General features: G+C 41.8%; 2 protein-coding genes across 2 annotated transcripts; one reads left to right on the top strand and one right to left on the bottom strand.

Moving 5' to 3' along the window:
- Window positions 1–210: 210 nt before the first annotated feature.
- myl13 (myosin, light chain 13) lies at window positions 211–3135 on the top strand. Its single transcript, XM_079285345.1, has 5 exons — window positions 211–371; window positions 1775–1802; window positions 2161–2310; window positions 2498–2671; window positions 2773–3135. The coding sequence occupies exons 1-5, from the start codon at window positions 270–272 to the stop codon at window positions 2877–2879; spliced, it is 561 nt and encodes a 186-aa protein (XP_079141471.1). The 5' UTR covers window positions 211–269; the 3' UTR covers window positions 2880–3135.
- Window positions 3136–10081: 6946 nt separating this feature from the next.
- On the bottom strand, window positions 10082–28664 carry LOC306788930 (corticotropin-releasing factor receptor 2; the record flags this gene model as incomplete). The annotated part of the gene is made up of 12 exons (XM_079284662.1): window positions 28529–28664; window positions 28292–28411; window positions 19041–19126; window positions 18365–18471; window positions 17641–17758; window positions 17349–17502; window positions 14055–14115; window positions 13894–13966; window positions 13309–13394; window positions 12081–12216; window positions 11542–11583; window positions 10082–10222 (listed from the first exon to the last, which is right to left on the bottom strand). Exons 1-12 carry the CDS (start codon window positions 28647–28649, stop codon window positions 10082–10084), a joined length of 1245 nt encoding a protein of 414 aa, XP_079140788.1. The 5' UTR covers window positions 28650–28664.
- Window positions 28665–70974: the final 42310 nt, after the last annotated feature.

A 70974-nucleotide genomic window follows, 5' to 3' on the forward strand; every position in this document is an offset into this window, starting at 1 on the left:
GGCGTGGGATTTCAGCTGATAGGCCTGTAGTTTTACATCATCTGTCTGCTGATGGACACCCGCAACAACAACCTTTGTCTTAAATAGAAGCACAAATGCATATCCTTTTATAGTCCTCCCCCTATTGTTGGCAGTGTGGTTGGGTATTGTACTCTGGGGGGGGGGGAGGACATGACACCTGTGGACAGCAGATAAAGGGACCTGACCGCAGTGTGCTGGATCCCTGTGCTGTGTCGGTCCTCCACGTTGTCTCCTGAGATCTTTTTACGATGGCCCCAAAGAAGAAGGAAGAGCCGAAACCTGCCGCACCTCCCAAACCCCCAGAGCCAGAGCGCCCTAAGACCCCGGAGTTTGACCCTGCAACAGTGACGGTAAAACAAAAGAAAGACAGCAATATTAAGCAATGCAGAGAAACGGAAGACTATTTTTTATCTTTTAAATGGCCAATGATTAATCACACTGGAAAAGAAACTTAAAATGTAAATATTTTGTATTGTTATTATGATTTATCTATTTTAAGATAATTACTAATAAAGAGACACACAGAGAAAATGGTCACTGATTTTTCCACTGGAGTTTAAAGAGCACCAGAGACCCCATGTGACCGAATATTGGCAGTGCAAGCAAACCAAGACTGTACAGCCATTTGAATGGGCTATGATTATGCTGGCAATTTAATATTTATAATTATATTTATGCATGTCTTTTTCAAACATGCATAATAAATAGTGTAGTTAAAGGAGCTGTGACTTCTTGTTCGGGGGGGGAGGATCAGAGGCAAACTCTCCGATACCAGACATGATGGAAAGATCTTCTGCTGACATGGCCCCTTCTCAAAGGATAAACGTTCCCCTGGTTGAGGGAGCCGCCATGTTACAATGAGGAGGCGCGGTTAAAACCACAAAATATGATTTTCATTATGTCTGTGAATAGCGGACCACCCGCACCATTCCTCTGAGGGCAAAGGGGTGGAAAAACCGGGAGGAAGAAAAACAGAGATAATTACATCCATCACCGTCTGTCTTTAAACTGGCTTAGATAAGTGCTCGGATAACATTTTTACAAAGCTTCATGGATGTTGTCAGAGATCCCAACATCAGACAGAAGCTATACGGTGGGAGGCCAGAATATACAGTATAAATAGTCATCATTTGTTTGTTCAGAGCAGGGATTTATTTTTAAGACTCATCACTGAATTGTCATACAGATCGTTGTTTTTTAAAGACTGTTACAAAATATATTGTACAATAGACGCTACATTATGACGCTACATCCCATTGCTCTAAAAAAAGCGTCTGTTACACCGTGAAAATAAAGTTTTAGTTCAAGTTTTGAACCACCTTCATGTTGCTAACGACAAGTGGTTGATGAATCAGCAGCACGCGTTCAGATTTAGTGCATCAAAACTGCATGTGACATAATCATCAGGTTTTGATTTCTTGACCTGGTTTAGATTGTAGTTCAGCTCCTGTTTGTGTTTGCAGTGTCAAACAATCCCTGCCCCATATTGCGACTAAAAATAGACCTCAAATGAGGTTGACAGCAGCAGACAGGCTGTGGGGAGGGGTTGTCCGACAGAAGGTCACTGATGAACAATGCACTGTGATCAGACCTGTAACTCGATCTGTTGGATTAGCACGATAGAGGTGGAGGCAAGGCGAAGGGCAACGTGTCAGTTTGTTCTCCGGTTTTTAATTAATTTGCCTTGTGAACTGCACTAATCCACGAATGAGCAGCAGGATCTCACCGCTTTATTTGCTTCGTCTCTTTTCAGCTGGAATTCACCCCAGAGCAAATTGAGGGTAAGGATGGGACTCTCCAGCTATTTATAAACGGATTGTGCTTTGTGGGATCAAGCCGGCCATTAGTGTGTGAGAAATGCTCAGCAACAGCTGACCAGGGGGATTATTTTAAAGTCAACACTTCCAAGTTGATCCATTTGAAACGAGACGAAGGCACATGTGAATCACGGCAGAGTGTGACACCTGAGGAGTTGACCATTACCGGCTTCGTCTTCAGCCTTTTATCCGAGGGATGCTTTCATAAATCATTACTTTGAAGCATCTTCAAGGCCTCTCCTCGAAGATTCTGCATGAACTCTTGGATCACAATGAACAGAATAACATGGGTTTTTTTTATGATTTGATTTTTTTTCCACAGACTTCAAAGATTCTTTTCAGCTGTTTGACAGGACACCAGCCAATGAAATGAAAATCACTTATGCCCAGTGTGGTGATCTGATCAGGGCTTTGGGCCAGAATCCTACCAACAAAGAGATGATGTATGTCCTTGGAAGGCCCAAACCTGAAGGTGGGTTGTATGCACCATCAGTATATGCTGAGTTATCTCCCTGTTGTCTACAGTCAGATTGGTGTATACTGGTTTCACAGGCAGCATCTGGGGAGAAAGTTTCAAATAAAGTGCGGCATTGGTCATGACTGAAGCCTGTGCAGTTTCTTTTCTTTGGTAAAATCACTTTATTTTGTTTTCCCCGCAGACATGCAGACCAAGATGCTTGACTTTGACCAGTTTCTGCCTTTGCACCAACACATTTGCAAAACCAAGAGCCGTGGAACATTTGAGGACTTTGTGGAGGGCCTGCGGGTATTTGACAAGGAGGGCAACGGCACAGTCATGGGTGCTGAGCTCAGGCACGTTCTGGCGACACTGGGTGAGTTGAACGGTTTTACTGCAAACCGATTTTATAAAGACGTCATTATAAGGGCGCGGACTGAGCTGACGGTCCTCTTCTTTCCTCTTTATGAACTACAGGTGAGAAGTTAAGGGAGGACGAGGTGGATCAGCTGATGCAAAACCAGGAGGACGCTAATGGATGCATCAATTATGAAGCTTTTGTGAAACACATTTTGGCATCTTAAAAAGGGTTCAAGCGTATTTCAACCTCATTGTCATTCTATAGTGCTACATCCCTCTGCATGAAATCAATATGAGTGAGTAATGAGTTTGTTTCTCCGTCACCACAGAAGATCTTGTTTCTTGTATATTTCTATGCATGTGTGGATCTATAACTCATCAATATTTCACCTTGTTTGTCTAAGGCTGTCCTATGTTGATGTTGTGCACATATTGCACCTTCATATTGGAGATCATGCTAAATAAATAAATTCATTATGATGGTGTTCTCTTTTTCAAAACTATTCAAAACTGCTCCACAAAGAGAGGGTTGTATGCAGGTTATTTCACTTGGGACTCCAGCGCGCTGTCAGTTCTGAGTTCAATAGAAAAACATCCATCCATCATGGACCTTTGTCAGGCATTGCAGACATTTTGACTAGTCGTTATAAGAAAAGCACAGGTGTTACGCTCAGATTGGCTCTGCTCTATTCAGGTGTATCAGGGAGAGTGACAGTGAGCCAGCATGCACAAAACACCTTTTTTCACGGCGGACAGAAGCACAGGTGTATTTAGTGATTGCTGCAAACCACTTGGAGAGGCTCTGGTATTGTGCATGCTGGCCTGCTGGAAAAGCTTACGGGGTACTTTATGGGAAATGAGGCTGAGCCACCATTTATGTTGTCAATTTCACCTGCGCTTTTCCTACTAAAGTCTATTGTAAAAGATGGCTTTTGATGCTGAAAAACTCTGGCAGCTGACACTGTGCAGAAATTAAAACTTTTTCTTTTGCATGATTTTATTTTCTCACATATCTTTCCAACAATAGATATGTACAATAGACAACACTTATTTTCATGTCACTGAAAAATAAAAATGAAAAGAAATGGGCAAAATAAAGAGTTTGCCCAATTAAAGATAAAATTAAAGGAAGAAAAAGATGTCTGTGGTTATCCCACGGAAATTATTTTCTTTAGACACTACTTTGATCAGGAAAGAGATAAATTGCAGTAACTAACACACACACACACACACACACACACACACACACACACACACACACACACACACACACGTGTATTTATGTATATTTCTGTTACAAGAAATAACAAAATCGGCGTGAGACAAAACTTTGGTATTTAATTAGGATCTCAAATGTCTAACTTTCTGGATTCAATGTTTAAACTCCCACCCACAGTTCAACATGAACGTCACATATTTTTATAATGAAGACAGATCAAGATTCCAAGTTCGAGGACCCGGATAGAATATGGCAAAGCATAAGATATTGGTGAGTAAAAAACACCCAGAGTAAAAAAATAAAACAATATGTGTGTATATCCGTATAGAGATTGAATTAATGGAACCATCTGAAGGAAAAATGTCGTGGTAATTCATTTCTTTAACCAGCAGGGGGAGCTATTGTTAATTATTTCTTCTTCTTTCTAATTATAGGGATTTAGCAGACATTGTGAGGAAAAAGCCAACATGCCATTCCTTTGCTAAATGAACCCCGAAAGCGTGATTGTTGTTTTCTGCTCCTTCAGTACCGCTATAAAGCTCCATTCCTGTTTTCACCACACCAATAAAAGCGTTATAAAGCTCTGAAGTTCATCTTTCACAACCCAACCATCCCACTGTGCCCCAAAATGCAACGTCATTTATATTCAAATTTCCATTTGATTCAATCAATGCCACAGTTACGTTCATTGATGAACACACATCAAATGAAGACTCATAATTCAGTAAACTGACAGATGCTCTTCCTCTCAAAAAATGCAAAAAGCACATTCACTGACTTCTGGTGGTTGAGTAGCCCTCCTTTATTTCTGTCCTTCTTTCAAACCCACGTTTAATTAAAGTGAGATAACACCATCACCGAACGAATAATTAGTTGTGTGCTGTTACACTGCTGCTGAAACCTTTAGTACACAGTAGTTTGGTGTTTCATGCACGAGTTGTTTCTCTGGTATCTTGGTATCGTAATGGAATCACTTCTCTCATGTGAGCAATTTTGTTCTAGTGAAAGTGCACTTTTTCTGTGCTCAACTTCTGCCCCCCAGAGCGGAAATATGTTCTCATTTAACAACCTTGTTTAACGTGAATAAATTAGACGGATATATTCAGTATTCATTGTGCATTTTACAAGCCAAAGGTTAGAACTATAGTATGTTATTCAGCTTCAGTGTCACAGCCATAAAACAAGCCGAATCATTTAATCCATATTGTGTTTCCCATTAGTGAATGATTGGTTGGCAACAGGTGCTTCTTAGTTGCTTTGATGTAACCAATGGGTCTTGGTCTCTTGTTCCAATAATGTGAGTCAAAAGAATGTCCTATAAAATATTGTAACGGAATAAAATATGAATCAGGATGTGATCGTTTGCATCACTCAACTTTCTAATTGAATCTCTATCGTTACCATTGTAAAATTAAAGGTTGCGGCGCTGCAATGGAACTGCACAATAGAAGCTTAAAGCTACTTTTCAATTTAGTCACAAGAAAATAATTAGCAATTAAAGGGGTCCTCCACCTATTGCATTGCCTTTAAGTTGACTTTCGGTCTTTGGGTCAAGCTCTCAAATTTGTATTACTTCCTAATTAATTTAGGGAAATAACGTCATCAAAAAAGTGTTTTGGAACAGTTGAACAAATTAATTATGAAAAATACAGTATTTCTAAGATCCCGCCTTCTGCCCTGCACGCTGCTGCTCTACAAGATAGTTTATTACTTTATGCAGTGCGTTCAGAAATTATTTAGGAGTTTTAAAGAGTTTTATGTTGCAGCCTTATGCTAAACCAGTTGGAATTTACACCATCGTCAATCTACACTCAAAACCACATCATGGCAAAACAAAAAGAGGATCGACATTTCCTTTGACACGAGATCATTTACTGTGAGACTTGAAAAACAGCCCAGGTGCCTCCCATTTATCTTGATCACGTTTGAGACGTTTCCACACCTTGATTGGAGTCCACCTGTGGTAACTTCAGTTGATGGGACATGATTTGGAAAGGCACACAACTCTCTATATAAGGTTTCACAGCTGATCAATGTTATCAGACCAAAAACCAACTCACGAGATCAAAGGCTCTGCCTGCGGAGCACAGAGACAGGATTATGTTAAATATTTAGCTGTATTTGAAGTTCTCAAAAACACAGTAGCCTCCATAATGCTTCAATGACGAAAAAAAAAAGGTTTTGAAATAACCAGTACTCTCCTTTGAGCTGGTCGCCTGGCGCTATTGGGCTGTGTAGCAGGTTTTCAGTGGCAGGGACTGGGGAACAGGTCAGTGTTAAGGGAAAGTTAAACAGAGCCAAGCGCAGAGATGCCATTAAAGCCTGGTCCAAAGCACCCACTACCTCAAACTGCACCAATGGTTCACCTTCCAACAAGACTACGACCTTAAGCACACGGCAAAGAAATCGCAGGAGTGGCAGACTGAAATTCAAATTGAACCTCTCTCTCGAGAGACCTGACAATGTAATGTTTCGAGGCAAATGGCAAACTTGAACGCGTGTAATAAAGTAGAGCTTTATTCAGTTCAAAAACTGGCAGGGTTCAAAACCAAAAGATCAGGCATTCAATTATGACGAGGCACAGGCAGGTGAATCCAAACTTCAGGCTGAAGGTCCAAACAGGCAGGTGAGGGAAATATGGAAATCAGAATGCTGGAAAGCTATGAGATGCACATTAGACAATCTGGCAGAATGGGTGAAACTGGTGCCGAGGGCCTAATGAGGGAATGAGATGCAGGTGAGGATGTGGGCGGGGAAAGTGAGGTGACTATTACTGCAGAGAAGGAGGCAGAGGATCTGAAATGAAATGACATGAGACTGAAAATGTCTGGTGGTCTCCATCCAACCTGACAGGCCGTGAGAGGATCTGCAGAGAAGAAGGCAAAGCTTTACGCGTCATACTCAAGAACAGTGTTGACAGATCAGATGGCCCATTTCAATAAAAAACAGCCCAAATCTTAACCCTGTCAGAAATCTGTATAAAACTGTAAAAACATGACCTGTGCAATAGAAAACGCATCATAAGCCTCATATCTGCATAAAATAACCAGAGATAAATTAGCTCGATAAATAGGCTATCACTACCCAAAAAGGGTGCAGTCGGACAACCGAATACAATTTCCCATGTCAATGATGACGTGAAGGTGTTGTGTTCCAACACTATGCTAAATGTCGACTAAAGCAGCCCATGTTCCAGCCCAATGCTTTTCCCAGCACAACATTATTAAAGGTAACCAAGAGCAGAAAGCAGCCCAATTGTGACAACATTGCTCTCGAACACTTAACGCTGCAGAAAGTAGATCAAAGTGCTGAGTTCAGGCTCTGAATATAAGTCAATGTGTTCTTTCAGGTTTTTTTTATTTTATAAACATTTGCCAACATTTCTAAACTCCTGTTTTTGCTTCGTCATCATGCGGTTATTGAGTGAAAAACATTAAATGAGGCAATTTTAGCATTTACAGTTTAAGTTGCAACATAAAACATGAAATAAAAACTAATGGGGTCTCATAATTTGTGATATATATATATATATATATATATATATATATATATATATATCTCTCAGACAAAGCTCCTCGAGAGCCACAGAAGACATTATACAGCTGTCTTCACAGGCTGAGCAATACTGGCAATGACAGAAAAAGTGACCTTTCTATTTCTTAAATTGACAGGGTGCTTCAAAAAATATATCTGTATTCTGGAAGAGGTCATCCTTTTCTTAAAGCAACAATTCCTAAAGTTTTCAGAAACGCGCGTTACAATCAATCTTAACGTAGTTGTATTTTTTGGGGTTTTCAAAATGAATGCATGGAAAACACCTCATCATAGCATAATAAATGAAGCATTTTCAAGACTGTAGCGGTGGCTTCAGTCATGTATTTTTAGCCGAGGTAATGACTGGTGAACTGCAGTTTAGTATCCACACAAAAGAGCTCGGGGCAGACCATCCGAAATGCAGTGCATATGTGCTGCTTGCCTCCAGAACATCATATCCATGCCTTTCATGCCTTTGTCGACCATCAAAAGCATCAATTGTCACAACAAGCCTTTATGAGGCTGCATCAGAGTCTCTGCAAATTGTTTGGGGATGTGTAACTCATAACGTCCTTCGGCTGTAGTTTCTGCTCTGCTGCAACTGCATCTCCATTCATATTATATAATTTAGAAAGCACTCCCAGGACACATTAATCACTGAGAACTATATTCACAAGTAAGGCAATTACTTGCCACAGTGCCAGTGAAGCTGCAGTCGTCTACTCTGTACTAAGAATAATTATGTGAGTCGTCACAAGGCGGCTGCATTTATTTCATACAGTGCTTGGAGATACGGAGGATGAAAAGCAAATGAATCAACTAAACAGATCCCATTAGTGCAACTAATGCCAGACTGCCCAGCGTAACCGAATAGATGTAATGCATCATAAACTCTGTCAACACAGATCACTGTTGTTTACAAGCTCCCTTGAAAATATAAGAGCTTTCTAACATGAAGAGCCAAAGAGTAAAACGAAGAGTGGTTTTAATTCAAATCAATACTTTCACATGTGCATGTACAAATGTAACACGAGGATACGTGCGAGACGCGTACAGAGACATTAGCTTCCTTTTCACACTTTCTTTTGTTTGTGTAAGGCAACATGGGTGGTTCAACAAATAGCTTTCCATAAAATCCGTAAGTCCAATGTGTTCATGTACAGTAATACGTTAACCAATCTGACATCACACTGCATTGGATGCATTTCATCATGTACATTGAATGGTGTACAAAATTAAGAAGTCACCACGATGTGGTCCACAACGTGCAATGGCAACAGTAGAAACATGCAGACGATAAAAAATCTGGATGCTGGTAAACATGGTCTGTCTCTTTGGTGAGTTTAAATGAAAGATTTGTTTTCTTTATTCTGTATGAGAATATTAGATACCGGTGGTCCTTTTTCACAGTTACATAACATGACGAGGTGGCGGAGAGGTGGGCAGTGTCACAGTTGTGATGCTGGAAACAGAAATTCAGGTAAATGTCATAATAATATATTTATATCAAAATCGCTGGATTTGATGGCAGTCCAGTCGAGCAGCATACAGTAACAACAACAAAAAAGCCTGCTTTAATGTAACAAAAACCAACACAATGAACATTTTACTACACTGTGCTGAAATATTTGATGTACTACACATAACACCCTCAACTAAATTTCAGCCACATGACACGTTAAATTGCTCGTTATGTTCACACCCTCCCTATCTGAGAAAAGTCGATAAAGTTGGAAGCGAAACAATAGAAGGGACAACAAACGAGAAGAAGCTGAAGTATTTTCACAATGTTTACAATAGTACAGCACAAGACGACAAATTCAACACGGTATAAAATAATAGAGACTTCAAGGAGAAGGCTCAGAAGGCTCCATTACAATGGCTTGTTTGTATAAAATCAGCTCACCAGAAGGTTATTACCACTGTTTTTGGGTGAAAACCACGTGTTCAAATTATCCTTTCGAGAAAGAAAGGGCGAGAGAGCAGTGCCTCTTGTGAATGGTTTGCCTTTTTATACAATAAAGTTTTCGATATTCTATTCAGGTGATCCCTTTTCTTCCCCGATGCCTCTTTCCGTAAAAGGCAGCTGTTGATGCCAAAGAGCGATTAACTCAAAGAGCATTTTGTCGTTTTTGTTTTTCATCGCACCAAATTCAAATCAAGCAACATTTTTGAGTGCATCTCGATCAATGTATCTAATTAAGTATGTCGCGTCGCCCTATCGCAGAGTAACAATGGGAGCAGATGTCTATAAGTGCGTGAGCTGTTGAAGTTTCCTGCTGAATATCCTGTAGGATTATCTTGCTGCACTAACAACCACTAAGCAGTAAGACGACAGCGATAAGAACGCTGTAAGACAAATAGTGTGTGATAGTTGGCGACGCCATCTTTAACTTTAAAAAAAATACAAACCCCGTACCTCATGTACAATATGTAACGGGAGATAACTCTTCCAAGAATCTTGAGTGTAATTCATGTGTTGTCAAAGTATACGTTGGGACGCAATAAATATTTTCCACCAGACAAGAGAAGCTGCCTGGCTCTCCAGTAAACACTGAAGACATTGCGGCCTTGTTAGAGGAATCAGTCTGCTCTGTACATCGCTTCCTTGTTTGCACTGGAGAAAGAGATTTGGTCTGTTCCCTTGATGTTGTCGTGGCGATAACTCGCTGGTCACATAGCTGTGGTCTGTTTGATGCTGTGGAAGCTGATCCGGGTTGGAGACGTGGGGATGGACATGGCTCGTGCCACTCTCACTCGAAGGGCGTGGTTGTCCTGCCAGCGGTGCCACCTTTTCCTTACTGCAGAACGTACCTACAATGTTGAAGAAGAGTGAATGTTATCACTCAAAACTGTGATGTTTTTTTTGTCAATGGGATAATGTGGCCTTTTGGGAAATACCTATTTGCTAAATGTGAAGATAAATATCCCACTTACGTTTTTATTAAATATGAATCTACAGCCAGGTGTCAGTTGGGTTAGCGTAGCATAAAAAAATGTATAGAGCTTGTTTTGTTCTTTCCAAAGGTAAAAAAAACAAACTACAGCACCTCTAAATCTCACTAATAAACATGTTATATCTGCTTTTGTTTAATCCACACGAAAACCAAAGTGTAAAAACAAGTTGTGACAGAGCTAGGCTAACTGTTTCCCCCCGTTTCCAGTCTTCATGCTAAGCTAACCAAACTGTCTCCTGTCTCGAGCTTCATACTGAACAAACATGTTGTATTTGTGTCAATGTCAAACTATTCTGTTAATGTTGCATCCTACAGAGAATTCAGACAGAATACATGATATAAACTATTTGATTTTTAAAGACAAATATGTAGGTTGAAAAGCTCACCGAGATTTTGTTTAGGTTAATGGAAATAATCATGTTAAATGGATTAAAAGGATAGTTATTATGTATGCGCTAAAAATAGTAAATATTGTTGATTTCAAAATGGATATGAGGAGAAAAGAGGCACGCTCTCCCCCGAACAAAATCATCTTACCCTCTTGTTTCCCTTTTCAAATCAGTGCAGGACAAGAAGACAATTCACTGCAAACAAGAAGACTGATCCATGTGGGCACTGAGCACAAAGCTATCCCTTAATGCCACACAACTGCTGTTGCCACAGACAATTTTAAACTTGTATTAAATTACAAACCAAAATGTGTGACTCGCATTGTTCACATTTCCTCATCAAATTAGCCGAATCTCCACCACTGATTTGAATCATTCGAGGGCCGCAAAAAAGAGCAGCAAGAGTGTCTTTCATTTTTCACAATTACACTGACAAATGTGTAACTCTTGTAATGGCATTAATGACTTCAAACTGCTGGAAGTCCAGCAATTTGCTTTCATCGTAATTAGATGAAGATGACAAAGGATATATTTGCATATCTAATCAACATCTGCAATTTTAACGCTGAGAAGATCTCTCAGCATTGTTTTCCCTTCATGAAAACAACCTGGCCGTGCCCCTTGCTTGAACTTAGCAAAAATAAATATAACTGGAGGGTAGTTAGTAAAAAAAACATGACTAAACCAATCAAGGAAATCCATGTAGGGCTCTATTACGATCATGTATCAAGAAACACACTGACAACTTAATTAAATTAAAGTCTTTTGCAAAACTCCAGTGACTCACCTCTCCATTTAGGAAGCAGTAAAACACTGACACAAAGAACCCCTGTAGAGCACGAAGACAAGATTACTTTTAAAAGAGGTAAATGCAGCTTCATCAGAGAATTCAGATGGTGCATTCATGGGAAAAAAAAAGAAAAATGAGGTGTTCAATTTTGAGAGCGAATTGAGTCATGCCAAATATAATTATTGACTATAAAAGAAGCTCTGTATGAAAACCCATTTTCCACCCACTCTGTGTCAAAGTTTAGCAAAGAAGATGGAAAGATTTTTTTTTAAATGGCCACAGAGCAGAAATCGTGGCCCCGTTAATCCTGTCATTGGAGAGCACATTGTGAGCACATTGTGTGCAAGCAAAGCCAGGATGCTCCTTCAAATCATCTTCCCACAAGAAGGCTCATTAGCGGCAAAATAAGTGACACAGCACTGCTGTAAAACACATTGAGAAATCTGTATGACTCGCACTGTTCACTTTGTGCACTGTGTGCGTGGGTCCTCCAGCGCTGACATGTGTCACGCAACACGCAGTATCCTTAGCCTCACCTGAAAAGACTGCAAAAAGGAGTTGAAATAGATGAAAACTATTTGTGAGATGTCGTCCTCCCCCGGATTCACAAAGAAGAGCATGTAAGTGATGCCCAGCAGCGGTAACAGGACCAGTGTTGCTTTCACTGCTTTCCTGTAAATACAGGGATGGAAAATCAGCAGCTTTGTTTGTGAAATTTCTCTCTAATTTCTTCTCTGATAAGAACTTGCATTTCATCCAAATTAGATTTTCGAGAAGCCATTTACATCTCAGAATATCAACACGTTATTAGAGATGACGCCTCCTTTGCAAGATGGCTGCAGTACTGGTTTCTATGAAGGCAAGACTTATTTGGTAATAAGGCATTTCTAAATGGTTGTTTTGTTTACTTAATAATAAACCACCAGGTCTGCAGGAAGCCATGTCATTCAGTTTAAATATGCAGCGCAGTATGCAATGCTGATGAATTGTAAGAAATTGATTTAGATTTTGAGGTTCTGCAGCTCCAATGTTCTAGTAATTCTGGTGAAAACGACAGCATTTTGAAAGAACCATCCTATTTCTACAATTTATTCCTGACAGTCCTGTCCTCCACTCACTTAAATCTGCATGGCTCACGTCAGCAAATCAGAATCGGAAACCGTTTATTGCCATTGTATGTTGAACATACAAGGAATTTGACATGACGGGAGGTGCGTAACATTCAACAACAATAATATTAAAAATAACAACCGTCTGTCCCACCATGCGATTGTGAATCCAACTCCAGCCTGTAAAGCCTGAATTGAAGTTGTCTGAGCTGTGACTCTACAAACTCACTCAAAATAATCCCCCCAAGGAGAGAAATACACTGGAAAAAAGTAATCAAAGGTGAGAAAGCAAACTCAGAGGTTTGCCACCTCCAAAGGTGACCGGTGGGGCAAAATGAATAGACTCTTGCACAAAATACAGAACAAATAATCACATTGTGCTGACTCAAGTCAATTTGTTTCTGTTTACTTTAGAAGCAGAAGCCATCAGAAAGATAATTGATCAGCTCTGGCAGTGATTTCTCTTTGTCGTCATCAACATTGGAACCTTTGATCCCAAAATATCTTCTCTCTTGAGAGGATTTGTTTGAAATGAAGTCAGAATGTAAACGGTGTCAGTCATTGTAAAGGTTAATATTAATTTGCTCTCTAAATCAGCTGCTGTGATGCCAAGAACAGAAGGAGAAAGTGTCATTTCTATATTTCTGCAACTCACCGGTACTGTATTGTTTCAGACGTGGTTGAAGCTCTTAGTTTGGTCATGAGAATTCTTACAATGTTGAAGAGGAAAACAAAGTTTATCTAGAAGAAAAACACACAAAATAATTAGTTTTGACCCCAGTGCTAATGGCTTACTTTGCAATCCACCAAGAGCAATTTTCTGCAGCCAACTATACTCCGCTCATCGAATACAGAGGCGGAGGAATTGAGGTCAGACGCAAGTCAAAGCCCTCTCCTCAACAAGAACTCGTCGCCGCATGCCTGTAACAGCTAGTACCATACCATTAGCGGATACTTTCCTATGAATATAATTCCCTATTTTTATGTGAGTTTTATGCGTGGAAATGCCTGAACCCATCAGCAACATTAATTCCACCTTTCCAGAAAGCTAGAAGCACGATGGACATGGCTTTCATTATGAAAGCATTTTGATTTAAGGGAATATTTTTTCATCAGTTTACACTTTCAAGCAGGCGTGAGGGATAGAACTCAATGTTAGTGTCAATTGTGAATGAATGGTTCCAACAAATGATGTGGAACATAACAGCAGTGGATGCTCAGTTTCTGTGTTACCGCTCACCAGAAGCACAAGAATAACTGGTCCCTGGTAAATGTAGTCCATATATTTTCCAGGTTCTTTACCGAACCAACATCTGTTGACAGCGGAAAATAAATGAATCAATACCGGAAAATGTAAGAAAAATATTAGTGTTGAAAAAAAGTAATTGTTTGGATACTTACTGTTCATTTTCATAATATAACTTTCCTATGGCCCAAGCTATTATTATAGGGCATGGAATACCTGGAGTGAAGATATAAAAAAGTTCATGTAAGTCGGAAATGACAAAAAACACTTCAGTATAAAAGGGAACAAAATTTGATTGGACAAAAAAGTGATGAATTAATGTAGCAATCCACATTTGGTAACCGAACTTCAAACGGCAGAGGGAGTCAGAATAATGAAGGTGAAAACCACGGAATATATATATTTATTTTACCAACTGAACCCTTTGAGCAACTCGATCAAAATGGAGGTCAGGCTCCATCCCCCCCCCCAAAAAAAAATGAAACATGCTCTCACTTTTCTCTCCTGAACAACATTTTACAACATTGGCTTCACAGTCACATACATGATTACTCATAGAGGTCCAGTAGAGAAATGATGGATATATGTATCTGAAAAACAGATGTTCTGAAGAAGGTGCTGGTATTCTCATGAAACTTTGTCAATGTTAATAATACATTTTGTGAAATGCCTGTAATGAGATAATGAGATGACATATGTATGAAAATCATTTTTAAATCCTCTCAGAAAAGAAACTGCAGAGAGTACATGTTAAACTCTCCATTTTTCACGTTAGGCCTACGAGCGCTCTGTGTTGACCATGGACCACATTTCAACACTGATCTGTTTCATTAACTGGAGCTGTTTGGGGAACGCACGCCCAAAAATGAGCTGCCGGTCACAGCACTGACATGATTTGAGGAGAGGACGGCCACATATTTGGCTGTGGGGATTTTATTTTATCAAAGACCAAGTGTGCTCGAATCATCTGTAATAAGATACAACCATTTGAACTGTGGGTGCCGTCATCTTCTTTCAAAACACCACTTTTAGGGATACAAGTATTTTTTTTTTTGCAATTTAGATTTATTTTTCCATTTCTCCCATTTTTCACACAAGCTCACTTTGCATCTACTGCAGTCTAATCTTTTCATGTCGACGTGGTCTGCCTTTCAAAGCTTTTGCTGATTTTATTTTTTTTTTTTTTTGTGTCTACTTTTTATCAGTTTTCCCACGCCATCCCCACAACGTTGCATGAACAAACAGATATACAAATCACATACAGTATTCATGAGTACAAAAAAGAAAGAGGAGCAGCCTCAGCATTAGCCCCTTTTTCGCTGCGTCTTAAGATGAAAGGAAAAAGAAAAAGAAAGAAGTAAAGCCCTCTGGAATATATCACTGCTACACCAAAGCACTCGTGACTCAGTTCAATTAAAATCTGCTCCAACAAGCAATGTATTCTTGACTTTCACCCTGCCAGTACGCCGACAACCTAATATTCTAAAATCCTTTGAGTGCACAAATCAGATGGTGACAGAAAACTGCATGAAACTGGCTGAGTTTTGTAGACAAAGTGGATCAGATGTTCTGATAAAAATGTACTTTAATCGAGCGGAAAAGCTCTAAATCTATTTGGATCCAGCATCAGACCTCTGGTGGAAGATAGATTTAATCTGCCCCACTTCCATCATTTCCTCTATGAATTATTATTAATAATCTCTCAAGGGTTATATCAGAGACACAATGAGAAATCTAATATCCTCACTGGCTCTTGGTTTCCACAACACAGCAGTTGTAAGAAAGAGAGAAGAATATAATTTGTACAGATTGTATTTATATTATGCTGTATAGTCCATACACTATGGCTACCTGTTTCTGCTTCAGTATGACTCTTAAAAATGTATTTTAATTTATTGTATCACATTTGAAGTTAAGTTACATTTTTCCTTTATCTGCCTCTAACCTTCGTGACACTATGTTTCTTTGGCTGCACCGACACGTGAATTTCCCCTGCGAGTAAATGATGATATAGACTTTTAACAGATGAGATATCACAAAAAATCATGTTGAGTATAAAGTTGCAGGAGTAAGATGAAGCTGCACAGATCACTGACTAATCACAAGGAAAAGCTGTCAGTTACTTGATATTCTAATCACAATAATTAAACTACATTGATATGATGGATATATGCCTTTCGGTCATTTCTATTTTAAAGCCAATATGAGCTTCCCAATCGTGTCATCCATGTGTCATTACGAATCATAAGTCATCTGCTGGTTATCTTTTTATTTTACATTCCTGTGTTCATAAATCTGAGTTAGTTGAGCAGGAACTCGATGCATTACAGTGTGCGTTTAGTTTCCTTTCTGCAAGAACACACCATGTCCATTACATAAGGGACAGAGAGGAAATATCAGACTGGCTCAGGGAAGCATGCAAACGTTCCATGTTTTTTCTGCCTCGGGATGGAATATTTCGACGCCACGCCTTGCTAATGCTGTACAGTAGTTTAAGTCAAGGTGAGCATCGATAATGAATGTGGTCATACAGGGAATCTGCTACAGTACATGTTCAAAACTCATTCTGTCACTGGAATTCAAGCACAAACAATTACATTTTCCACACTTCAGTGGAGCTCTGTTCTCTTGAAATGAAAGCAATTCTGACCGAGATCATTTTGGGCAGATATTTACAATATTTGAATGTATGTAAGCATCAAAACATGGTCGGTTAATCCGAAACATTTTACATCTATAAATCATGAGCATACACCATCTGTTGGAGAAGATGATGTGCAATGATTGAAAGCTCTAAAACAGCAATTAAATGGACCATGACTGTTTCCAAAGTCAAGAAGGAAGTTTGAAACAAAATTAGTTTTCTTGATTTGGAATCGCTGAACACCAAATGCATATCAATGAACACCAAATGCATATCAATCTACCAAATCAATGCATACGAGGCCAGAGATAAGATGCACATGAATTGGGTTTCGTGGCCTGGCCAACTCTGCTTGTAATAGCTGCTTCCCCTTCTAAGTCAATTAGTCGGCCGTTTTATTCTTCGTCAACGAAGATTTCTTCAGTTGATTTGTCGTTTTTTATGCTTTTTTCACGCTGAATAAGTTATTTCCAAGAGTCTTATGAGCGCAGGATTTAAAGTGGTGTTTAATTATTTGTGGACAAACTCAGTTTTACAGATCTGTTTTATATCAACTAATTGATTAATCGACTAACATTTTCTTTGGCTGAGAACAGATTCAGATTCTAGATTCCAACAGTTGCAATTTGAATTAAAATCCATTCGTAAAACTATTTTAAAATCTAGAAAAACATGTTAAACAAGAAATACCTTCTTTTTTTTTAAACATCATCATCTACATTAGTTTAAAATAAAAATATATTGTAAGTCTCCCAAACTGCATCTTCCAGGCCTGAGTGAAGTGTTAATGCATGGACATACTCACACCAGCCGATGAAAAGGAAGACCCACTTCCTGAGCTTATCAGTTGAATAAGTCATCACGATGGCTGTGTGAAGGTAACATCCTTCAACAAACATCCAGAAGAAGTTTGTCACCACAAAGTAGTTGTATATTGTTGTAATAAATCGACACCAAGGCTGAAAAGAACAACAACAGACTCAGAGTTACTGAATTGCAACAGAAATACTTGATATCAAATTGTGTGTAGCTTATCTTAACATCTCTACTTTATAAAGTAGATGTGTGTGTGCCACCCAGTGAAACGGAGCGTTTACCTCATTGCTCTCATGGATATTGTGGTCGATCAGCTGAAGCAAAAACCACATAACGTTCCTCAGTATGAACGTGGTGATCAAGTTCCAGTGGATGATGTTTCGAAGACATCGTATGCTCCTTTACCCCAAGCCAAATAAAAAACATGGGTTATTATCAGGCTATTCAAATGACTTGAGATTCGAGATTCTTTTTTTAATAACACTGTCCGTAAGTTATTGGCCAATCGTGTCACAGATAGAGGCTCCAACATTACATGCAAAAAGTATGTAAAACCTTTTATTCATTTATCTTTTACATAATTTCATGTATCCAATCAATTCCCTTACTTCCTGCTTGCACTATATACCCATGGATGCACAGACAACGATCACTGGATTACTTTGACACTGAAGAAAGTGTGTGTGTGTGTGTGTGTGTGTGTGTGTGTGTGTGTGTGTGTGTGTGTGTGTGTGTGTGTGTGTGTGTGTGTGTGTGTGTGTGCGTGTGTGCGTGTGTGTGTGTCGTTTTAACCAGGACATGAAAAGTAAAGACTTCATGTTTGTTATAAAATGCCCACCGTGTCCATCTTAGCCTGAGTGCTCCAGCTAAGCCGCATCTAGTCATTTTTACATAAGTGAGTTAATGATGTGCAATCCAAGGATATTATGTGAATTTCCCTGATTGTGCTCTACGAGGTCTCATGCGTACAGGACACATTTAGATAGGGACTATTTCTGTACTTGCCTTAAGCACAAGAAGAGAATGAAGGCCACGACTAGAGCTCCCACAGAGATGCAATGACCTAGGTAGTTGATGATCAGCGCAATTTTATAATGCATTGGATATTTTCTCTGTAAGGACAACACATGAGTTACTTGACAATAAAACAAAGAGAAGAGATACAAAAATACATGAATAGAACACAAGTGCATACAGTTTATATCATCTATCTATGCATGTTGTTTTGAAGTTTAACTAAAGTGAGAGAAAGCATAGATATGTGTGTCAGACACATTTCAGATGTCACGATTTCAAATGATCTGAGAAAAATGGAGCAAGCTTCAGCGATAAGGAGACGTGCTGTGAGGTAACAAGGCCAAAACTCATTACCGGTACATGCAATACATTAGTGTTGTTTGGCCTCAGGCGTTGCTTTTATAGGGACCCGGAAGAGACTGCTCCTATGTATTTGTTAAGCAGTCTGGAAACAACAGTTTAAGCAGTTTGGCTGCACTACAGAGGAAAATAAAAATGCATTTCAATAAGTGTTCAGCAGTCAGAGCGCCCGCCGCATTACTTTTGCTCGATCTGATTGGTGTTCCATGTGTGCCAGTAGCGTAACTATGACGAGCGAGACGCTTAACAGATTGCTCACAGAACGAAGGACATAGCAGGATCGCTCCTGCGCCGGCGTACGAACCTTCTCCTCCAAAATAGGTTCACAATTGGAGTAATTGCTCTTCAACGCCCAGGTGCCATTGTCCATGCATTCCCTGTAAGCGCTCCCTGCAAGACAAGAGTGAGGAGCACCGTTGAGAAAACAGTGAAAGTGTACTGGAGCATTGTTGCAAATATAGATAATGTTAAACAATACTGGTTGATCTCTAAGATGAGTTTGTCTGTTCAAACCTCACATCTGTATTCATCATCAAGGTTAGTGATATTGTGCAAGTGTACAAAGTATGTCGGCAAAAACATCCTTTTAATTTCTATGAGCTCAGTCCAAAGTTGAGCACTACTATTTGTCTTAGACAGAATACCAATTCAGCAATAGATGTTTTATCCATGGTGGGGAAGTGCAAAGCCTCTTACTGACAGTTTATTTGCATGTATTTCAAAACCCTGCATTCCACAATCAACTTTGAACTTTGAGTTTTTCCATTTTGCAGTTCCCCGCCACGCATTTCGCCGGGTCCTTTTATCTCTTCGACACAGAAAAATGTTTCTGGAGTCGGGCGCAAAGAGAGTAGAAGAAAAACAACCTTGACACTTTTATTGCTGCTCTATTATCAGCCACTTGGAATGATAACGTGAACCACTCTGATGCTGAGCTACACATCAGAGGTGTAGGTTTTTTTCGAAGTATTGTTGATGACAACTTGCAGAAATTATGGATACGCTGCCGTAATAATGCACAGATCAAGGTCTCCCGTATGAATTTCATGTTCAACTCTAAATACACGGATCTGTTTTTTTCTAAATAATCAAACTGTTCAACAGTCCTCGGGCCACTATGATATTACCCTGAACGGATGAATGAATAAATGTGTTGATCTCAATGTTCAGACAGTTGAGTATTTGTTTTCCCCTCTGGGATTAGTAGTTATAACAGTGTAGGCTGTTTTTTTTGTATTCATTCATCTTGTGTCAAAGATCTTCATAAACAACAAAAGAATATGGTAGTTGGTAACAAGTGAGGAAAACCTCCACCTCACAAATGCCTCCAGCCGTGGCAGCAGCAGAATAAGATCCTCAGCATTCAAATGAATGCTATATGTGACATTTGTATTTGGAGAGCAGAAAACTGCTTGTGGCAGCGAGAAGGAGCTGAACGGCACTTTCTGTCGTGTGATTAGACAATGCTGCTCATGAAGCAAAATCACAGTTCTCAGCCGTTTGAGCCGTTTAACACATCGATCAAATCACTCACGTAGTTGACTGGTTGAGTGGAAGGCATGAATCCTGAATCCTGAATCCAGTCATTTGCAATGCATCCTTAAACACACCGCGCTTGTTTGTTTGACTACCCCACCATGTTCATTAATCACATGACATTTGGCATTTATAGAGTTGCTGTGCAGCATAGGCAACCATGAGAGGACAGCTACTCTCACATGCATGGTTTGAACATGAACTAAGGCTATACAAGTTAGTTAATATCATTAACAAAACCCTATTAATGACGTATTGTCATTTATATTTAACTGTTTTCCCCATATACATAGTCTGTGGTTTTACCTGAGCTGGGTTTTGGCGAAGCACTTGCGGCCTGGGGCTGGTTTAGAGTGATGTGTCATTAGTCAGCAGTCAGTCAACGGCAGTACAAAGCAATAATGGGTGTTATGAGAAAGTGTGAGTCACCGCAACCACCTTGAGCCTTGAGGCATGCAGCCATAACTGTCCACCCAAAATAGCCCTCACATTACATTAGCAGCACAGAGTGCTGCCCGGATAAAGTCTTCTCACTGTGTTTGTGGAACAGTGCTGTTGCAGAAATAGAGGAAGAGGAGCAGGTTGTCAGCTTTGTCCCTGTGAGCTGTTCCGCTGAGGCAGGACTGATTCATTGGCCCTTTTTTTTTTTTTTTGATTCATCTGTGCAAGCTATTCTCCTCACATTTTACATTCACACAGCTCAAATAAAAATCATTGAATTATTTATTTTTTTCTTGAGTTTCCAGGGCTGCCATGTGAAGGTGTTGACAATGCCGGAACGAGCCCAACACCGTCCACACTCCAATCGTGTAAAGATGCAGAAAGAAAAAAAACGAAAGAAATGTGCGATTTCCAACTGACGTGCTCTGTGCCAACATCGCGTCCTCCGCCGGCCGCCGTGCCAAACTCTCTTGCTTTTCTTGGCTGCACAAATAAATACGATTGGACGGTTGGAAGCTTGTTTCTCAAGATAAATGTTCTTCGAATTGAATTAATGTGGAGTGGTTCTTCAATTGGGGATTGAAACCTTTTCCATTTTGTGTTATACATTTGTGAAATATTCTTCATTGCGGCTGTGCTGGTACTCTCAGCTGATTGAAACATTGCCACACGAATAATACAGTTCAGCATTTTTCTTTCTTTGTCTTAAATTTGATTGCTCTGCGCTTTAGTTTGTCATCTGTGCTGCTTTTGAGCCGGGAGGTCGGTTTCCTGATGACCTGCGCCGCCTCATAACACCGAGCTGCTGCTCATAGCTTATTGTGAATTACCCACTTGTTTCAGCTGTGTTGTGAAATAGTCAGTAGAACAGGGGGCTTTGTTTTCCGATGAGTTTCAAATGAAGTGAAGATGAAAGGCTACAATGTGTCAAAGTCAAACGATGAAAACTGCACACCTGAGCCAGTTACAGCAGCTTTCCTTCAAGCCACTTGAAATCGAATTGTGCGAGCTGGGGACAGAGTCAACTCGGCCATACCTGAACAGCATTGGAATCTGGCAGCTCATTGCGATTATGATATTTCATTTAATCAGCAGGAAATGGTGCAACGCTGCTGTGTCATCTACACCGACGTCAGACGGTTTAAAGGGGTTAAAATGCAATCTACACATGTAGCCCAGTCCCTTGTCCTTTCAAAACACCTTCTTGATTCGGAGATCAATAAAAACCGCTGCAAAGCTACAGCTACAAACCTTCTGGGTTGTGACAGATTATAGTGATTGTGGTATTTCATATTTTTCAGATGGACTTCGCTGCTCCACTGTGTTGCAGAGGTGATAGCCTGTCGCAAAATACAGACGCAAACTTGTGGAAATGAAGCCACTTTAGAAAGAATAGCTTGTTCAGTTTAGGGAGGCCATAGACATTTTGTCACTACTGGTTACAAAATACCAAGATGGCATCGACCTCAAGGCTTCAAACTGGCAGTCCACAAACCCAACTGCTGACATTACGTGGACTACGTCCATTTCTTGTATACATTCTAGATAAAATGAGTGGACCGACAGGCAGACAAAGAAAGAAGAATTTCTAAAAATGGCGATTATTTGATTGTCAAAATTGTTGCAGATTAATGTGTGAATTTAGGCTCCTTCAACATCTAGTTTGATCTTTAGGATGGTTGAACAACTTAAGGTTTGGATAAAAGTGTGACTGGCACTGCAGCTTCACTGCACATGTCTTATAAGCGTCACACTGAACTGCAATGGGGGGGGGGGGGGCAAGTGTCAGTCTATCTCCTCTTGTTAGCAGGGAACACTGACTCTCTCTTTCAGAGCCTTGTGCTTTGGGTGATAACTATTGAAGCAGACAGCACAGCCTGACGAAGAGTTGCTGGGTACCTTCATATCACAGCTGGGCCTCCCAAGCGTTCCCGTTTATTTTCAAGCCCGCACATTAGTAATAACTACAATTGTAGGTCATAGATTTGCCCCGAGTGTTTTATGTCAAACCTTGCAGCTGTACTGAAGTCAGTTTGTGAGAGAAAATGAGCCCTGATGGAAACTAACAAGCCAGACATGGAGTTCAGTGTGTTTGGATAATGACAGCATATTATGCCACCGCATTACACAGCTAAAAGCAAGCGTATGCCGTCACATTTCATCAGCACTTTATCCAAGTTATTTACAGCAGGTCACTGCGACAATAACAAACAAGTATTCTGTCTGAGCTTTATCATTAAAATCAAGCATTTCAATTGTGTCGGTCCTGTGGACTTTTAGTACCACAATAAAGATTTGCAAAGTCTCTTTTTTATTTTCAAATATGTGTAATTCAACACTTTTTGGGGTAAATATTCTTCCAATACAGGAATTCTGCACAACATCTGCACAAAGTCCATGAGGAGGAGGTTGCAGTGATGCATGTTTAGGCAAATAAAACACTTTTGGGAAGGAAGATCATGCTTTTGTTTGATTATTGAAATAATCAGTCTCATGCTTCAAAATTGAAACCGAGGACTTCATATTACGCTAACGAGCACTTCGAGTTGCCAAAAGGCAACCACGGAACTGAGCAGACATTGAGATGCAGTTTGAAAATTGAACTTTCACTTCAACTGCGAAATCGACAACAATCGAAACAACTGCTGCAAACGTTGATTTACCCTCTTCACACAATTTATAGATGAGACCTATTGAGTGGGTGACAATGGTTTGTCATGAAACTTGAGCGGGAAACATTGGTGAGTCATTAGCTTATGCTGACGGTACACAAGAGTAACTGATTTATTTCACACTACTTGGGTCAATATTCTTCACGTGTTAAATCAGTTACACAACCACGCCTCCCAACAATAGACATTACATCTTCAGTCGCTTTGAAAAGTGAACCTGTTTGTGTCCCGACAGGCTCGTCTAACAAGTGGTTCTTGAACAATTAGAATCAGAGATTTATTCTTGCAAAAAAGCATCTCATGATTGCAACTACAGTACAATGTTGTGACATGACAAAAAACAACAGAGACACACTGCAAACTTTGAGAAAGAATGCAATTTTCATGTTTGATGAAGAGGTCTCTGTTTATTCACCACTTTACTTTAGTTTCGTGTTTGCCTCTGAAAGATGAGGTATTGTTGCACAGACTCGCATCTAATCTCAAATAACCATCAAGTTGTATGCCCGACATGCAGCAGCTCCGCTCCTCCCCCGATGTGTACAGCGCGGCGCTGATACACTATATTACTCCAGATAAGAGAATCAATAAAGTTCCATCGTAGAAGCAGCAATTCTGACTTTGAGCTGTGTTGACTAACGGTACACCGTGTGCCGACGGGATCAGTGACGATGAACAGAGACACAGGGAGGAGGTGAGTTTAGAAGACGCGTGATTCATAATTACGGTTACGCTCTTAGAGGCTGAACAGAGAAAACATCAAAAATGAATTTGGTCTTGCTTGATGTGTGACAGAAAACACATCACATGGTGACATAGCATGCAGTGAGAAAGAAACACCTGACACCAGATCGAACACATCTCTGCCTCAACTGTGGTGATTTAACTTTCATGTAGACCAGAGACCTAAATACATGCACACAAAAAAATAGAGACACAGAAAGGTTTAAAAATGCATAAACCTCTTAAGCCACTCCGCACAAATATTAACATTTATAAATGCTCAAAGAAATGGAAAAGAATGTCCAGCCCCTCACCTGAACAGGCATGCTAAGCCTGTGAAACGTCAGATTTCTGTAAAGTTACAATTTTGTTGACATATAACTTACTCGGCCCATTCACTTTAAAGTCCAGTGAAGCTTCAAGGTTCAACCGAAGACAGCATTTGTATCCTCCACTTTTCAACAACTGGGAGCACAAAGCACAGGGAATTGTCTTGAAATAGAACAGCAGCTCACCCTGGGTCATGCCTTTCAAAAATGCAGGCCTGTAGCATGAAATGTTTACCTCTGAGACATTCCAAGGAGGCAAATAAAAGAGAATATATTGTTGGTGCCAAAGGTCAGATACTGTATGTGGCCAAAGTGAGCCAAAACATGCATCCAGTTGGGCTTTAGCTTGCAAAACAGCGTGCTTTCCTCTTATTTCAGACTCTGTGTGTAACTGCAGCGTTTGAATTAAGACCAGCCCCGTGTGATGTTCGGAGCCTACTTCTGTCTAACCTATTTTGTGATTTTAGAATTTGCATTCATCCGTGGCTGAAAATGGGTGATGCCAATGTGACCCAGCAGCATGAGGACACCTCTCCTCCATTGTCTCAGCATGTCCCCTTTTGTGGAAAGCGTTGCAGCATCCCGTGACTTAATAATATGAATTATGCAATAAAGAGTTTTGTGAAAGCTTCACTAACTGTTCCACTCATACATTCATCCTAATACAGCGAAGTTAACACAATAGATAGGGTTAAAATTGAACAATTATCTCTTTGAGGACAATAATTCAAATCTGCTTCATCTTTGTTCATCGTTGTTTTGTCCAGACAAAACCTCATTATTTAACTGAAATCCAAGGGAATAAGACTGGGGAATACATTAGCACTATAGGTGTTTTATCTGTGGTGTCTATGTGGAGATCTACTGGCAGCCTATAGCTTCACAAAGCATTTAGAAACACGGTAAAAAGATCAACAGGATCACACGGTGCATTAGTGAATAAAGTCGAACATAAACTCCATCTCCTCTCTAAACCTACCTCAACAGCTACACTGTAAGTTCATAGACTTCACACAACTAACCCTGTTTTTGATACATGCAATAAGTGCATTCTAAGGCAAAGTATGCAATATTTAAACACATCACACAATCTCATTAACCTCCCTCCAAATACTCCATGCTCGTATGCATCACGGCCATGATCGACAGAGACTCTACTGCGCTCATGATCAAAAGCTTGTTCAGCAGCTCCATGCAGCAAACTCTCATCAGCCTCTTAAAATGATTGCTTTTCATATATGACAATCGATCACAGGCAGCTAAGCCGATCAAGTCTGCCTCATTGGCTCTGATACAGAATTATATGATTCAGAAGTCTATTAATTAACATCCGCTACAGTTTGACAACTCAGAGTCCCAAGACACTGCAGTCAGTATGTTAAACGAGCTGTAAGATAATTTCAGTTATATGACTGCAAAGTGGCCAAACTATAAAAAAAAAACCTCATATTATTTCCTTCTTTGTTCTCTGCCTGAAACCTTTTTCATATGTAAAGCGCAGTTACACTAAGAGCTCTAATGCAGCTATTCTCAACCAATGGGCCGCACTGGTGCTCCTCAGAGCGCCGTCTAGTGGGCCACAGCGGTACTGACAAATACTTCAATTCAATTTAAAATGTATATGTTTGGGGTAATTTACAAAGGGAGTGTTTTTTTATATTCATACGTGTTCAATAATTCAAATGAATACATTTTAAAAAACACAGCAAGCCAAACAAAGCACACTTATACGTTTGCATATCATTACGCCAATCACGACACGTCCTCAGGTCGAGACAAACTTCTTTTGCCACTGTTAGCTGGCGAGCATTCCCTCGGATGCAGTGACACAAAAGGGATACATTTTTGAAAAGAAGAAGTTATGTGGGAGAAAAAGGTGAAATCTCCAAAGTACGTGAGGAAATATGAGCCTGAATACACAGTGAGTGACTTGTAAACAGTGAGTTGCAAAAGGTTAACAAGCCCTCTCTAATAGACAAGCAAAATAAAAGGATTTGTTCACAGTCCAATCTGCTGTAAAATTAAGTAGACAATTTTTTACCGAATTACCTTACTCATCGGGTCTACACAAGGGGGGGAACACCATCTGTCACCTGCGTCATTTTACCTGAAAGATGCCATCTGTTCAACAATGTGACTTAATTTTCCTGAAAAGTTAATTTGTCTTTGAATCCTGTACTCGTTCTTTCCCATTTGATTCGTCAAACAGCAGGAGGAAACACGAATAGTGCAATCAAGTCATCACCTCCAACAAAAAAAAAATGACATTAAACTCCAGTGCATTTCAGAGGCCTGTTGTTTGATTGGAAGATCAATTTTACAAAAACATTCAATCACTGCAAACTCACCATCATATCTAATCAGCCTATCAAAAAGAGTACGATCCATGAAGCTGTCAACTAATGAAGGTGGATGTCGGAGAAGGCGTTGGCACATGCATGTGGTCATGGTAAATGACTGTGCTTTTCACACCGCATGCATCAAACCATCAGGCATGCCAAACAAATGCTGAGCACCAGCAGAGCAGAAGGTGAATCAATGCAGTACAGCTGTGTGTGTGTGTGTGTGTGTGCGTGTGTGAAGACACTGCTCCACCTGAGTTTATTACAAAGATAACAGCTGTGTTCAATGAAAAGCCCAGCATCCCACACTTTCACTGTCACCCTGAAGATATTTTTTCTGATGTTTTCTGAAATGAAAACCTGCAATTTCCTTTTCTGAATGTGTCAACAACTTCATCAGTCTTATGATTAATACAGCAGTTACATAACGTGACACTGTGAGTGTGGTGGAGAGATGTGAAATGCTGTTCGTACTTGATGGAACTGTTGGATGAGACAGAATGGGTTTGGAATTGCTCATTCTTTCAAGCCTGCAGATAGAAACTATCCGTTCAGCTTATTGTTCAGAAGAAAAAAAAGTCATTGTTGTTGAACTACAGATAGCAAGAATAACTTTGGCTGCAATTTGGTGGCAAGACTTTACTCAACTGGGTCAAAGCTCCAAACCACACATTTATACAGTCAGATCCCCCATCAGGCTACATTCACAACCAATTGATTGGATCTGTGGTGACAGGTGTGGTTATGGTGAAGTTGCAATGCCATAAATTCAGCCATCTGAAATGTTTGTGGGCTGGATTCAGCAAAACTATATGTGATCGTCAGAGACCTTGTAAACTCAAGTCAGTACCAGATTTGATGGCCCAAAAATAGGGCTGGACGTCGGAAAATCCTGCTTGTTACAGAATAGCAGAGTGTGCATTCTGGTCCAAGGAAGCTGTTGCCCATAACTGCCTGTGATGGATTTTATATTTATAAAGAGAGAGAGATGATAGATTATTCATTCATTTATTTTCTTCTCCATAAAACTCCACTGTAACCACATCACATACATCTTAACATTGGCCAAGTCTGGTGATGAAGAAACAATCATTTTAATCACATTCTAATGATGTGATTTGCCTGAACAGCACACATTCAGTTGCAGCTGTTCCAGTGACACAAGCGTGATGAACATTGAGATTCACTGTCACCACTGCTCTACTTCAGAGCACAGGGCGATGCAACAGACCGAGTTAACACCAGACGTCCTGCACGCAGCGCAATAAGACACATTGCGATTTGTTTGATGAGTGTTTGCTTATACTTGCCCTTCCATTTTCACCAAAAAAATATGTTTTACTCTTAACTTTTACACCCAGCACATTCGGCTTCATTGTGCGCATTTAAAAAAAAAATAAAAAGTGTGTGTATATATATATATATACATATATATTTGCATTGTCGATGCAAAATAATTTCATCCAAATAAATGCAGAAGATAACTTTTGCCATGAGAGCTAAATATCTTACTGGTTGTGTTGTACTTCACCCCGTTGATGTACTCGGGGCAGGGTCTCTCTACAATCCTGCCGGTGCTGCTCTGCGGCCAGCAGGTTCCAATCTCATCGGTTGTGGCATTGCAATATAAACCTTGGGGAGGGGAAAATACAATGTAAGAAAACCGGACGCTTATAGTTTCCGTTCTGCGAGACGCAGCATCACTCAAAATTGAACAAGATTTTTTTTTTTTGTGGAAGTCCATCTTACCATCAGAGCTTAGCAATGACAATGAGGCGTTTTCAAAAAAAGTGTCTTGGAGCGCGTTTATCAAACTACAATTTAGGTCCCCGAGCTCCCCAATTATGATCTGATAAATGGTAGCATCCATAGTGCGAGCCGCCGCTTTAAATGTTGTAAAATGAATCCGATTAAGTCCGAGCGGAGATGGACGCGCTGAGCCCAGCGGTGTTCACGGGCTTGTGAATCGGAGCAACAGTAATGACAAGTCGGGACTCCGGTGCTCCCGCTGGGCGCCGCGTTCCTGGCCAATCACAGCCGCGCAATTGCGCATCCATCCACGTGCTGCAGCAACCAGGTGAAAGACAGTAGCCACACACTACATATTCATAGAAAAGGAAAACACAATGAAGTTAAAGGACAGCTTCTTTCCATTGTGGTCCTCGGCCATGGCTTCAGAGTCAGACACTTCATACACCGAACCACACACCTCACCTCAAAAAGTGCTTTTGTAACATCAAAATAGCATCAAGCTGTTTTCACCTTTCGTTTCCGAGACAGGAAAGCAATTATTTCCACAAACGTCAGTTGTCCTAAAAATGCATTGAGGTGAGGGCAGTCTGCATGGATGACTGATACCATTTTTGCATAAGTACTGGTTTAAATGCTACTCGTCAGCAAATACAAAAAAACAATTCAGTGCACGCAGTATGACTCCACACACTCAGTCTGCAGAGCCGGATTTCACACTTCAGTGACATTAGCTTTATAAAGAATGAGAGATAGATGAATTGTTTTATCCTTGCATAATAGGCCAGTTTGTGATTTCAAAATGTGAAAATAATTATGACCACAATGAAAATTAGCATGAAGTTCAGAGCTCTCACCACTCACCATTTTCCCAAAAAACTGCAAAAATGATGATAAGGTTGAGTGATCCTCCTCTCTAACGACGCACTGCCTTGTTCAGTTGAGTGCCGATTCAGACGGGTAATGTTATCCCTGCAACTCTGTTTGATTTAAGCGTGTCAGTATGAGTCACATGAATACTATACAACCCTTTCACCATTCAGGATGCAACTCATTACTCAATGGATCGAATGGATTGAGCACTTGTTAAAATAGCCAGGCGTTTGCTGTTTGAACTTGAAATTCAATCAGCGATTAAAAGCAGCAACACTTAAATCAGCTATCAAAAACAACTTTTCCTTTTCACAAAGATATATATACATATAAATATATATATTTAAAACTGCATATAAATGCATAAATATCCAAAATGTTGGCTCTGAAACGAGACATGTGCCTCTCAACTGAGTTTAATATCGTGGCTGTTTACATGTTAAATTCCAAACATGACCTTTTCACCAGCGTGAGGCTTTCGCTCTAAGCTGCCTCTCAGCTTCCACATGCAGCTCTCCATCTCATTTCTCCACCCTGTGCTTTCAGATCACGTTTTCAACGATCTGTAACACATCAGTGCTAAGTCCAGCATCTCAATGTTGACTTGACCATGTTAAGTTAATGAATTCTCCCACAGCACCGCATCTGAACTACACTGCATTAAGTGGTGGGAGGAGTAAGGAATGCTCTTATCCTGACTGGAAAGAAGAATATTTCTATATTGTCTCATGTTGTTATGTTGAGATTATAAATGATGTGTGTTAAATTGAGCAGAACTCTTTAAACCCCTTTCATTCTTCACCCGAAGACAATTGGTGAAAAGTAGCCCATAGGTGGGCGTGGCTCAGGGGAGGAAAAGGGTCATCCTTTAACCTCAAGGTTTGAGTTTGATCCCAGGCTCATCTTTGAGCGAGACACTGAGCCCCTGGGCACCAGACTGCTCCGAATGCGTATGATGGGCTATGTGCAGATGTCGAATTTCATTACATTGTGCTGTTTGTGATTGTATATGACAATAAAAAAAAGTTAAGTTGCTGCCTAAAAAATTGGGGGAGAGGGCTGCATTTTTGGACCATCTTCCTGACTGAAAAAACCTGCATTACCCCCCCCCCCCCCCAGTTCATTTCTAGGAGACCAGTTCAGAATTAAAACATAAATACACGTTGAGAAAAAATCCCCCACTAATAATTATTCTATAAACCCTAAAATATGTCCTTTCAATTATCTAAACCACATCTGTGTTTGCAACCACAAACACTATAGACACTAAAGTGTTTTGCTGCTAACTTAAATTGGCCACAAACAGTCTTGTACGGATTGATCCATACTTTTGACATTATTATTACATACTATAGCTTTGAGCTCCAAATTGCACGATGGTCCTGAGGGAATTATACATCACAATAATGACGAGCTGCTTGAAGAGCGCATTTCAGATGAAGGGATAAACGAGATACTTTTCTCCTCAGCCTAGATGACATTACATGAGTACATGTGTTGTTCGAACAAAGGGTAGAGGTGACTAAAAGCATGGAAACAGAGCACAGATGAGGGACATTTCATCCGGGTTGCATGGACCCAAAGCTCGCATCAATGAGCCTCCGATGTGGGAGCCTGTATATTTCGAGACCCAACAGCATTTCAGCCCAATCCCACACAACTGAATTTAGCCATGGGTTGTGTGCGGATATAAAAAAAGATGTTGATTTTACGTGGGATTTCTCTGCTGATTCTGAGCCTGAGGGTGCCTGTTACCTCACTGTAAGTACAGGCTGCAGATAAGAAGCCAGTTTCACGATGACTAATGGGATGTACAGTGGGCCGAGATGTAACTTGTGATTATTATTGTTTTTTCGCTCGTTCTGAAGCTGCTGAAATGGGTGCAAACCAAGCCAATCATTTTAACTGAATGGGTTATTCTTGTTGCAGCCTCTGGCATATCGAAAGCCCTTTAGAGGAAATCCTTTACCCGTTGAGTCCAGATGACCTTTTTCAAATGAATGTAATTTCTCCAAGTAAGCCTTTTATGCAGAAAGAAAAAGGCACTTCTTCTCCTTTTAGCTGGCTCTAAACTCTAAAGAACAAGAATATCAGTTCATGAAGGAGTTGCTCAGAGCAAGTGTACGGCCCGGAGTGAGCCTCTGAAGAATCTACAAAACAATAGATTTAACAAGACACGACATGACAACACCTTTGGCTACAGTAAACACAACAAAAGGTCACAGTGATATTGTGTGAAATATTCAAAAAAGCTGTATGCAGCACACTGGCAGGATTTGACAAAGCTTTAACACGACTCCCCATAATACGGAAGGGTTCAAATGTTCTCATGGGTCAGCTGCAGAAGCTTGGCATGGATGCAGGGTTAAGCCCTGCTCATTGTAGCCATTTGACTCACAGCTCATTTGGCAGAGCATGAGAGGAGTCGAATCCAGTCCGTCAACGGCCTCCCGCTGCAAGACATGACCCACTCCTCCGAGTCGTTGACCACATGCCTCATGGAGGAAAGCCTTTGACCTCTCTCTGTGAGCACTGCCTTCATACAGCAGTGGTTAAACCCACACCGTTTAAAACAACCTCCGTGTTCGAAGACTGTTAATGACCTCTCTGGGGGCTGAGGCAGGCCTTGTGGTGCACTTAATATGCTAAACTAAATGAACTGTTGTCAGTGGTGTCTTTGTGTATATCTGCCTACGTCGCACTGCTTGTTGAGCCATGACGAACGCAGCGTGTTATCACTGCCCATGCATTGGAAAGGGTGACTGGAAAAAAGACCATATCTTCTTCAGGATGTTTACCAGAGCAGGTCATTGTAGTGAGCCGAGCTCAACCGGAGACGCTCCAAACCCGTGCTGTTGCACAGTAGATAAACATACCTTACGACAAACACAAAATGGTGATGAAGAGAAACCGGCCAGAGGTTGCTCAGTTCATAAAACGAAAAGGAAAACACATGTCCAAGGGAATGAAAGTTCTAAGAAGGACACTGTGTCTGTGGATAGAGCAAGCCACTCTATAATGAGACTGGTCTCTGTGGGTGGAGAGTGAATATTCACCCGCTTCCCGCCAGCTTTCACCCCAAGAAATACTTTCCAAAGTTCAGTTCAAGCTTTGACTTTTGATGCTGTTTGTCTGTGTCTGTGTATGCTTTCCCTCACTAGTCTGTGTGTCTGAGTATTTGCATGTGTTTGTTTCTCTGCCATTGTGGGGCTAATCCAAGTGTTTGTTTTGTTTTTGCAATGTGGAGCTCAAGTGGATGATCTGGAGAGACTTTTGGTCGTTTGTTATTACTGGGACTCTTTGGACTCTGCAGTGTGAGTTATTAGGGTGAAAATGAGAAAAGACGTGTCAGCTGCAGTCTTTGTTTTTCCAAAGCCGCTGCAACAGTGTGCACTACATTCTCTTTGAGTTTGGTGTTTGTAAGTGCTACTGAAGTGGAGATTTCCAGCTCAGAGTCTGAGAAAAAACTAATTTTGAGAAGACAACCTTTAAAGATGTATGTTGTAATATTCCATGCATTTTGCAAGATGCTACAGATTAATAGACTAAAAAACAAGGATATCACGTGTAAAATTCTACAGACAATTACTTTTTTGTGTTAAAGTTTTCTGAATTTGATATGTTTAAATAGGCTAATGAGGCATTTTCGAATGCTAACTTTTGGATCTATCTGACTTCATTTCCTCACATGTTCCGGTGCTAATTTAACTAAAAGAACAACTGGCCTCTGGTCCTTGCAGTTTAAATGAGCCAGAATCGACTCTGCTTTGTTGATGCTTTCTGTAACCTCAAGGAAGCATTTAATAAAACAGAACACTGAAATGCATAATTAAAAAAAGAACAGCATTTCTGAGATTGCTCTTCCCTGAAGGATAAACAAAGTTAATTTTGACAGCTGAAATTGAATCCCAGTTCAAAAGCATTGCTGGCAGCACAAAGGATCCTTGGTATCATTTACAGAGGGCTACTCAATGCTTTCTAATTTCATAGCAATCTCCAATTTGGCGTTATTTCATGAACTCCTCAGTTTGTCTTCAGAAAGTGGAGAGGAGGTGTGCACTGCCGCGGAAGGCATGGAAATAAATGAGTTCACTGATCTAAAGTTATGTAACTCAGTAAGCAAAACCTCCCAGGCTGGAGAGGATGCTGTGGTGTGCAGAAATGCTCATAAGGTATAATAAGGAAAGTGCCATTCTGTAAGGCTAATTGCAATAGCCGGCATGATCACTCACTGAAAATGAAGGAGTATGTTGATGGCAGCCACTATATTTCCCAAAGGCCGATTCCTTCCACGAGCTTCATTCATAACACAGCGTGCTAGGCCGATGCAATCTGGGTGCCTTTGTGAAACCGCCTTATGGGACGTCACTCCCACTGCCTCAGATTAACCTCGTGGGAGATGTTTTTTGGTTCTAAGGCCTTTTTCTGACGACGGTCTGCGTCAAACATGTCACATGTGTTGGAAATCGTTCTGAGATGTTGCATGAGATGTCTGTTTAAGGCACTTCTTGAGTGTTCTCAACGCCAACAAAGCACTTTAACAAAGCCAGAGTTCAAGATTCCGTTCAGCTCCAATGATTCCACATTCTGCCTCTTGGTCCATGAAACTAAGAAGATTAAGCTGTACCATAATGCTGTCGGAGCACTCTTTCAAACCTTTCGAGACTTGAGACATCTGCTGCTCCTCGTCACTCAGTTTATCCCGGAGACCTTGGCCATGTGGTGTTCCCAGGTGTGAGCTGAAGCGCCGCAAACGTAATCGTAGCGATATAAGAGCACCACAGGGACAGAAATAAATCTGAGGATATGAACTAAATGCCATAAACTGAGCTGATTTCTCTGGTTTGCCATAAGACGTGTATTTAATCGCTGGGATCTCCACTATAAAGTTTAGTCCTTGTTAGAGGTCTTTGGAAACGCAGTGTTTTACTCTGGAGGAATATTTGCTCAGTTGTCTGTACGCATCATCAGTGAATAAGACAAACATCAGGAGGATTAGACAACTGTTAGCGTTAATTCTTTCCCCCATGGGTTTGTGTATTTGATGCAGAATAACTAGAATTATAGAAATCCATGTTAATGTGTGAGTTTAAACACTCATTGATTCTGGCCACAGCGCAAAAAAAAGCTAGAACCAGTAATACAACATACTTCTCACACTATAACGTTATCATGGCAAATGTTGTAGCATTAACTGATCCTTGTGAGTTATGTTCTTTTGGCCACGTGATGATGAATCGAGCTTTGCAAATGCTTTTTTAGAGGAAGGCAATGCATTCAACACTTTTGGTAGACTTCAAGGATACATTCAATGCATTATGGTGAATTGCACTGAATGTAAAAAGAGACTTTCTTTGTTTACAAGGAAACTCAACAGGACACCTTCAATGGGCAGCTACACCGGTACAAATATTTAATTGATGGTATACAAAAAAATATATATACAACAAAATCATTTAAAATGTGTTTAGTGTTCATGGTGTACCTCCATATACAAAATATTTGCACTGTAATTGGCTGGCTATGATTTAAAACTTTGAAAACCAATGTTCCTCCAACAATTGATTTATGTTAGTAGTTTTCAGGCAAGTAACCAATTTTTGCTTCTGACTGACACCATCACTGGTATTCGTATTCCAACAAATGTTTCCCGCAGATAAATATATAAATAAAAAAACACCAAAACGTCTGGAATCCAATCTCCACGAGTAGCATTCACATTCTGCATCATCTGATGAGGCTGAGGGCCTCGCCTTCTAAATCACGAATAATAGAGGTGATCCTCGTGCCACGAGCTGTCATATGATGGGCAAAGCAATTCTGTCTTTCCCAAACCTTTGACCACATGTCATTATTAAGGAGATTGCTCTGTTGGCTTGCAGACATGCAGGCCAGGGTGCTGGGGAAGTTTTCTGGTAGAAGCTCCTCTGAGTGTCTGACAAACATGAGCAAGTAGATAAAATGTCAACAACATAGAAGTGCCATCTTATCAGAGTTAAAGATGCCACCTCTCTTCTCTTCTTTCTTCTTTTATCACCAGAACTATGAAATCCAAATTGATGTGCGTGGGAGTCATTTGCATTGTGCTCAGCAAACTTCTTCCCTGCAAAGTGTTATTGTTCCTGATTTGTACAATTTGTACAAAAAAAAAAGCAAGCAGAGGCTTTAATCAATATGTATTCATCCATCCTGAGTATGACAGACCTCTCAGCCCAATAGCCTGTCCCTACCGTCCTTTATCCACTCCTGCACGGTTTGTGTATTCTTTTAAAAGCCACATGACTGAAGGGAATTCATGGAAAAGCTTTTTAATCGCTCTCATGTCATGATTTTCAATTGGATATTTTAGATACCACTATGATTAAGCAGGTTTCCATTGAATTGCAATGACAGAATGTCACTATCAAATGGATCATACAGTCGGCTATATTTCAGCACGGTATCATGGCAGGTTGCGAAACAGTCACCAAATGCAATCAATTGGTTTTGTTCACATTGACATGAATTGTCTAGGTTTTTTAGGTTTTTTTTTCGTGTCGCTTAGCACAAACACACTGGCAATGAATAGTCAATTAAGACTTGTTTCTTTTTTTGGGGAGGTGGACGGGACTACCAGCCACGAAAAATCATTCTAATTCCAACCATGCTGTTTTCCCTAAACCTAACCAAGTGGTTTTGTTGCCTAAACGCAATTTTCTTTTTGTATCGTAATGTCATTCCGAAAAATAAGTTGTGCTGAGCGACACAATTCCGTGTCTCTGTACACGAAAATGTTACATTTCATTACATCAATTTTTCACAAACTGCTGTTGGACTGTGTTGAACATTTCGTGAAATTCAACAAAATATGTAATATGTCTTTCAAACACCATGTTTAGATTATTGGTATATATTTGTTTGTATGTTGGTATTGAACAAACAAGAAAGGATAAATTGTGACAGCCCTCAAGTGAACAAAGCAGTTTTCACATCTCATCTGGGATTTAATCTGCGACGTGGCTCTGTGTGGGTGTGGATGGCCTTTCAGTGAATCCCCCAAAGACATATAGCTGCAGTTCATATTACTTATTTCCACTTCGTATCTCAGGATGCAAATGTTCAGCGCCACAAAGTTCAAGCTGGAAAAAAACTGTACTCACTTAAACGATTTGCTGTCTTAGATGACAGGGAAACAATCTTACATTCTCGATCTCCGGCTGTAAAACAGTTTAGGACTCATCGGTTAGTTTTAACATATCATGAAAGGAAACCCAAATACAATTTAGACCCTGATATGCAGTATATTGGATTGTGATCCCCTGCCATCTGCCCTGTGCTGTTTTGAATGTACTGTAGGTACCACAAGAACAAAAAGTCTCTGCCTCCCCGGAGATGTCAGGCTCATGTCGGGGAGAGAAGCCATGTGAACAGAATGCAGCAAAGGACATATAGTACTGAGCTGCTTCCCTCAGGAAGTGCAACATGCTCATCGCAGAAGGTTTCATTTCTGCAGTTCAAATTTGGTTTCAAACATTGTTTGCATTTTTTAACTTAAACATGTTCTATCAATGGAATCATAGTAAATAAGGCTGTTTGTGGTTTGGAGGCAAAATGCAAAAAAAAAAGAAGATCTTTGTGAGATCAGGGTCACGGTCTTGCCCAGAATCAAAGTTGTATTTCATCTTTTTTTTTTATTTGCTACATTATTGTGAAGATACATACTCAAATCTAATTGAGAAAGCATCATCACATCCTGAATACCGTACAGTTACTTCCCATTGTTATGTCAGCCGCACCCAGCTGAGATTTTACTGAAATGCATCATTAGTTTGTGAGGGACACAAAGCCAGAGACAGCAGTCTCTCTCTTTCGGATAGGATAGGAAAAGATACAGTTACATTGATTGGTAAATACATAAAGTACACTTTGTTAGAGAGCTGACCAAAAAGTCAGCTTTTATTTGTTTGTTTGAATGTCTTTTTCCCTCAGGCTTTTTAAAATTATGATTAAAACAGCTGTCTCAATTCTATGGCAATCTGTGGATTAGGGTTTCCTGCAATGTGTAGTAGTAACCGAGCTTGTCAATAGGACAAAAATCGATACGACATAGCGCCTCAAGGGATGCGGTCGGGGAAAGTGCATTTCAAATCCAATAATACTGAAGAAAACAACGTGATGCATGGGATGATTGGTGTCACAGGTGCATCAAATCCGTAGCTCCACGGAGGGCGATGATGACAGTGTTTCAAACATATCTTTAAGGAATAATGTGGACAACCCACCTCACTAGTATTTCATGCAGTAGAAAATAATACTTCAAAATGCAGACAAAATGCAAAACTCTTCTGTAATTTCACGTTCAAATCTTGACGAGTGACATTCTATGAATAAATCTTTTTTGAAAACATGTTGTGAAGGCTGATCTGTTAAAAGGGTCTCGCACATTTAACATTTTCTCGAAACAGTTTGTTTACTCCCACGTTGCAGGCAGTGATTGATCTGGCTAAACAGCAGGGGCAATGTTGCCTGGCATGATTGATAACCCAGGATGCTCTTCGTCTTCCTTCCATCCATCCTCTCCGACTACCACTGACCATAATGCAGCCATTAATTCATCTCCAAGACAGGAGAGACACCTTAGGCCCTCTGCTCTGATTCATAATTGCAGCAATGTAGCAACTATAGTGTTTGCACCTGCGTCAGTGCAGCCAAATGGTAATTAATATTATATATATACATTTTTTTTTTTTTGGACAGCAGCTCTTTCCAAATGAACTCGAATGATGTCGGCCATGAGCGGAGAAGGGGTTGTTACTTTAACTGCATTGATTGAGTCAAATGTGTGTTCCCTTTACACTTTGATTTCCTGTTTTCTATGGGGTCAGATCACTCTCAGTATTAATGAATGTACACAGAAGCATTCACAAACGTTGCCATATGCCACATATACTGAAAGTCCCCCTGCCAGTTCATGTCTGAGTCACAAAGAGATTACTGCACCAATGGCTCTCAGGCTTAAACTTATGAAGGGTTTTAAATCTGTTGAGTTTATACAGTGTATCATGTAATACTTAATAATCATATATGTGGCACAAGGAGGAACAGAGTTGGAAGAGCAGCTATATCCTTATTGTGAATCCTGCAAAGATGACAGAACAGTCAATTCTATTACAATCAATCCATCACCAGGACAAGTGGCTTGGATGGCTGGATGGATGAACCATCAACAGTCACTTTATCAGGAATGTCCCCACTTTCAATTCAGTTCATTCATCACTGTACTTGAGTTATTGCCAGCCTCGACAGCGGCACTGGTATTGTTCCCATCGTGTGAGTCTGTGTGTGAGTCGTGATGGCAAAAAAAACGTGCAATGTGCGGTCATGAAACTTTACGGATGTGTAGTTGCATCAAAATGAAGGTTGAGTTAAGATGGGTGTGGTTCGATCAAGGGAGTTGTAAGTAGGGGGGGGGGGCGGTAGGAAAGGGTCAAATGTGGTGTGATCTCATCACAGAAAAGCCCTGTGGTTTTAACCCTTGTCTAAGAATGAAAGTGTTTAAGTTGATGAGGTCTTTCGAAAACCAAAACAAATGCCTTCATTGAAGTTACAGCTATTTTCATTTAGTTAATATCATTTGAAAATGGCATAGTATCAATCACGGTGGGGTGGGAAAGCATTTAAAATGTTTTATACCAACAAAGGATTAAATGACTTGTGGCAGCCGGAGGGGCAACCCCAGAGGGGTAGTGATAGAGGGACGATATTGCCTGACATGGAGGCGGAGCCCCCATGTCAGGGAAGGGAAAAGAGCGCCAAACCACCATCAGCCCAACAAGCAACACCTGAGGAGGAGAGACGAGGGAGCGACCACACCCTATCCGAGGAGGAGGAGGGGACTACAAAAGGGCCCAGGCAACAGGAAACCGGGAGAGAGTAGGAGTAGAGGAGGAAGCAGAAGAAGCAGAAGAAGTAGCTAATCAGAGAAACCCTTGGAGAAGACTGCCTTACCCCTGGATCACCCTGGAACGTCTGACTACCCGCCCGGCTCACGACCCCTGCCTGTACGACTACCCTGCTCCTGCCCGCGCCCTGGACCGTCTGAGGAATACCCGTTGTGCACCGACCCGTGGAATTGGACCCCGACCCTCCCTCTGGAAAGCGGACATTGTGTTCTTGAGTGTCTATCCTACCTCTTTCCCCTCTCTACCTTCAGTAAAAACCTCACTTGAACCGTTTATCTGCCGACTGGTTGTGTTTATTGGTCAGTGTTGTCGTGAAACCCCCTGTCCACCCCGGGGGGCTGTCACAACTTGGTGGAGAACGTGGGCACAACCCGGTTCTGGCAACGCTGACCGATAGACCAACCGACCCAGTACGCATGGCCACCCCGGTGCCATTTCAAGAGCTGCTAGCGGGGCTAATCGCTAGCAACCAAGAAACCCAAAAGCGCCACGAACAAGCCATGCAAATACAAATGCAAATCCTCCAATCCCAGCAGCAACAACAATACCAACAGCAAAGCCAAATGGAGAAATATATGGAATTGCAAACAGAACGCGCGGAGGCCATGCAAAGCGAAATCAAGGGCATGTTACAAAACCAACAGGAGCAACATACCGTGGAGAAAGCCAATCCAGCGCGCTTCCTGCTCAAACAAACGGCAGCGGACGATGTTGAAGTTTTTTTCCAAATATTCCAGACAACGGCACTCCGCGAGAAATGGCCAGAAGATCACTGGGCAGAGTTAATAGCCCCCTTTTTGATCAATGAAACGCAAGTAACGTATCAGGACTTAGAGCGCGCTGGAAAAGTTGACTTCCGGGTTTTGAAAGCGGAAGCGTTACAGCGATGCGGGGTCACGCTGTTCTTAAAAGCCCAACGATTTCATGACTGGTCATATGACGCCTCACTTTCTCCGCGAGCCCAGATGCATGAGATCAAAAGGATTACGACGGCCTGGCTACACGCAGAGCCAACCGAGGTGTCACCCACCGATCGCGTGGTCATGGACAAATACATCAGATCACTCCCGTATGAGGCAAAAAAATTGGCAGGCCAGAGAAACCCCCGAAACATCGAGGACCTGGTGGAAATAATGGAGGGTTACCAAGCCGCACAAGCTTTAGTGCGTGGGGGAAGAAACCAGACAGTAGAGGGGCCCACCCGCAAAGGAAAAATTAAAACGGAGGAAAATAAATATGTGTCTCCCTCCTTCCCCCCAGGCTTTCCCCGACGTCGGCCGGCGTTTGGACAGGAAGAGAGGAGATGCTACCACTGCGGCGAGATCGGGCACATCGCCTGGGAATGCCCTCACCGCCAGGACGCACCCATGCCCACGGCCAGTGAGGGGAGTCGCCCATGCGGCTTGATTACAGGATGCTGGGCCACTCACGAGGACCACATGCCCCTCACCCCTGTCAAAGTCAACGGCCGCGACGCCTCAGCGATGGTGGACTCCGGGAGCGCCATTACATTGGTGAGACCCACGTATGCTCAGTACCCGCTCCTAACAGGCACCCGAGCGGTCACGTGCATCCATGGGGAGACCCGCGAATACCCCACCACCGCCCTAGAGATCTACACGACGAGGGGTAGATACATCGGCACTGCAGGAGTCGTGGAAGGACTCCCCGTAGAGGTGCTCGTCGGCCGAGACCTGCCCGTGTTCCAGGAGCTTTGGCGCAGCCTGGTGGTGAAACCAGGTACGACCCCTCCCCGAAAGTACAAAAAGAAAGCCATCTGTGGGCTGGGGGAGGAGATCTCCACCTCTCCCCTATCGGAAGGAGTCGCCAGTGCCGTGGCCCGGGCGTTGATGGAGGCCACCCATCCCAACCCCGATGACGTCTATGCCACAGCCATCGAGAACGACGGACCCTCCAGCCCCAGTGAGCCCGAAGGAGAGGCGCCGCCCATCCCCGAGGAAGCAGATACCCCCTCCCTCGACGAAGAGGAGCTGGCCGGGCTGTTTCCCCAGGACCCGGAGGAGCCCATCTTACCCGGGCCCCTCACAGGGAGGTTTGGGACGGCCCAGTTGGAGGACCCCAACCTAGCCAACGCCCTTCGGCAGGTGGCCGCCGTAGACGGACGACCACTGGACGGGGTAAGAGACCTCCCTCCCACACATTTCGCCATATATAACGGGCTCCTATACCAGGTAGTAATGAGGGACGGGGCCCCCCTCAGGTTGTTACTGGTGCCACGTCCTTTTATACCCTCTGTCCTACAGTTAGCCCACTCCCATCTCCTAGGTGCCCATCTAGGAGTGGAGAAAACCCTGGAAAGGGTGAGGGCCAGGTTCCACTGGCCCGGAATAAAAAAGGCCGTAGAAGATTACTGCCGGAGCTGCCCCGAATGTCAACAAGTGGCCCCACAACCCCATCACAGAAACCCGCTGGTGCCCCTGCCGATCATCACCGTCCCCTTCAGCAGGATCGGGATGGACCTAGTGGGGCCCCTACCCAAGACCAACAGGGGACACAGGTACATCCTGGTTATTGTTGATTACGCCACCCGGTATCCCGAAGCCATCCCCCTACGCTCCATGGCCACCAAGGGCATAGCCAGGGAGCTTGTGATGTTGTTTTCCAGGGTCGGAATACCGGAGGAGATTCTCACCGACCAAGGGACCCCGTTCATGTCTAGGATCATGAAGGACCTGTGTGGCATGCTGAAGGTGACACAACTGAGGACGTCGGTGTATCACCCCAAACGGACGGCCTAGTAGAGAGATTCAACCAGACACTGAAAAAAATGCTGAAAAAGACCATGGACCAGGACGGTAAGAATTGGGACCAACTGCTGCCATTCCTTATGTTCTCCATTAGAGAGGTGCCCCAGGCGTCTACAGGATTCTCGCCCTTCGAGCTCCTGTACGGTCGACGACCCCGGGGACTACTCGACCTGGCCAAGGAAGCCTGGGAACACCAACCCTCCCCCTACCGCACCATGGTGGACCACGTCGAGGAGATGAGGGTGAGGATGGCATCACTCTGGCCCATAGTCCGAGAACACATGGCCGAGGCACAGGCGGCCCAAGCCCGCGTGTACAACCGGGGAACACAACCCCGAGTGTTTAACCCAGGGGATCGGGTGTTGGTCCTGGTGCCCACGGCGGAATGTAAGTTTTTAGCCCGATGGAGGGGACCTTATGAAATTATGGAAAAATTGGGGCCGGTAAACTACCGAGTCAGGCAACCAGGTCGAAGGCACCCGACGAAGATCTATCATGTTAACCTTCTCAAGAAATGGGTGAGTAGGGATGCCATGCTCTGTTTCTCTCTCTCTACAACCCCAGGAAAAACGGAGCCAGTCGAGGTACCCGTGGGAGAAGAGTTGACCCCCCGGCAGAAGCAGGACGTCCGGGAAATGGTGGATCGGTTCCGAGACGTGTTCTCCCCGGACCCCGGATACACCACACTGGTGCAACACCGGATAATCACCGAGCCCGGGAAGAAGGTCAAACTAAGGCCGTACCGCATCCCCGAAGCCCGCCGGGGGGCGATAGAGAGAGAGGTACAGAGTATGCTGGAGGCAGACATCATCGAACCCTCGACTAGCGAGTGGTGCAGCCCTATAGTGTTGGTTCCGAAACCAGATGGCTCAGTCAGATTCTGCAATGATTTTAGACAGCTCAACGCCATCTCAAAATTTGATGCCTACCCGATGCCCAGGGTGGACGAAATGATAGAGCGCATCGGGAGGGCCAGATACATAACCACCCTCGACTTGACTAAAGGCTACTGGCAAGTGGCCGTGGCCCCCGAAGACAGGGAAAAAACGGCCTTCACTACTCCCATGGGCCTGTACCACTATAAGAGGCTGCCGTTCGGTCTCCACGGAGCCCCCCCCACGTACCAGAGACTGATGGACCAGGTACTTCGTCCCCATCGAGAATACGCGGCAGCCTATCTGGACGACATCGTCGTACACGGGGAGGAATGGGGGGCTCACCTCCAAAGACTGGAAGCAGTCCTGAAAGCTCTGCGAGGGGCGGGGCTGACAGCCAACCCCAAGAAATGTCGCCTCGGCCTCCGGGAAGCTGACTACCTGGGGTACACCATCGGCCGCGGCTGCGTCAAGCCCCAGGTAGGGAAAGTCGAGGCGATCCGGGAGTGGCCCCGCCCCCGCACAAAGAAACAGGTACGAGCATTTATTGGGCTAGCTAGCTACTACCGACGTTTTGTTCCCCAGTTCTCTGCCCTTGCAGCGCCCCTGACGGACCTAACCAAAAACCGGCTGCCAGATCGGATCGTCTGGACGGCAGAGACCGAGGACGCCTTCGAGAAGCTGAAGGAAGCACTGTGTTCCGAACCAGTGCTGGTGACCCCGGACTTTACCCAACCGTTGGTGGTACAGACGGATGCCTCCGAGACCGGGGTGGGTGCCGTCCTGTCCCAGCTGAGGGATGGAGAGGAGCACCCAATCACATACGTAAGCAGAAAACTATTACCTAGAGAAACAAGATACGCCACGTCGAGAAGGAATGTTTGGCCATCAAATGGGCTCTGGGGGAATTGAAGTACTATCTGCTGGGACGGCACTTTACCCTGGTCACGGACCACGCCCCCCTGGTATGGATGTCCAGAACGAAAGACAATAACGCCAGGGTCACCCGCTGGTTTTTATCCCTTCAGCCGTATGCTTTCTCTGTTGTCCACAGATCCGGGGCCGCTCATGGAAACGCGGACGCCCTGTCAAGACGGGACGCCCTAGGTTCCTGGAGCAGTCCTCCCCCCAGGTCGGATTTAAGGGGGGGGGTATGTGGCAGCCGGAGGGGCAACCCCAGAGGGGTAGTGATAGAGGGACGATATTGCCTGACATGGAGGCGGAGCCCCCATGTCAGGGAAGGGAAAAGAGCGCCAAACCACCATCAGCCCAACAAGCAACACCTGAGGAGGAGAGACGAGGGAGCGACCACACCCTATCCGAGGAGGAGGAGGGGACTACAAAAGGGCCCAGGCAACAGGAAACCGGGAGAGAGTAGGAGTAGAGGAGGAAGCAGAAGAAGCAGAAGAAGTAGCTAATCAGAGAAACCCTTGGAGAAGACTGCCTTACCCCTGGATCACCCTGGAACGTCTGACTACCCGCCCGGCTCACGACCCCTGCCTGTACGACTACCCTGCTCCTGCCCGCGCCCTGGACCGTCTGAGGAATACCCGTTGTGCACCGACCCGTGGAATTGGACCCCGACCCTCCCTCTGGAAAGCGGACATTGTGTTCTTGAGTGTCTATCCTACCTCTTTCCCCTCTCTACCTTCAGTAAAAACCTCACTTGAACTGTTTATCTGCCGACTGGTTGTGTTTATTGGTCAGTGTTGTCGTGAAACCCCCTGTCCACCCCGGGGGGCTGTCACAGACTGTAAAGGAAAAAGGGATCGCTCGCAGTGATGAAGAGACAATTAATCACCCCCGACTCTGCAGTTCCCTTCAGCAGCTTTCAGCTCATTGTTGTGGTGAACAGCTGTGGAGCAGTTAGCGACGAGAATAAAACTGAGTGGATATTGGACTTACCTTTGCCCAGGGGACAGAACAGAATGCTAATGCTCCATGTGTTCTGCACGTGTAGATAGGCAACTGTTTGCACCATAAAAAACATCATGAAGTCATATTATTTCAATGTTGATGCAGTTATTGCCATTTTTTTTAAACATGCCTAGAAATTACACTAAACTGAAGAGCGAAGGAACCCATATGGTCATATGGATGCACGAAAACATAAAATGTACAAAAGAATATATACTTTTCCGAACTGTTTTTTAATAATCTCCTTACCATCAGTGTTTGATAACTCTTTCTGGTCCACAACCAATATTTATATAACTGTGAATACTGTATACTGTCATATTCTCACAGGAGTCACCTGCTGCAATCTATAATTGCGTAGCTCTTCATTTACACTACCCTGTCTACAAGTAGTAGATGCTATGCATGTTTCCCATCTCCCCTTGCAAGTTGCAACGCCACCACTTGGCTTTGGCATGGATGAAATTCTTCTCTTTCCCCTATACATCAATTGCATGTCCCTCTCATATTTAAAGCTTTGGTGGATTTAGGACAGACCTTTAGTTGCCTCTTCTCCTTGAGTGAAGCTTGGAGAGGAAAAAAGTCAAGCAATTTAATGTCACTGTGACAGTAAAAGAGTTGAACTGCAAGTCTGATAGTTTGTAAATACAGTTTGGAAGGATTGGCGAGAGTCTTGCAGTTGAGCAAGTGTTATTTTAACAATGACTTCTGCAGCTTTCCTCCAAGGGAAAAATGAAATCCGCACTGGGATCTGCGGGAGAGCACATCTTCAGCCAGTTTAAATTCATTTAAGATGTTTTTACAAAGCATACAAAGACCATGCTCAAATGACAAAAAGGAGAACATTTTTAATTGGAATTTTTATCGCGCAAGCTTTCTGCTGATAGACTTCTGTCCCTGACTGACGTGTTTTTGACTTTGAGCTAATCTGCTTTATTCTGAATCCCTAATTTATGTCTTCCACACCCTTACACTGCCACTTCCTCAAAGGCTCCTTTCAACATAACCGGTCCACCTCAACCAATTTCCAGTATTAATCCCGAGCATGAAGCTGTGGCAACGCATGCTTCAGAGGAGCTTACATTAGTCTGGAGGTTTTTGTCTAACTTAAAACTCCATGGTGCCACAACACACACATACAGGGGCTATTTGTAATTCTAATTCTCTCTTGTTCTTTCTTCCCATTAGCCTCCCTCCTCCTACACATTACATCCATTTTGTTGTTTGAATTACAGACATTTGCGTTTCTCTCTTTCTGGGGACAGAATAATGCACGCCCTGATAATGGAGGCCTGAAATGAATGTATGCACATTCAACTCCTAGATGAGAAGAGCAATGCATTGTTCATGTTCCCTGTATGGATTATTAGAGCTTTAAGTAATCGTAGAACACAGATCATTTCATAAAATCAAGAGTGTAGAGCACAATTCAACTGGCAAGTCCAATGTGTCAGGAACACACACACACGTCAAATTCATGAATGGAGTGTAAAGAACAGGAAATTGTTGAAAATTGCCTTTTTACATGTTATCCTTAAAATCAATGCAGAGCAACGAAATCAATATAATTCAATTGGCATGTTTATACTGTATATGAAACACGAACATATATTGAATGTACACAATGTAAGAGTATTTATAGACCATAAAGGCTAAAAGGAATTCATGGCCTGAACCATTCCATGAGTTTTTCAGTCCATGCAAAACTATATTGACGATCTGGACATAAAACAATATTGGGTAAATATGAGTAAAGTTTGGTGACGCTGATGGATTCTGGTTTCTAGATACTGTGAACTGCAAGCGACGCATCTTGATCTATGGGGTCTGCCGCTGCACTTCTTCTCTTTCACGTGATTTATTGGTCAATGTCAAACCAATTACGTAGAAATCCCATTACAATTCAATCGCTTCAAAAGACTTTCATTAAACTCTTAATCAAAGACTTCAGACTGATCAGTAGCTCTTTTAATGTTTTCATTTTGGTTACATTTCTTAGCAAATTCATTTTTTTCCAAAATTGCAGCTTGTTGCATCATGTGGTCGAGCCAAATGCTTTCCTTTCCTTTTTTTTCTTCTTTCTTTTAATCATCCTATTAGATCCTACATCCATTCATCCATGACTATAACATATTTTTTCCCCTATTTTTTTAACACCACGGCCACAATTGAAGGCCACAGGCTTGCTTCACACAACTACACTGTTTAAAGCTGAACATTCACACTGATTAGAAACAACGGAGCTGACGAATATCCAAATTTACTACTTACAGAAACAAAGAGAAGAAATTGCATGTAAAAAGTCTCTAAATGCAACGGTCAATTTAATATCAAATGTCTCCTTCCTGTCTAAACTTGCTGATTTTTGGCAAAAAATGAGATGAAATCTGAGTAACCTTGTTTCTATTCAATTGAAGTTTTTGACAGTAACTTTTCATCTGTGCTGGATATAAACTTTTTTCAAGATGTGTCCCTGTTCTGTTTACACGTGTCTTCTTCTCTCATTCACGTAAGCTTTTCAGTGATTTATTGATAGGACACAAGTGGCAGTAAGGAGGAAGACACAAGCAGGAGGAAACAGATTGCACAGCAGGGGAAGTGTGGACAGCTACACATCTAGTGATCAGGAAAGAAAAATTGCACTACAAACGTTTTTGAAACACGACAGCAGCAACATAAATGCAATATATTTTATCCAATTTTTAAAATAAAATCAGGTGGTGTTTCCTTTGGGTCACTAAACATCCTTCTGAATATTATGGAAACAGATCACGTGAACTAAAAGCTTACTCGGATAACCAGCTTAATACAAACTATAAATACCATAAATCAAATTATTCTCTGTAACAGTCAGTGTGTGTAAGATAGGAAGCATTCATTGATTTATGATCCACCTTAATTCATACAAAATTCTCTGATGTTGTTGGTGAACAGAGAGTGCTTTGTGAGCCAATTCATTCTGAACAACAGACATGCTGTTTGATTTGCATAGACTATTTACAGTTATTATTCAGCTTGGCAACAGCCTCTTTATTCAGGGGTCCACTGTGGGCATATCTGATTATCGCCATCATGAAGGGGTGACTATGCATCTTGTCACATTACCAGTTCAGAGGATCTTCCATGCAACAGTACCATTGTATGGCCCGTAGGGCTCATTTGACTTTTAAAAACAGATTTATCTTTGGCCATTTGTGTTAGAGTGTGAATACTTTGTATTCAATTGATGCATTGATAAGCATTGCCCTTGAAATCTTCACACCCCGTTTTGTATGCAGAGCTGCACCTTGCATCGGCAATTCAATTAAGAGCGTATACGTGTCGATACTAAATCTATAATTGTGGAACACAGCCGCCCCATGTGACTCGCTAATCAGCTTTTTGTGCCTTCAAGAGGCAAGATGTCAGTCAGGTTCTTTTTCGGAATTCAATTACGAGGAGGTGAGTAAAGCTGAGGCACACACAGGAGATCCCCCCCCCCCCCCCCACCACTAATTTAGTGCACTATAGTTTATATCTGCCAGAAGGTTTTTATCCATTTTCAGCATGTGGTAAACGAGCCAAGGAAAACCTTTGAGAAGCTGTTTGGAACATCGATATATTTTCTGAAACGATTTTCTACAGTGTTGGAAACAGGATGCCATTCCGTGTTCATTTTCTTTGATCTGAATCACATAAATGAATCTGTAAAGTTTACTTTTGGTTTTGAGTTCACATTCACAGTTCCAAGGCCAACAATTACCGCATAAACGAGCTGTACCGGAGGTTGGGAACCCGTCATTCTGGCAGGTTAGAGATTTCATTGGTCCATTTTCCTCACTTCTACATTTCAGGAGTGTGAGGACTGACACCCTCATCAACAGACATCTTGGTGGAGTTCTTTGGTCCGCGGCTGACTTTAATTGGCATTGATCCCCTCTGCCACGCACCAATACAAAAATAAGAGAAACGATAAACATTCGAAGGCGTGAATAACTTTCCTCTGCCCCCCACGTAGCCGCTTGAATTCAGAGAGCGGTACCGCCACGGAGGTTAGCATTTGCATCTTTTGTGGAAATGTGTTTTTTAGTGAGTTTACAATTCAATTGTCAAGGCTTTGTGTTAAGTCACACAGAGGCCTGCATGGCATTCGGCAGTGACTGCAATTTAAAAGAGTCCGTTTTGACACAAAGGGCAGAGTGGGGCTTGTTCTGAAATGTATGCGGATGAGGAATAGAAAGCAGGAAATGAAATGTTTGCCTGCGGTCAACTGGTGAAACTGGTTCAAACCTGAGTGTTTGTCTGTCTGATTTTATTATGCAACCAGTTCATCAACACCCTTCTCATTCCATTGCCAGAGCCAAAACACAGATAAAGATATCAGGGTATTTCTTGGTGCATGTAAACACACGCACCAGACATTTGTGAAGGCCTGTATAAAGATTATATCTAAGGAGATGGTGAGAGATATCTTATCCAAAGAGAAGGTGAAAAAGTACATTCAAACCCCGGAGGAAGAAGCACAAACATTGTGCTTCTCACTTATCTATTAGCTTCATCTCTGACATGCTAACAAGCCTTGATAAGACTCTGATCATTCTATAGGTTGCAATGAAAGTGGAAATGAACCTGAAATAGGACGTCTCAGGTCATTTGAGCCTCATCGATGAATTGCTCCACAGGGCCAGCAGTAATAAGTAGTCTCCACTTTGTAACCCAATGGGGGGTGCTAATACTATTGACAAAAAAATCTTCATAGTCACCTAATCTATCCGCTTAATGATATACACTTCTCGTCAAGAAAACAGCATCCACAAAGACTCAAAACAAACTCGGTCTGATTGTCAGTGTTGAACTAAATCTAATGATTTTAGCAACAGTCCCAGCAAGCATGGATCAAGGAATCCACAATGCCATGTTTTAGACAGTTGCCTTAAAAACGATTGTGCTATTTATGAACCTTTTTGCTCATATAACATCCTAATTCTGTGCAGAATTTGATGTTGCATAATTTGTAACATTGCATTAAGACATCTTTTTGTTAAATTCCAACCTTCCCTCCCTCCACCCTGGAATGACATTAGTGTCGGTTCTTCTCTATTCTATGACAAATGAGGACATTTAGTTGAGATTTGATTTTGGGGATTAGGAAGGACAAACACTTAAGGAGTGTTACACCTCATCCTTTTACAAATGTATCATCACGGTTGGTGACAAATGTATGCAGAGATTCATGCTGATGCTCTAATCTGTTTGTGTCCCTTCCATCTGGTAGGAGGCTGAGGTCCATCAGGACCAAGACCTCACGACACATGAACAGTTTCTTCCCGTCGGCAATCGGGCTCATTAACAGAGCCCGGGACCCCCACTGACTCTGTCATCCCCAGGACAAAGTCCCACCGGTCACTCCCCCGCACGTCCCTTCTATTACACTCGACACTTTTGCACTACACTTACATCTCACTGGTTTATAGTCCTGTTATCTGTTCGTTTGTGCACTTTATTTCATTTTATATTTCACCTCATTTTATATTCCACTTTATTTTATATTTTCTGTAAATGTAATATGCTTCTACTTTGCACTGTTGATTGTTGTTTAATGTTATCCACCTCCCGTCATGTTCAACATACCATGGCAAGAAACGGTTGAGATTCAGATTCAGATTCTGATCCTTTATTTAATTGTAAGCTGATCTTCATAGAATAGAATAAAATAGAATAGAAATGTAATTTATTCATCCCCAAGGGAAAATTTGTCTGTGGCAGCAGCAAACAGGGTTACACAATAAAATAAAAATATTGGGTATGGAAATTGCACACTATATACAATATAATAAAATAACAGAGCAGGACCTATTCAATTTAAGAAAACAAAGCAATAAAAATGCACAGTATATATATACACTGAATAGAATTGTATTAAATTAACGAAGTAGGAAACAAAATACAGTCATAGTCCCTGCAGTCAGATGAACAATGATGCAGAGTATCCCAGCGGGAAAGATTTAACGTTGCTTTTATAATTCTTGTTGTTTTTCATACTTGCAATGCATGAAGTTTTTAAACTATTTTAATCTCTTTTACCCGTTTCCAGCCTTGCATCATATCCCCGTATGATAACGTGATAATCCCTTTATTCTGTTTAAAATGTGCATTCGTCAAAAGGACTTTCGTGGATTTACAAATGAATTATGTGAAGCACTTTGAATTACCTTGTTGTTGAAATGTGCTATACAAATAAACTTGCCTTGCCTTGCCTTGCCCTGTATTAGAAGCTGGTTTACGATCCACTCAATTATCTTTCTTTTGAAATGAGATCGTCGGGGGGGCAATCAACACCTCTGACCACACACCGTATAACCATTTTGCATGTTTGTGATAATTACAATTCATTTTGAGCAATCAACAGTTTGACAAATGATCAATCAGCTGAAGACTGCATTCAATCTACAATACCCGTGAGGGTTGAGGCCTGCTGATGTGGCCCAGCCGCTGACTCTGGAACAGCACCGGTATTTTGCTACCATCTGTCGTGTAATGCTGCTTTGTCCGCTACACAGTATCCTTCAACAGTTAATTCACCATACGCAGTTAAGACACACTTCTCAAGTATCTCTAGATTATGGCTGTATTCACAAAGATATGTTTGATTGGGGAAGAAATCAGAGGTCAACACAAAAGAGCACCCGGTGCAGCACACTTCAGAGGCAACAAGCTGGTGAGCTCAGCTTTGTGGCCGCATGCATTCCACTTAAAACGAGAGCACGAGATGTGAGGAAAGAAAGTAAGTTTGATGATTAACCTATTTACATTGCTGTCGCCTTATCATTCAAATTATGCATGCGACTTGAGTTTGGAATTAAAATCTTAAAGGCCTGGAGTCACAACAGGGTTATTCATATTCATCACAACACTAGAATTTAATCATAAGCTGTCACTCAAACTCTGTCATGCATAGGGCATATGCGGCGAACATTGTTCTGGTGTTAAAGGTATCCATTATTGGAATTAATTTCAGATTTTAAGATAAGATGGCAATGTTTGTCTGTCAGTCTGTCCATTATTCTAGCCCAGACGTAAATATCTCAACAACTCTTGGATCGATTCAATTAAAATGTTGTACAGACATTCATTCATGGTACCCAGAGGATGCATTTTACTAACTTTAGTGATCATTTGACTTTTTCTGTAGTGCCACCATGAGGTTGACTTTCTTGGTTTATAGTGGCATGTCTCATCAAAGTTTATATGGCATGTTGTACATACATTGATAACTCTAGCGTCTGCTCCAGGGAAATGTCTCAACAACTTTCGGATAAATTGTCAGGGCACATGCCCTCCTCAGGATTGTCATAACGTTTTTTTTAGATCTCATCAGGTGTGAAAATAAATTTATAAATAAAAAGGGGAAAAATCACCGGGTCACAATCTCCTAATGTGCATATTAGGTTTTGTCCTACTTAGCGATTGTTAGCAGACTCGCATGCTCAAGTTAGTGAATAAGGTAAACATTGTACATGCTAAATACATGTTTAGACAGACAGTATGAGAAGAATAATGTGTTTTTTTGAACATTGAAGAACGTAAACATGTTCTAGAATGAACCAGAAAATAAGCATAAAATGTCCCCTTTAACACTAAAACATGTGTGTAGCTGAAAACGTTGTGGGTCTGGGACCTGGTGTGTGTGGGTGTCAATGAACATCCGGTCAGCTTTAGTGGTTTACTTTGAACAACAATGAGTGGTTATTAAATGTGTGACATTTGCATGATCCATGATTGCTGCTTGTGTTTTCTGATGCCATTTCCCCGATGTTTTTTAGTGAAGAACCTCTCATGCATCGGTTTAATATCCATCCTCGGAGTCTGTGAAGTGCCTTTTATAAAGCTTTCATTACAAACAATGTCCAAAGAGAGATGGCAATCATGAAGACCTGTAGTGTGACTTCACATGAAACAAGTGATTAGCAAGCTGACAATAGCATTTAATTCAAAGCACCACTGTGCCTAAGTAAAGGCACACAGGCATCTCCAACTCCAAATAAAGTGTGAGCCTATAATTGGATTTTCAGCTTCACAAAACATGTCTACGTCTAAGATCACATTCAGCATGGGACTCAATGAGACATCCTAACAAGGGCAGCGACAGATAGAATAAGGACATACGAAAACGTTAGTCATAGCCCTTCAGGAATCTTTCAGGTAGACATGTTACATTAGATTATCCTTTTCGTTGTGAAAGGAAACAATTATTTCCAATGTTCTGTACAAGCACCATGTACTGTACGTCTGGGACAGACAGTTCAGAGCCCGGCCTCCTTCACTTAAAAGACAGCGATGTCTTTGTTTCTACAAAGATCTGATTTCTCTCTACTTTTGTGATCACGGCAAATTGCTGGCTGCTGAATCAGGGCCCTCAGCGACTGTCTGAATGTCAAATAAATGTGAGTGATTCCATGTAGTTTCATGAAAGGAAATTGATGTTTTTGTATTTCTCCTCCACCTACCTACTGCAGTCACTGTGGCGAACATCCCTCCTGGCCATCAGAGGAGTTGTGGCTTTTGTATTTGACTGCACAGCGAATGTGTGTGTGTGTGTGTGTGTGTGTGTGTGTGTGTGTGTGTGTGTGTGTGTGTGTGTGTGTGTGTGTGTGTGTGTGTGTGTGTGTGTGTGTCTAATTGGCCTGCCAAGCGTAAGAGAAAATAATCTGTTCGGCTGTGCTGTAGAATTCTCTGGGTACGGCAACAAATTGGATGAGCATACGATGCAGATTATCCAGTCATCGCTGAAGGCAGATTGCCGTGAAAACGGTCGACTCACAGACGGAACTCGACATGGCGGGTTTTGATGGAGTCAGACGCATTTCAAACTGATTAGAAGTGCAATAAACCAGAGTGGAACTGCAGTGTTTCCTGAGGTTTCCATGATGCATCACATGGCACACACCAAACGTCTCATAACAATGTTGGCTGGTTTCCAGGTGTATTCCAAAGCTACAGAAGTCTAAATAACAACAACACATACAGCGAATCAGGAGTTAGGACACCTTTTCACTAATTAGCTGGAAACAAAAAAAAAAAAGTTGAATTGATTTGTTAGGATATTATAACACAATTCACAATTAAAGACACATACACAAGTTTTAACACAGTAATGACAGGTTGTAAGTTATTATTTTTCACAACATTTTTTTGTCATATCCTTTGTAGTTTTTAACGCACGCTGTGTTGCTGTGAGTTCATCCAGCATGTCGCAGTAACACTCTGATCCCAGACAGCCTGTGGAATTTCTATTGAAATATTTCAGGCCCACATTATAAGCCGGAGCATCACAGACTTGTGAAATGCTTTGCTTCATTTTCACTTTTTGATCGCCGGATTGAATAGCCAGCGAAACAAGCTGTTTGTCTGTTACCTCCTGCCTTTCCCTGATCTTTAGACTGGAATCTTTTTTTTTTGCAAATGCAAATGCAAACACATTTATGCAAAGGGTATGAGCAACAATTTGAATGTAGAGAATAATGTTGATCCCTTATTGCCCTCTGCTGGACACCGGTCCCTCTCTCAGTGAAATGCATCAAAACAGCCTCAGTCAGTTCACTCACACATCACAAAACAACTGAACATCAGATTTTTACAATCATAAAGTTAGTTTTCAGATTCAAATGTAATTGTCCCTCTGATTTATGTGTCACTTAATTCCTTTAGACTGTCTTCCGACAGTTACTTTGTGGAGATGTATGCATTTTTCTTATGTCTGTTGCTTTTGTGACGTTCTCCATTATTCCCTGTGTGCACAATGTTCATTTGCGATGTTCGACTGACATTGTATTGAATTCTTTACCTCTTCTAATGCAGTTAAAGGGAGAATTCATCAGTGTAGCTGGTCCTTGGAGGAATAAATTACAATCAGTTCGTGATGTAAATAACATCTCAACCTCTTGCTTTGTACTTGTGCTATCAAGTGTCCTGAGATGTATTATGTCATGCCTCCCAAAAAATAGAGCTGAGTTGCATAGGGAAATGCTAATTCAACAAAAGAATGGAGTGTTGTGAACTTTCCTAATGACGAAAATTCAGAAAAAACTAAGCAACTGCAGAACAGACAAGAACGTCAAGCCTGATGTGCTTGAAAACACAAGAGTCTCCCATTTTTAAACAATTCGATTTTCAACAGGATTGGAAAGTTAGTGAGCTTCTTTACTGAACAATGCATCTAAAAACTGTGTTTAATAATCTCAACATCAGCAGGGGACAGACATTTTGTCTCCATCACCGACTTCGCTTTGGTTGTTTGTTTCATATTACTTTGTTTGAGTCCAGCTTTCAAGCTGAATTCGGTCTCATTACGACTCTCAGCAACTTGAAAGCTCAGTCACTTAGAATCGAAGCAGACGGACTGAAGTCACGTGAAATCAATTTCACAGTGAGGCGATACAAAATGATACTGTTGGAATGATTCAGCTGAACTTGTGGCAGTGACATAAACTCGAATTGGGAGCCATGCAGAGCCGGGTGATTGGATAATAATTTTCCCCTTGCTGCAGTTATTTATAGTATTTTTGTACGATGTTGTGTAAATGAAATGTGCATGCGTAAAGCGTTTATGTGGGGCAAGCCATTCATGACGTCACCAGAATTATAAGCTGGGTGGGTAACAGCATTGCATTCGCTTACAACTTTTCCACATCCGGCAGCGTGAGTTTATAGAAGCCTCGCGTGTAAGTACTGTCAGAGCTAACAGCTTACCATGCAACTGTATAACCAACAACCGGACGATGATGTACAAACGCTGTCTTGCTTCACTCTTCACCCGATTTTCAATGTCCATATTGGTTGAAGAAGTTCTCAGAAAAGTAAAACTAAAAAACGACAGTAAAAGTCTAGTATTCTATCTTCAAGTGAAGAGTTTATAGAGAGGCATCTGCACAATGTACTTACATTTACTTAACGTCTGTTCAAGGTGGATCTTTCAATTATAATACGATGCAGGATGGTTTGACGAATAATATGTGTTGAGTCGAATCAGAATCTGCATGATAGAAACATTTCTCTGTCAAGTAAATGTAATAGTACAATGTTTTCCTCTGAAGTAGAAGTACACAGTAAGTAGTATACAGTTAATTAGCATATTTTTTAAGTACTTTGAGGGCTTTTTACAGAGGCCAGAGTGTGTTTTACCAATGTTTCCAATGATGCACAGCTGAGACTTGGGGGTGTGATGCAACTATAGCAGGGCAGGTGTACTGCTGAGGACCCAAGGACGCACAGTGTTGAGTGTGAAATTGACTGTATGAGCTGTGAGAAAGCTGCAAGCAGCAACACCTCAGCCCATGTAGCCCGTTCTGAACCGGCGTGTTTTTAATGGGCACTGCACTTAGTTCTTTTAATTAAATAAGAACATGACGAGCAAACTAATCAGCTCAAGTTGATGACTTAAAATTACAAGAATTTCTGACAGTGGTACACAACAGTATAAACGAAAGGTAATGTGTTGTTTGAGCTCTTAAATGTCCTTAGAAAGCGTTTTTTCTTCCTCCTCTGTTTCTCGTGGAGCTAAAAATGTCAAGCACCTTATGTGACATCAGCTTCAACTTCTTGCTCAGTGTTCACTAGAGGGCAATGGTGAGGTGAGGAGATGAGACTGAGAGCAGTGACCCAGGAGTTCAAGTGCTGATGCTTTATCTCATGTTGCAGGAACAAAGTGCATATGTTGTATCTCAGACTGCATCTGGAATGAGTGGAATTCAGATGGAAGCCAAGAAGTCTTGTGATTGTCGTCCACGTTGAAGAAAAGCCATTTAGGAAATATGAATTGATATGTTTTAAAGTCGGATGCAATCACAAAGCATAATGCAGAGGAAGTGCAAGCGCTCTGCTATTTAAAGTGTTTGCAGCGCAGTACACAATGAGATCTATTCAGGGGAAATTGTTCGGCGCATTATGTTGATTTCAGGGAGTCATTCTGACCTGGCCTCACATGGAGTGAGTATGTGACTTCAGGAGTATTGTATCCAAAACGGTTTCCCGCCTCGGTCCCACGTTTGTCCCCACCTTGTTGCTATAAATGCCTCCGTGCTCTCCGATGGCTACACCATCTGGTGGAGTCGGGGGAACAAGTCCCCCCTGCTTATTCCCCAGCGTGCCATTTCAGAAGGTCAAGGACCTGTACATTTCCCTCAGGCTGAGAAGAGAAACAAATCAGAAGAGAATGTTATGCATCACTCTAATAATTAGACTTTCTTGCTTTTGTTTTTGTCTTCGAACCAAACCAAGGACAGATATGTGGGAAGAGGGAGATGAAAGTCCGGACAGAATATACAGCACACAGCGACTCCCACAAGATAGCAATAAAGCACATCGTGAGGCTTTTCTCTCAGCTCTTTTTCTCCTGCATTAGCAGAAGAGGATGACGGCAACTCAAAGCACGAGGAAGGTCCTATCAACATGTCTGTAAGCAATTCATACCACCAGATACAAATGAAACAAGCTCCAAGCTGTATCCAGAAACAAGACTTTTTTTGTCAGATTGGTCTGACCACACTCGAGAGACATTCAGAGTTGGGAAAACAAATTTCGTGTTTGACTCCATGGACGCATAAATAACCAACACGGTGTTGTTTCATTGCCTATACTCCCAGTAGACCTATCAAGCCACGTTTGATAAGCCACCAATGTGTGGAATTAGGGAGGACCATTAAGTTTTAACATTTGAATAACTTGAAACCTCGTTTGTCACAAGTCAACGTCCTTGGGGTGTTTTGTACAAGCTTACCATTTCAGCTTTTCTTGTGAAATCCTTTTTTGCTGAGCTACAAATGCACGACTCATCCTGTGAGTCATCAGTGGGATTTTGTTTTCATCGGCACTTAGGACGACGCCATACGTTGGCTGTCACAGACCGTCACTGCTGACAAGTTACGAGCCTTGTGGTTTAAAAAATAAGCTGACCTCAGCAGTGGAGAACGAGCAGGACGTCCACTTTGTTTTCTTTTCAAACACTGAACCTGGTCTCTGCTTGTAGACACAACATCCAAGCTTATCATAGATTGAAAATAACTAGCGGACGATGAGTGAGCGATCCCATCTCACCTTATGCAGATAAATAGCAAACATCATTCATGCGATGCAACTTCCAGCGCATTGATGAACCACAAAGCTGCAGTAATGTGAACTTCATGGGTGGCCTCATGGGCCTCTGGTACATGCAAGGTATGTCCTGATACCAGCAAAGATAAAAGGATATCTTTACAGACCTCCCGACCTCTGAGGCAACCTGTAAGGCTCTCCAGAATGTCACAGTTGATGAGTAATGGTATATATTTACACTTAATGACTGTAGAGATCATTACAGCTGATACTCGGGGCTCAAGCCTGGATCTACATGAGGCTCTCAGTGATCACAAGGACGCCTTTCTCTCCTCAAATGAACACAAAAGCCGTTTTTTTCTGTCCCTATGTGATCCAATGAGTGATAATCCAGCAATAAACTATTATTGAATTGGAAAGATTTGTGATTTTTAATGGTGCTTTTTTTCCCATCCTATCCCATCTTACAATGGCAGGATACTGAGTTGAAATAACATGCAGCCCATACCTTCCTTATTTTGAGTTCAGCAGAGTGTTATCCTAATATTTGTACAAGTGCTTTGTCAATAGTGATGTTTCCTGTCCTCCCACTTTACTTTCCCCAAATAATCTTAATCATGAGAAATTTGGAAGCAGATCTGAACCACAATATTTAGAGAACTACTCTGAGAGAATCGTTTCAGCGCATTTCAGGCCAGCGCTAAAAAGCGCCATTTAACGTCTGTAAATCTATGCTTTTTAAAAGAATATTAATTAAGTGCCTTTTGGGGGAATTGTAATATCGGACATAAGATAGCTTGCTGTGTGGTTAATTGTACTCCGGGCATCCTGCTGGCCGATGTGCAGACGTTGGATGAACCAGCCAAAATTAGCATCCCAATTAATCAGTTGCTAATGTGAATTAAAAAAAGCGAGATGGCAAAAAGCCACCCACTTTGAGCTTCCGCTCCACAGTTGGTCAGGGTACTTGGGAAGCAGAACAATCAGGACCAGAGCACCATAGCTCCTCTGTGTGAAAATGACCATATTATCTGATGTGAAGGGATTGTTTTGTGTCCGTTATGTTTGGCTCGATGCAAAAGTGTTGCGTAAGAAAACTTGATAATGTTTTTATCCGTGGCCTGCGTATAAAACAATAAAATCAGTTTACACAAGGACTCTGTGCGAGACTGTTTACCAGCATATCTCTGTATTACAGGCCTTGATCTGCTCAGCATTCAAATCCTCGCTAATTTTCGACAGATTTGGCGTCCCCACATCAGTAGAATGCGTTGATTTTTATTTACTTTTGGCAGCGATAGCTAAAAACAAATTGTATGAATGTGCACATGGGTTTTTCCGTAAAGTATTCAAGATACAAAATCAACATGTGCGCTGGATGGAGCTCACCAGCTACCCGCTGAGACGGCATACATTGAACATATCAGCCTTTCCAAAAGAAAACAAACCAACCAGTCCAGTCTGAAAGGTGTGTTTTCTACTTGGCAAAAGTCTGTCACAATGACACAAAGGCCCTACGCCTAGGCTGTGATTTATAGACGACATCTGCTCTGTTGCCACTTTATCCCATTGTGCAAAATGCTCCAAGGAAAAGAAAATGTTGAAGAAAACCACTGCACATGCATGCACTCAAACATGAACGCATGGCCTTTTGTTTAACAGGAAGTAACCCCAGCCACCCTTCAGTGAACTGATTAACTTGGCTGTTGCTCAAAGAGGTCTAATTGATTTATTCTGTGTTCATGGGCTGAATGGAAAAGGAGTTTAAATGACTCTGCCTTCTTCTTGTTGAATTTTAGTTTCAGCAGAGACACTCAGCATTGAAATATGACAAGGAAGTTTTCAAAAAAATGTCCCAGAAAGGAGCTTTTTCTGCAAAAAAGACTTCAATGCGATCATTTTTACATTTAATCCAGCCGCACTGCTGTGCTCCTGCATTAATGACGTGTGAAACTGCAATCCAGGAACAGAGAAAACAAATTGCTCAGCGACAAATGTTTATGTGCTGGGTTTAGGCTGCAGTCGTGTTCACATCCTGAGTCAGAGCTGCTGCAGCAACAGCCTCTTGGCAGTGCTCTCTCATTAACATGTAGGTCTGAAACAGCCTTCTGCTCACACGTTTGATCCCTTTTCAACTAAGGGGCCTAAGTTGCTTCAATAGCTTTTACTCCTCACTATGGGGAGTTTGGTAGGAAACTGCATTAAAAAAAAACGGTAGCAGATCCTTTCAATAGCTCAAGTTAAAGAGCCAGCATCCCATCGGAGGTTTCGATAAAAAGTGACCTTTTCAAATACCGGGGATTTTGCAATTACACTGTGATATTTATATTCTGACCTGCTCTCATTCATAGAGGTACAGCGCAAAGGTGGACTGAAGCTGTCAGGGTATTTTATGTCCTCAGGTCCACGCCAATTGCAGTTTTGTAACCTCATTCTCTGCAACTTGAAATGGGCTCATATCATTTGCGAAATTAGGGATGTGATTACACAAGAGGCTTTACATCCGAGCGGGTTGATCGGCATCAAATGGTGTGACATTCAAAGTAATGGCTTGAAAACTGCACCCCTCTGACCCCATTAAGCCAGTGGGCAGAGACAAAGCTATGACCAGATTTATTTATCTGGTGGGAAATAACATTACATGGCATGAGGTTCTCCTGTCGCCATATTTGTCAGTGTTTTTGGTGTGACGGTATAGTTACTGTTGCTCTGCCAAACTTTCCTCTCTAGCGTGTCACTATGCAGTTTAAAATAACATTAATCATTCAGAATTTTTGTCATTTTTTAAACAAACTTCTATTCAATTCTTCTGTCTCCACGTTCCAAACTATGTACAAAATATGTCTCTTTCTACAGTCCTATGCACACCGCTTCAATATGTGAGGAAATCCAACGCTTGACAGACCGGCTGTTCCCTCCAGGGAAGGGGTGTCGTGAACAGTCAATTTGTTTGAGGCTAATTTGGTTGCTGACCGTTCCACTACAGAATAACGAGAGGGCGCCAGATATAAATCCTGGCCATGCAGGTTAGAATTTCAGCATGAGCCTTGGGACGGTTTTAAACAAGCACCACTAATTTGACAATCCCGGGGTATAAGGGCGGTTTGAGTCTTTCTAAAGATGAATCAAATAAAGTGCACCTTTCCCAAGAGAGGAGTCCCCAAAACCCCTTGTGGCAAATGGATCAAGCTTGAGTACACGAGCTTAAAGGGGGAAGTGTTGGTCAGGTTACAAGTCTGTTTTCTAACAGGGCCTTGGTCTGGGCAGTTGAACAGCAGCCCAGGATTTCATTGAGCAGAGAACATTAATACAGCTTTCACTGTTCAACCTGTCAACAGCTCGAGTATTGCCACGCATGATTGCACATTGAGTCATCGCTTTGAAAAATGGATTGAGTGGCATAGCAGCGAGGCCATTCTTGGCGGATATCTTAAGAGATAAGTGCTCCTTAAAAGTTTCAATGTTGCGATAATGTGGGTGCCTACGGTGCTGCTATTCATCCAAGAAATGGAAAAAGACATGCACTGTTCTCCGACCCAGTTGGCCTAGTGTGTTTATTGGCATCGTTTTGTGCCAGAGGCAGTGAATGGGCAGGCCTCTTTCTATGCAGCTGCACGGCTCAGCAGTTAAATGAATTTCAGGTTCAGGGATACTCACTTGTCGTTGGAGGATAAAAGCGCACCGTGAGAGGACCAAAAGTGGCAACTTGGTCCGGATGAGTTTGTAGGAAGCTTCACGTGAATGGGACTGAACATCCCACACATTTTCCTGTTAATGCCGTCTTCTTACTGCTTTCACCTCGAGTTCATACTTCAATATCAGCTGCTTTATAATCTTTCAGGTTCCTCTGTTTGTTTCCTATGAGTCAAAACAACTGATAATCCTCGAAAGCACAAACGTACCTTGAGCCACCCCAGAAGCATTATCTGCCTCCTGCTGGCTAATGCAGCCTCCTCTCACTATAGGGGGACAATACAATACAATACACACAATGCAGGGAAGCAGCCCCCAGATTATTTCCTTCCCTTCATAAGGCAGTGGCTACTACAAAATAGGAGACAGGAGAGTCCATTTTGCATCCTGCAGTCTCTGAGAAGATCCTGTGCATTTGGCGTCAACACCTGCCCTGTTGCCACCCAAGATTTCGTCGACCTCCCACTGATTGTCAGCCCTCACTCATTTCCACCGCTGCGCACACAATGCTTTGGATGTAAGATTTAGCGCTGACACTCAGGCGTCTTGGACATTCTTGCTGTGATATATTTGTCTGCCTGTGGCTCTGGGAGGCGTGCACCGAGCACACACAGTAATTGCTTTATTTTTTTGCGCAATCAAGAATCGTCATTTAGCAAACGCCCTGGTTGAGAGCCATGTGGACGAAGTTGTTTGGCTTGTCTGAACTTTTTACAGACATATTGGTAAATATATTTCATAATTTGTATTAAAGCAATGAACACATCCATCCTCAGAGGTAATGCAAATAATCCATCTGATTTTAAAGAGGTACTGCACCCCAACATCTAAAACGTTTTTCTCATATTGACAGATGTCCATAAATATGTTCTCAAACCACTTACGCTTTCTATTCCTATGTTCAGTCGGTTGCATGCACTTATTATGGAGCTTTGTCAAATATGCTACTTTCTTAACTGTAAGGATGTACGTGTGAGTGTTTTAACAGTGAAAGAAATAGAATAGCGTCACTGTAAGTAATAGCTTACTGCCATTAATCCCCTGAGGGCACTTGTGTTTACGTCAGGCCCAGGAGCTGGCAGGGATGTGGTGCTGTTTAAAGCCACTTGAGCTTGTTAACACACATGCTCCCACCCCTTTCCCCATGTAGGTCAAGGGCAGTTCCTCATACCACAAGGCCACTCAGAGGTACCTAAATCCCTAAAGGGTCTTTGGGTCTCATCCAGGAGCTACTCACAATACGGTCTGTGATCATTACCACAAAACTGGTGTACAGAATGGGCCACTGTCCAACACGACAGTCGCCCAGCATTCTCCTACATTGTTCGAGCCACTCATTTTAACCACATCAAAGCCCTTGGCGTCAGGATTTCTGAGAGGAACTTGCGGACATGGGAAGGACAAGAGGGGTGCTTTCTCACTTCTACGCCAGCAGAATTGTCTCTGTGCAGTGAGGAAGAAGTGAGTTGAGTCGTGCAGACATGTAGAAATTTTTGGACTTTCATCATAGATATGATTAAGGATATACCCTCATTTAAATCATATTATATTTCTGTTATAATTTACAAAATACTTCTTTTATGTCAACTGATGTTCAGCCTCACTGTCAGTACTCCTCATACGTAACTATAAATCATCACAGCAATCAAACATATCCTAACAGACACAATGTCACATTCGTTAGTCCAAAGGGGAAACCACAGCCCTGTCCAAACATCAACTGCTGCTCAGTACTCTGCATCCTGGCTGACATTTCTGACGTTTCGGTTCATCCTTTCACCAGATAGCATTCTTTTGTCTTGTTCAGTCTATTTATCTTGGGTGAGGCTGAACGTGGATCTTTTCCAACTCTTCCTTTTTATAAAAACAAGTACAATTCTGATGCACGTCTCCTCGTGGAAAAAAAAGAGAAACTGTTCATGGGACAGACCTGATCGCTTGCTGCCACCAAGATCTCATGTCAGATTACATCTGCATCCCAATTCCTTGTATTGTTCTTTTATTCAGGGGGCTGAAGTCCTCTCCATTCACTATAATAAACAATTATAGTGAATGCTTGGTAATGGTGTAAAAGACTAATTAGAAATGAAGTAATAAAGACTCAATTGCTGTAAAAAAACGAAAACTACAAGCATTTAGTTTGGTTTAGTTCGACTTTTTATCACAACATAAGGAGGAACCCAGATGTAAACAAGCACATGAAGCAATGAACGACATAAAATCTTCACTAAATAGCATTGGTCACTGCAAAACCAGTGACTCGTTGTTCCTTTTAATGAGATTAAAAAAAGCAATTTTCCTGAATGGCCAACACTAATATACCATAAAAGGGTGCTTTTGAATATGAAACACTCAACCCCTGTTGCCTCGAAAGATTCCAGCACCGTAGCAAAGAGTAAGCCGGGTGGAGCGGTGGTCATCCAGCATTAGGAGGTCACAGTAGAGGGATTGTAGTTTGCTTTAAAACATGCCAGGGGCAGTTTGAGACCACTTTTTGTAAAAGTCGATGCAGTTTTCTCCAACATAAACAAATTCAGGGACACACTGCTAACAGCGGATGCTGAAAGTATGTCCTTGACTTAATTAAACCAGGCTGCCTAAAGTCTCCATAATGAAGAACACAACAAACATTTTACAACCCTCTTCCAAGTTCAGGGCATCAGTGTTACGATACTACAAAGATTTTGGGTGGAATATCACATGAGATGTAGCTTTCGGTACAGTAAAAGCATGTAAAATGAAGTTTGTGTCCTTATGTGTTTTCCGTGCTTATGTGACCCTTACCTCTATATGTGTGTGTGTAAAGATATGGGAGAAAAAAACACGACGACGTTGTGGGTCAAGATCAATGATCTTAGACTTGCATGTAGATGAGGACTTGGCTGCACTTTCACCCCACCGGTATGGACATAGTCATGTTAGTGACGACACCGCTGATAGGGGGGGGGGGGGGTATGTAATCAAAGATATACCTGGCTAACTCAAAACATCAAGGCAGTCCGATCATACAGTTCAATATAGTGAAGGATCGCCACCTCATCCTTGTTTAACTGATGTGTTTGAACCAGCAAAATCAGCAAGAGGCAAACTGGTTCACACTCAAAGTCAAAATCAAGTACGAGCTGCTGAAACAGTGCTAACATGTCGTGAAAACCAGCCTTTAAGAAAATGCAAACCTTCTGCGTATCCATCGGCATGATGTCATTGAAGACGCTGGTCTTTGACAGAGACCATAGCATGATCAGAATCGGAGTTTAGAAAGAGAAAGAAAAAAGAAAGGGCAGCTACTAAGGAATACCAGCCACCAGGCCCCCCAGAGAGTCCTTCGTGTCGAGCTCAGAGGAAAAAGAGATGTTGAAGATGAGTTGTCAGCGATCACTGGCATGATTGGCCAATCACAATGGCAAAATATGTTCTTCTTCCCATGGCTTCTTTCATGACACACTGTATCAGCGGGACAACATTCATTTGTCTGTGTCTTCCAAACTGTCCTGCTGTGACAGGAACACTGTGCAGTCATTAAACACATCAGATTTAATGGCACTTGGGAAAATGGCAGTAACGGTAATTTTGTTTTGAGGATGATTGGTAAAACCCACACCAGCGTACTGCCTACTGCAGTGGGATGTTTTCCTCGTATCATTATCCCAGTTATAGATATTAGTTCACAGCAGTCTGTGACAGGGTGCACATTTCACCCAGACTAGTATTTCTTTATTTACTGGTAAATAAAGGGATACAGAATAGAATAACACAGAATAACGTATCAAAATGTATTATGACTACAAAATGTCAAATTATGAGCTCAGTATCATGACACAGATTTTAAACATTCACAATGATATTCCATTAGAGAAAACTATTCTGTTTTATATGCTTTTAACCAAAAAGCCACACAAGCATTAATTAAATGTAATGAGCGTATTTTATGTTGAAGGATCCATATAAATAATAAAACCACAGGAATACACTCTCTTCCTCTAATAATGACAGATGGAGCTCCACACAAAGATTGTCTCTTTGGGTGTAGTCTAATTTGGTTTTGTTGTTTACCTTCTCAGTATGAAAACAGATGGCCTTACACACCCGTACACGAACCCACACCTGCTCTATTGTGCATCCACACACTGAGCAGATGTACTACACAGTACAGTAATGTTGGACTTAAGGACCCCTCGCTATTCAGACAAGGAGTTGAATTTCCCTGGAGCTTATCAGTTGTTATCACACAAATATGTGGCGTCTCCGTCTTTTATAAACCTGTTAGACGTTGGTTTTGGTCAGTAATGTAGATAGCCTGCTTCCAATGCATGGCTCTGTGTTCTTTTTCGTCATTCGAAATGACTCCAACAAAAGAGTTGTCTGTAAATTGGAATCAAATGTGAACCCAAAATACATAATGTGTGAAATTACATTTCCTTTAAGTCAAAGGGTTTGTCAAAGGAGTTTTGATATATATATATATAGATACATAATATATAGACAATTTTAGACTTTTGCAGACTCTAAAGAACACATCAGTGCTGGTGATTAGTGATATGTTTTTGAGACTTTGAAAAAATATATATTTTTATATTTATCTCACATTTGGTCCTTCAGTGTGATTGCTTTTTGGATTTAGTTTTTATTAGGAAGCTCCCAGCCTGGATAGTAAATTGTTACGGGTATGCCTGTAAAATCAAGGCTGAAATGTAAAAGATGATTATCTGATTAGTTCTGAAATAACTCTCCGTACCACCAAATAACACTGGTACCACTGGTTACTCCTGTTTCTTATCTCAAGCATGTTACATGGCTGAATATATGTTGTAATGATGTATCGCTACGACAATGTTCTGCCCATGGTATAAGAAGAAGGTCTTACAATTTATATAAACACGTATTCATAAATAACTGGAAGAGCTGCTCTGTTTGGAATACAAAAGGTCACTCTGATACCACCATTGTTGCAAGCAAACGCAATCGGAATACAGAGTTCATCTGCCAAAAAGCATTAAAAGCAGCTCAGCGTCGAATAAAATATTGTTTGTTTTAGAAGGGATAACAAGCCTGTGATTGACCCCTCACGAACCGCTAACACAGAGTTGTCTGTGATTTTGTCTTCGAAGTTCAACCCTTCCACAGAGTGTTTTCCGTTCGTGGAAGGTAATTGTACCATGACACTCGATGAACTTACAGATAATAAACAACTCTGGTTCCCCTCAGCTCCATGGCATCTTTCAGCTCATTGTCTTTATTTTACAGCCCGCAACTTTATTGCTTTGGTTCAGTCTCTCGGCCCTCATCAAAGTCATTTCCAACAGCAGTAGGCAGTCGTCGGGGGACTATCTGGTAAACATCGTGGAGCATTTTAACAGCTAAAAATGTGTGTTTCCCTCAGGAGTTGGTGAAGACCAACACTGAGCTGAAATAAGAGTGTTTATAGGATTCACGCTTACCTAGTGGAAGTAGGTAATAGGTAAAGGGTAAAGTAATGCTGATGTTTCTACATGTGTATAATAGGCTACTGTCTGCTAGCTACGGCTAATATTATTAATAAAAATACCAGTAATGTTAATAAATAGGGTTTTAGGCTGAACTGCTGTAAAAACAGTTGTGTGAACCGGGTGGCTTGCCAAAGTTTGCTAACGTGTTCATAACAATTTAAAAGGTGACAAAATAACCGTGTTACTGTTTGTTTCACTGCTCACAAGTGGTCAAATATGTGATTGATGCTGATTTAAATGAAATATTATGATGCACATAGTGTGCATTTGTGTGTGATCTTTGGACTGCAGAGAATCATTTCTTCTCTCCCTGAGCACTGTTCTAGCTCGTAAGGAAAAGACAGAAAAATCAAATTGGCCTCATGAGGGAGATGAGTGTTAAAACGATATCATTACCCCTTTTGGATTAAAACCAGAGATGCTGGTACAAAGTTCATTGTCATTCATCAGTTGGCACACCCACATTTTATTATTTTATGAACTTGCTTTCATGCCATGGAAGTTAATGTTGTCCCAGAGCATCCAGGATGGCAGCTCGCCAAAGTCTATTCTCTGGGAGACAAAAAAAAAAGGTTTTATTGGGAGACAGCTTCGCCTACAGGACATGTTTATTCTACAACGTGTGAAGCCGTCGTAAAATAATCCTGTATCTTAATTATGAGCAAATATTGTGTCATTTGAACGATCAATTCATATGATCGCTCTCACTTTACAGTTTTCACATTGATCAATGTACAGCGATGAGTCACTGAGCTGGGATAAAATCCTAACGTGGTTAGTCATGAAGGCGTCCTTGGTGATCTCGCCACAGAGATGCGTAAAAACATGAGCGGGAAGAAGTCTATCATGTTGGAGCTGTTGTCATGGCATCACAGACCCCTGGCTAAGCCTTTCAAACATGGTTTTGTATAGGTTCTGTTGAGGTGGGGGACACAGGCAAGGGCCTTTACAATGGTAATAAATAGGCAAAGAGCCAGGAGACACACGCAACAATTGAGCTGAACTGATCCCCAAATAAAAGGCCCCCTGAGTGTTTGTGAGTCTGCCGGTCTCAAGAGAACGCATGGAGTGGAAGTATAAATCTCTTCGGAGACAGATGTCAGCATCAGTCCAGCACCAAATTGCAGAGGGTTGGATACACTTTATTTAAAAGACACTTCGAACCAAACAAAAAGAGTTGGTTACAACTGAAATAATTCTTGACAATTCACCACAGTTGACTCATTTATAGAGTCGAGGAAGCTGCATTTCATCTCACGAGTAGAAAATCCTTTCAAAGACTAATCGGTTAATGTTTAGAGTTATATGAACCCACCACAGATAAGACACCTTCATGCTGTTGCAACTATTGTAAAACAATCGGCGGGGTGCTAGAAGGATCATTTGTTGCACTGAATAGGTTGACACACCTTTCCTTCACAGAGATAAAGGAGCTGAATACGCAACCGGGATGTCAGAATGAGATACATTATTCTTTAATGTTGTTGCTGTTATTCACACAACTGTTACACTAAAATCAATTTCGGGAAGAAACGGCAGATCTGCACAGTTTGCCGATAGGAATTCACATGCTTGACACCTTTACACCTTGGATATTTCATAAACGAATAAAAATGACGCAGAGGCAGCAGGGAATTTATGGGATGTCATAATTCACTTGTCTTTTTGAACAATGTCTGGACGAAGGGTTGTTACGCCGCATTGGTGATGAGAAGAACTGACAGTCACAGGGTAAACAAACTTAAGATCTTAAGAACAGCCCACGCATGCGACATGTCTGAGAATCTGCAAGAATTTATGTTTACGTTTCCTTTTCTGTTCAAACAATAATGAGAGGATAGCAGGCTAATTCATCTTCAGTTTGAGATGGTTCAGTTTGGTTGTATGATCCAGTGTGGGGCGGCTCACCAGCGCACTGACCCGCACTTGCTTTACCAGCAGTCTCATGATTGTGATCTGATCTGATCTGGTCTCATGATCTGCTAAGAAGCTGAGTGATGAATTCAGAGTGTGTGCAGGCGTGCGAGATTGTGTGGGCAACGCATCCTGACAGTCAAACACTAAGGAATCAGAGCCCTGGCAAACCATTTAAATTGTCTCTTTTGTTTCTGTCCGCTTTCACACCGCTTGCAGCTTCATTCCTCTCCTTGTCAGCGGGAGGCCATTGTAAAGAATGACCTCTCTTGATTAAAACATCTGTGGAGGCACAATTTATCAACCTCGTCCACCAAACGATTTCTCTTTTTTTTTGTAGCCTGAACAAAAAGTTGAATGATGCATTAGGATATGATGCAACAACAATGTGCAGTATTTGTGTTGAAGATTGTTTCCTTTTGCACACAAAATACCATGTGACCAAACTGTAATGAGATAAGTTTGAGCAATTAGTAAAATGAGTTCCTGACTGCCACAGGCGGCTTTGTGGGTCACTGGGCTTCTGCGTTGTCCATGCTCCTCAACCTCGAACCCATCAGTCGGTTTGTTCAACCACCAACCCACAGTTTCCCCGACAAACACTCAGAGAATGTGTGTTGTTTGATTCTATCTCCCCTATTTTAAGCTCATTGCGCCACTTTGTATTGCTGTGGGAGAAACGGTGTGGCAGGATGAGGAGACTGGCGTCTGAAAGATGAAGTGAGCCAAACCGAGCCGTCCAAACCGTCTTGTCAAGCTTTTACTAAATGACTTTTGTTATTTATTGTGGCCTGGCAATTACAACAATAAAACATGGCTTGAAAGCAGATCTAATATTTGGAATGGCATTTCTCAAACCACAGGTCCATCATGTCCAATCACGACGGTGGATTTAGCCCATTTTTATGTTTCGTTTTTTCATTCTGCTTTTCTTTTAGTGCAAGAATATTCATATTTTACTCATGCAGATAGGAACTGGAAATCAACTGGTGTCGTCTTGAATGAATTATTTTATTTTTCTTATCAAAGAGGGGATCCTCTCACATCCACCCAACATAATCTCAGCTGTTGGCTGCATATTCAAATGTTGTAATATTGCAACAAACAGCGATGTTCTGGAAAGCTGGGTTTCACTCAGCAGTACTTCACTACTCTTGAATCAATCTGCAGACTTTTATTGTAGTCTGCACTATTATTTATGGCTGTGTGTACAATCTGCATGCATGGTTGGATTATTGTAGCGTAACAGCAGCAACCTCTGCTCATGGTATGTGTGACCTTTTGAACCTAAATACCTGACAAAGTCATGTGATCATCAAGCCCACCGTGACCTTCTCCTCCCCTTGACATGTACTTTCTGCTGCTGTTATAGTCATCAGTTCCAGTCACTGGAAATGTTGAAGGCTTTCACAACAGTTATTTCAACTCTTACATGAATTACTCACACGGGGCTGCTCGGTGTGTTTAGGCATTCTGCACATTCCTCTACTTGTGGTCTGAACAGCTCACAAGTGACAAGATATGGTTTAGAGAAGATATAAGCTGGAGTAGTCTGATGAGATAGCAACCATGGGGTAAACTGTGAAATAGTTGTGCAATCGCTCACCATAGCCGATGGTTGTTGAGGTTCATTTTCTGCGCTACAATAGCAATTTACAACAGTAAAGTTATCAATGTTTATGTGAATGGTTCTGTTGAGTCACACTGGGGTGTTTTGTTGTTCTTTGTGGTTTTATTTCGATTTCTTCCAGCATTGTCTCAGGAAAGGCTGAAGAGGAAAGGCCATCAAGTTTGCTTTTTTAATATTAGTAAGTCATTACATGCAGACCTCTGCTGGCAGCTCGCTGGAGCACACTGCTTTTAAAGTGTTTGAGAGAGGAGTTGGTTTGATTGACAACATGACAATATACT

The sequence above is a fragment of the Melanostigma gelatinosum genome (genome assembly GCF_949748355.1).
Source record: "Melanostigma gelatinosum genome assembly, chromosome: 15".
NCBI classification, from domain to species: Eukaryota; Metazoa; Chordata; class Actinopteri; order Perciformes; family Zoarcidae; genus Melanostigma; species Melanostigma gelatinosum.

Bases quoted from the DNA above. Each gene is read 5' to 3' on its own strand.
- myl13 (XM_079285345.1), top strand. From the start codon at position 270: ATGGCCCCAAAGAAGAAGGAAGAGCCGAAACCTGCCGCACCTCCCAAA. The intron at 372-1,774 runs GTAAAACAAAAG...GTCTCTTTTCAG, and splicing joins TTGACCCTGCAACAGTGACG to CTGGAATTCACCCCAGAGCA. The intron at 1,803-2,160 runs GTAAGGATGGGA...TTTTTTCCACAG, and splicing joins CACCCCAGAGCAAATTGAGG to ACTTCAAAGATTCTTTTCAG.